Source organism: Zootermopsis nevadensis, unplaced genomic scaffold, assembly GCF_977971745.1.
Source record: "Zootermopsis nevadensis isolate Lab colony 2312 unplaced genomic scaffold, Znev_1.0 Znev_ptg000044l, whole genome shotgun sequence".
Taxonomy (NCBI): Eukaryota; Metazoa; Arthropoda; class Insecta; order Blattodea; family Termopsidae; genus Zootermopsis; species Zootermopsis nevadensis.
The window spans coordinates 2,518,022-2,590,110 of NW_028259176.1; the positions used below are offsets into that span (position 1 = coordinate 2,518,022).

General features: G+C 41.5%; 1 protein-coding gene across 1 annotated transcript; it reads right to left on the reverse strand.

Moving 5' to 3' along the window:
- Positions 1 to 14,057: 14,057 nt before the first annotated feature.
- On the reverse strand, positions 14,058 to 36,008 carry LOC147871698 (transcription-associated protein 1-like). Its single transcript, XM_087360359.1, has 12 exons — positions 35,448 to 36,008; positions 34,638 to 35,352; positions 33,174 to 33,325; positions 32,604 to 32,701; positions 32,019 to 32,104; positions 31,527 to 31,748; positions 30,981 to 31,180; positions 28,018 to 28,107; positions 23,734 to 23,866; positions 19,783 to 20,311; positions 19,502 to 19,677; positions 14,058 to 14,982 (listed from the first exon to the last, which is right to left on the reverse strand). The coding sequence occupies exons 4-7, from the start codon at positions 32,614 to 32,616 to the stop codon at positions 31,130 to 31,132; spliced, it is 372 nt and encodes a 123-aa protein (XP_087216485.1). The 5' UTR covers positions 32,617 to 32,701; positions 33,174 to 33,325; positions 34,638 to 35,352; positions 35,448 to 36,008; the 3' UTR covers positions 14,058 to 14,982; positions 19,502 to 19,677; positions 19,783 to 20,311; positions 23,734 to 23,866; positions 28,018 to 28,107; positions 30,981 to 31,129.
- Positions 36,009 to 72,089: the final 36,081 nt, after the last annotated feature.

The following is a 72,089-nucleotide window of genomic DNA, read 5'->3' on the forward strand; positions in this document are numbered from 1 at the left end:
GGCAAATAAGTCCCGATGTTTAGGAATCTGAGAGACAAAACTGATGTCACTTTGAGGGAACGTATATGTCAACTTCATGTCAGAGTCACGTCAATGTATGTCCAAGGGTTTGAAGGATAGAGACATTTTAATTTTTCACAGTTATTGGAAAGTCAATTTTTCAAAGGCATATATCTCGCGATGTGTTGGAATCTGAGAGAAACAACTCATGTCACTATGAGGTCACGTATATGTAAACTTCGTGTCAGAGTCACGACAATGTACGTCCAAGGGTTTGGAGGATAGGGACATTTGAATTTTTCGAGATTATTCGAAAGTCAATTTTTGAAAAGGCAAATATCTCGCGATCTGTAGGAATCTGTGAGACAACACTTATGTCACTTTGAGGGAAGGTATATGTCATAGACATGTCAGAGTGGCGACAATGTAAGTCCAAGGGTTTGGAGGATAGAGACATTTTAATTTTTCGAGGTTATTCGAAAGTCACTTTTTCAGAGGCATATATCTCGCGATGTGTAGGAATCCGAGAGACAAAACTTATGTCACTTTGAGGGAACGTATATGTCAACTTCATGTCAGAGTCACGTCAAAGTATGTCCAAGGGTTTGGAGGATAGAGACATTTTAATTTTTCGAGATTATTCGAAAGTCAATTTTTGAAAAGGCAAATATCTCCCGATCTGTAGGAATCTTGAGAGACAAAACTTATGTCACTTTGAGGGAACGTATATGTCAACTTCATGTCAGAGTCACGTCAATGTATGTCCAAGGGTTTGGAGGATAGAGACATTTTAATTTTTCACTGTTATTCGAAAGTCAATTTTTGAAAGGCATATATCTCGCGATGTGTAGGAATCCGAGTAACAAAACTTATGTCACTTTGAGGGAACGTATATGTCAACTTCATGTCAGAGTCTCGTCAATGTATGTCCAAGGGTTTGGAGGATAGAGACAATTTAATTTTTCGAGATTATTCGAAAGTCAATTTTTGAAAAGGCAAGTAAGTCCCGATGTGTAGGAATCTGAGAGACAAAACTGATGTCACTTTGAGGGAACGTATATGTCAACTTCATGTCAGAGTCACGTCAATGTATGTCCAAGGGTTTGAAGGATAGAGACATTTTAATTTTTCACAGTTATTCGAAAGTCAATTTTTCAAAGGCATATATCTCGCGATGTGTAGGAATCTGATAGAAACAACTCATGTCACTATGAGGTCACGTATATGTCAACTTCGTGTCAGAGTCACGACAATGTACGTCCAAGAGTTTGGATGATAGGGACATTTGAATTTTTCGAGATTATTCGAAAGTCAATTTTTGAAAAGGCAAATATCTCGCGATCTGTAGGAATCTGTGAGACAACACTTATGTCACTTTGAGGGAAGGTATATGTCATAGACATGTCAGAGTGGCGACAATGTAAGTCCAAGGGTTTGGAGGATAGAGACATTTTAATTTTTCGAGGTTATTCGAAAGTCACTTTTTCAAAGGCATATATCTCGCGATGTCTAGGAATCTGAGAGACAAACCTCATATCAGTGTGAGGACACTTGTATGCCAACTTCATGTCAGAGTCACGTCAATGTATGTCCAAGGGTTTGCGGGATAGAGGCATTTTAATTTTTCACGGTTATTCGAAAGTCAATTTTTCAAAGGCATTTATCTCGCGATGTGTACGAATCTGAGAGAAAGAACTCATGTCACTATGAGGTCACGTATATGTCAACTTCGTGTCAGAGTCACGACAATGTACGTCCAAGGGTTTGGGGGATAGAGACATTTTAATTTTTCGAGATTATTCGAAAGTCAATTTTTGAGAAGGCAAATATCTCCCGATCTGTAGGAATCTTGAGAGACGAAACTTATGTCACTTTGAGGGAACGTATATGTCAACTTCATGTCAGAGTCACGTCAATGTATGTCCAAGGGTTTGGAGAATAGAGACATTTTAATTTTTCACTGTTATTCGAAAGTCAATTTTTGAAAGGCATATATCTCGCGATGTGTAGGAATCCGAGAGACAAAACTTATGTCACTTTGAGGGAACGTATATGTCAACTTCATGTCAGAGTCACGTCAATGTATGTCCAAGGGTTTGGAGGATAGAGACAATTTAATTTTTCGAGATTATTCGAAAGTCAATTATTCAAAGGCAAATTTCTCCCGATCTGTAGGAATCTGAGAGACAAAACTTATGTCACTTTGAGGTAGAGTATATGTTAACTTCATGACAGAGTCACGTCAATGTATGCCCAAGGGTTTGGAGGATAGAGACATTTTAATTTTTCGAGATTATTCGAAAGTCAATTTTTGAAAAGGCAAATATCTCCCGATCTGTAGGAATCTGAGAGACAAAACTTATGTCACTTTGAGGGAGCGTATATGTCAACTTTATGTCATAGTCACGTCAATGTATGTCGAAGGGTTTGGAGGATAGAGACATTTAAATTTCTAGGGTTTATTCGAAAGTCAATTTTTTAAAGGCAAATATCTCCCGATCTGTAGGAATCTGAGGGGCAAAACTTATGCCACGTAGAGGGAACGTATATGTCAACTTCATGTCAGAATCTCGTCAATGTATGTCCAAGGGTTTGGACGATAGAGACATTTAAATTTTTAGAGATTATTCGAAAGTCAATTTTTAAAAGGCAAATATCTCCCGATCTGTAGGAATCTGAGAGACAAAACTTATGTCACCTTGAGGGAACGTATATGTAAATGTCCTGTCGGAGTCACGTCAATGTATGTGAAAGGGTTTGGAGGATAGAGACATTTAAATTTTTCGAGATTATTCGAAAGTCGATTTTTAAAAGGCAAATATCTCCCGATCTGTAGGCATCTGAGAGACAAACCTTATGTCACTTAGAGGGAACGCATATGTCAACTTCATGTCAAAGTCTCGTCAATGTATGTCCAAGGGTTTGGAGGATAGAGACATTTTAATATTTCGAGATCATTCTAAAGTCAATTTTTAAAAGGCAAATATCTCCCGATCTGTAGGAATCTAAGAGACAAAACTAATGTCACTTTGAGGGAACGTATATGTCAACTTCATGTCATAGTCACGTCAATGTATGTCTAAGGGTTTGGAGGATAGAGACATTTAAATTTCTAGGGTTTATTCGAAAGTCAATTTTTTAAAGGCAAATATCTCCCGATCTGTAGGAATCTGAGAGACAAAACTTATGCCACTTAGAGGGAACGTATATTACAACTTCATGTCAGAATCTCGTCAATGTATGTCCAAGGGTTTGGACGATAGAGACATTTTATTTTTTCGAGATTTTTCGAAAGTCAATTATTAAGAGGCAAATATCTCCCGATCTGTAGGAATCTGAGAGACAAAACTAATGTCACTTTGAGGGAACATATATGTCAACTTCCTGTCAGAGTCACGTCAATGTATGTCCAAGGGTTTGGAGGATAGAGACATTTAAATTTTTAGAGATTATTCGAAAGTCAATTTTAAAAGGCAAATATCTCCCGATCTGTAGGAATCTGAGAGACGAAACTTATGTCACTTTGAGGGAACGTATATGTAAATGTCCTGTCAGAGTCAAGTCAATGTATGTCCAAGGGTTTGGAGGATAGAGAAATTTTAATTTTACGAGATTATTCGAAAGTCAATTATTAAAAGGCAAATATCTCCCGATCTGTAAGAATCTGAGAGACAAACCTTATGTCACTTTGGGGTAACGCATATGTTAACTTCATGTCAGAGTCTCGTCAATGTATGTCCAAGGGTTTGGAGGATAGAGACAGTTTAATTTTTCGAGATAATTCGAAAGTCAATTTTTGAAAAAGCAAATATCTCCCGATCTGTATTAATCTGAGAGACAAAACTTATGTCACTTTGAGGGAACGTATATGTTAACTTCATGTCAGAGTCACGTCAATGTATGTCGAAGGGTTTGGAGGATAGAGACATTTAAATTTTTAGAGATTATTCGAAAGTCAATTTTTAAAAGGGAAATATCTCCCGATCTGTAGGAATCTGAGAGACAAAACTTATGTCACTTTGAGGGAACGTATATGTCAACGTCCTGTCAGGGTCACGTCAATGTATGTCCAAGGGTTTGGAGGATAGAGACATTTAAATTTTTAGAGATTATTCGAAAGTGAATTTTTGAAAAGGCAAATATCTCCCGATGAATAGGAATCTAAGAGACAAAACTTATGTCACTTTGATGGACCGTATATATCAACTTCATGTCAGAATCTCGTCAATGTATGTCCAAGGGTTTGGACGATAGAGACATTTTAATTTTTCGAGATTATTCGCAAGTCAATTTTTCAAAAGGCAAATATCTCCCGATCTGTAGGCATCTGAGAGACAAAACTTATATCACTTTGAGGGAACGCATATGTCAACTTCATGTCAGAGTCTCGTCAATGTATGTCCAAGGGTTTGGACGATAGAGATATTTTAATTTCTCGAGATTATTCGAAAGTCAATTTTTAAAAGGCAAATATCTCCCGATCTGTAGGAATCTGAGAGACAAAACTTATGTCACTTTGAGGGAACGTATATGTCAACTTCCTGTCAGAGGCACGTCAATGTATGTCCAAGGGTTTGGAGGATAGAGACATTTAAATTTTTAGAGATTATTCGAAAGTCAATTTTTGAAAAGGCAAATATCTCCCGATCTGTAGGCATCTGAGAGACAAACGTTATGTCACTTTGAGGGAACGCATATGTCAACTTCATGTCAGAGTCTCGTCAATGTATGTCCAAGGGTTTGGAGGATAAGGACATTTTAATTTTTCGAGATTATTCGAAAGTCAATTCTTGAAAAGGCAAATATCTCCCGATCTGTATTAATCTGAGAGACAAAACCTATGTCACTTTGAGGAAACGTTTATGTCAACTTCATGTCATAGTCACGTCAATGTATGTCAAAGGGTTTGGAGGATAGAGACATTTAAATTTCTGGAGATTATTCGAAAGTCAATTATTAAAAGGCAAATATCTCCCGATCTGTAGGAATCTGATAGTCAAAACTTATGTCACTTTGAGGGAACGTATATGTAAACGTCCTTACAGAGTCACGTCAATGTATGTCCAAGGGTATGGAGGATAAAGACATTTTAATTTTTCGAGATTATTCGAAAGTCAAGATATGAACAGGCAAATATCTCCCGATCTGTAGGAATCTGAGAGACAAAACTATTGTTACTTCGAGGGAACGCATATGTCATCGTCATGTCAGAGTCACGTCAATGTATATCCAAGGGTTTGCAGGATACAGACATTTAAATTTTTCAGGGTTATTCGAAAGTCAATTTTTCAAAGGCATATATCTCGCGATGTGTAGGAATCTGAGAGAAACAACTCATGTCACTAGGAGGTCACATATATGTCAACTTCGTGTCAGAGTCACGACAATGTACGTCCAATTGTTTGGAGGATAGGGACATTTGAATTTTTCGAGATTATTCGAAAGTCAATTTTTGAAAAGGCAAATATCTCGCGATCTGTAGGAATCTGAGAGACAACACTTATGTCACTTTGAGGGAAGGTATATGTCATAGACATGTCAGAGTCGCGACAATGTAAGTCCAAGGGTTTGGAGGATAGAGACATTTTAATTTTTCGAGATTAATCGAAAGTCAATTATTAAAAGGCAAATATCTCCCGATCTGTAGGAATCTGAGAGACTTAACTTATGCCACTTTGAGAGAACGTATATGTCAACTTCACGTCAGAGTCTCGTCAATGTATGTCCAAACGTTTGGAGGATAGAGACATTTGAAATTTTGGAGATTATTCGAAAGTCAATTTTTAAAAGGCAAATATCTCCCGATCTGTAGGAATCTGAGAGACAAAACCAATGTCACTTTGAGGGAACGTATATGTCAACTTCATGTCAGAATCTCGTCAATGTATATCCAAGGGTTTGGATGATAGAGACATTTTAATTTTTAGAGATTATTCGAAAGTGAATTTTTAAAAGGCAAATATCTCCCGATCTGTAGGCATCTGAGAGACAAACCTTATGTCACTTTGAGGGAGCGTATATGTCAACTTCCTGTCAGAATCACGTCAATGTATGTCCAAGGGTTTGGAGGATAGAGACATTTTAATTTTACGAGATTATTCTAAAGTCAATTTGTAAAATGGCAAATATCTCCCGATCTGTAGGAATCTGAGAGACAAACCTTATGTCACTTTGTGGGACCGTATATGTCAACTTCATGTCAGAATCACGTCAATGTATGTCCGAGGGTTTGGAGGATAGAGACATTTAAATTTTTCGAGATTAGTCGAAAGTCGAGTTTTGAAAAGGCAAATATCTCCCGATCTGTGGGAATCTGAGAGACAACACTTATGTCACTTTGAGGGAAGGTATATGTCATAGACATGTCAGAGTCGCGACAATGTAAGTCCAAGGGTTTGGAGGATAGAGACATTTTAATTTTTCGAGGTTATTCGAAAGTCACTTTTTCAAAGGCATATATCTCGCGATGTGTAGGAACCTGAGAGAAACAACTCATGTCACTAGGAGGTCACGCATATGTCAACTTCATGTCAGAGACACGTCAATGTATGTCCAAGGGTTTGGAGGATAGACACATTTTAATTTTTCGAGATTATTCGAACGTCAATTTTTAAAAGGCAAATATCTCCCGATCTCTAGGAATCTGAGAGACAAAACGTTTGCCACTTTGAGGGAACGTATATGTCAACTTCATGTCAGAATCTCGTCAATGTATGTCCAAGGGTTTGGAGGATAGAGACATTTGAATTTTTCGAGATTATTCGAAAGTCAATTTTTAAAAGGCATATATCTCCCGATCTGTAGGCATCTGAGAGAGAAACCTTATGTCACTTTGAGGGAACGCATATGTCAACTTCATGCCAGAGTCTCGTCAATGTATGTCCAAGGTTTTGGAGGATAGAGACATTTTAATTTCTCGAGATTATTCGAAAATCAATTTTTAAAAGGCAAATATCTCCCGATCTGTAGGAATCTGAGAGACAAACCTTATGTCACTTCGTGGGAACGCATATGTCAACTTCATGTCAGAGTCACGTCAATGTATGTCCGAAGGTTTGGAGGATAGAGACATTTTAATTTTTCGAGATTATTCGAAAGTCAATTTTTAAAAGGCAAATATCTCCCGATCTGTAGGAATCTGAGAGACAAAACTTATGTCACTTTGAGGGAACGTATATGTCAACTTCATGTCATAGTCACGTCAATGTATATCCAAGGGTTTGGAGGATAGAGACATTTAAATTTTTAGAGATTATTCGAAAGTCAATTTTTAAAAGGCAATTATTTCCCGATCTGTTGGAATCTGAGAGTCAAAACTTATGTCACTTTGAGGGAACGTATATGTCAACTTCCTGTCAGAGGAACGTCAATGTATGTCCAAGGGTTTGGAGGGTAGAGAAATTTAAATTTTTAGAGATTATTCGAAAGTCAACTTTTAAAGACAAATATCTCCCGATCTGTAGGAATCTGAGAGACAAAACTTATGTCACTTTGAGGGAACGTATATGTCAACTTCATATCAGAGTCTCGTCAATGTATGTTGAAGGGTTTGGAGGATAGAGACATTTTAATTTTTCGAGATTATTCGAAAGTCAATTTTTAAAAGGCAAATATCTCCAGATCTGTAGGCATCTGAGAGACAAAACGTATGTCACTTTGAGGGAACGCAAATTTCAACTTAATGTCAGAGTCACGTCAATGTATGTCCAAGGGTTTGGATGATAGAGACATTTTAATTTTTCGAGATTATTCGAAAGTCAATTTTTGAAAAGGCAAATAAGTCCCGATGTGTAGGAATCTGAGATACAAAACTGATGTCACTTTGAGGTAACGTATATGTCAACTTCATGTCAGAGTCACGTCAATGTATGTCCAAGGGTTTGGAGGATAGAGACATTTTAATTTTTCACTGTTATTCGAAAGTCAATTTTTGAAAGGCATATATCTCGCGATGTGTAGGAATCCGAGAGAAAAAACTTATGTCACTTTGAGGGAACGTATATGTCAACTTCATGTCAGAGTCACGTTAATGTATGTCCAAGGGTTTGGAGGATAGAGACAATTGAATTTTTCGAGATTATTCGAAAGTCAATTTTTGAAAAGGCAAATAAGTCCCGATGTTTAGGAATCTGAGAGACAAAACTGATGTCACTTTGAGGGAACGTATATGTCAACTTCATGTCAGAGTCACGTCAATGTATGTCCAAGGGTTTGAAGGATAGAGACATTTTAATTTTTCACAGTTATTGGAAAGTCAATTTTTCAAAGGCATATATCTCGCGATGTGTTGGAATCTGAGAGAAACAACTCATGTCACTATGAGGTCACGTATATGTAAACTTCGTGTCAGAGTCACGACAATGTACGTCCAAGGGTTTGGAGGATAGGGACATTTGAATTTTTCGAGATTATTCGAAAGTCAATTTTTGAAAAGGCAAATATCTCGCGATCTGTAGGAATCTGAAAGACAACACTTATGTCACTTTGAGGGAAGGTATATGTCATAGACATGTCAGAGTGGCGACAATGTAAGTCCAAGGGTTTGGAGGATAGAGACATTTTAATTTTTCGAGGTTATTCGAAAGTCACTTTTTCAGAGGCATATATCTCGCGATGTGTAGGAATCCGAGAGACAAAACTTATGTCACTTTGAGGGAACGTATATGTCAACTTCATGTCAGAGTCACGTCAAAGTATGTCCAAGGGTTTGGAGGATAGAGACATTTTAATTTTTCGAGATTATTCGAAAGTCAATTTTTGAAAAGGCAAATATCTCCCGATCTGTAGGAATCTTGAGAGACAAAACTTATGTCACTTTGAGGGAACGTATATGTCAACTTCATGTCAGAGTCACGTCAATGTATGTCCAAGGGTTTGGAGGATAGAGACATTTTAATTTTTCACTGTTATTCGAAAGTCAATTTTTGAAAGGCATATATCTCGCGATGTGTAGGAATCCGAGTAACAAAACTTATGTCACTTTGAGGGAACGTATATGTCAACTTCATGTCAGAGTCTCGTCAATGTATGTCCAAGGGTTTGGAGGATAGAGACAATTTAATTTTTCGAGATTATTCGAAAGTCAATTTTTGAAAAGGCAAGTAAGTCCCGATGTGTAGGAATCTGAGAGACAAAACTGATGTCACTTTGAGGGAACGTATATGTCAACTTCATGTCAGAGTCACGTCAATGTATGTCCAAGGGTTTGAAGGATAGAGACATTTTAATTTTTCACAGTTATTCGAAAGTCAATTTTTCAAAGGCATATATCTCGCGATGTGTAGGAATCTGATAGAAACAACTCATGTCACTATGAGGTCACGTATATGTCAACTTCGTGTCAGAGTCACGACAATGTACGTCCAAGAGTTTGGATGATAGGGACATTTGAATTTTTCGAGATTATTCGAAAGTCAATTTTTGAAAAGGCAAATATCTCGCGATCTGTAGGAATCTGTGAGACAACACTTATGTCACTTTGAGGGAAGGTATATGTCATAGACATGTCAGAGTGGCGACAATGTAAGTCCAAGGGTTTGGAGGATAGAGACATTTTAATTTTTCGAGGTTATTCGAAAGTCACTTTTTCAAAGGCATATATCTCGCGATGTCTAGGAATCTGAGAGACAAACCTCATATCAGTGTGAGGACACTTGTATGCCAACTTCATGTCAGAGTCACGTCAATGTATGTCCAAGGGTTTGCGGGATAGAGGCATTTTAATTTTTCACGGTTATTCGAAAGTCAATTTTTCAAAGGCATTTATCTCGCGATGTGTACGAATCTGAGAGAAAGAACTCATGTCACTATGAGGTCACGTATATGTCAACTTCGTGTCAGAGTCACGACAATGTACGTCCAAGGGTTTGGGGGATAGAGACATTTTAATTTTTCGAGATTATTCGAAAGTCAATTTTTGAGAAGGCAAATATCTCCCGATCTGTAGGCATCTGAGAGACAAACCTTATGTCACTTTGAGGGATTGTATATGTCAACTTCCTGTCAGAGTCACGTCAATGTATGTCCAAGGGTTTGGAGGATAGAGACATTTTAATTTTTCGAGATTATTCGAAAGTCAATTTTTGAGAAGGCAAATATCTCCCGATCTGTAGGCATCTGAGAGACAAACCTTATGTCACTTTGAGGGATTGTATATGTCAACTTCCTGTCAGAGTCACGTCAATGTATGTCCAAGGGTTTGGAGGATAGAGACATTTTAATTTTTCGAGATTATTCGAAAGTCAATTTTTGAAAAGGCAAATATCTCCCGATCTGTAGGAATCTTGAAAGACGAAACTTATGTCACTTTGAGGGAACGTATATGTCAACTTTATGTCAGAGTCACGTCAATGTATGTCCAAGGGTTTGGAGAATAGAGACATTTTAATTTTTCACTGTTATTCGAAAGTCAATTTTTGAAAGGCATATATCTCGCGATGTGTAGGAATCCGAGAGACAAAACTTATGTCACTTTGAGGGAACGTATATGTCAACTTCATGTCAGAGTCACGTCAATGTATGTCCAAGGGTTTGGAGGATAGAGACAATTTAATTTTTCGAGATTATTCGAAAGTCAATTTTTGAAAAGGCAAATATCTCCTGATCTGTAGGAATCTGAGAGACAAACCTTATGTCACTTTGAGGGAACGTATATGTCAACTTCATGTCAGAGTCACGTCAATGTATGTCCAAGGGTTTGGATGATAGAGACATTTTAATTTTTCGAGATTATTCGAAAGTCAATTTTTGTAAAGGCAAATAAGTCCCGATGTGTAGGAATCTGAGAGACAAAACTGATGTCACTTTGAGGGAACGTATATGTCAACTTCATGTCAGAGTCACGTCAATGTATGTCCAAGGGTTTGAAGGATAGAGACATTTAAATTTTTCAGAGTTATTCGAAAGTCAATTTTTCAAAGGCATATATCTCGCGATGTGTAGGAATCTGAGAGAAACAACTCATGTAACTATGAGGTCACGTATATGTCAACTTCGTGTCAGAGTCACGACAATGTACGTCCAAGGGTTTGGGGGATAGGGACATTTGAATTTTTTGAGATTATTCGAAAGTCAATTTTTGAAAAGGCAAATATCTCGCGATCTGTAGGAATCTGAGAGACAACACTTATGTCACTTTGAGGGAAGGTATATGTCATAGACATGTCAGAGTCGCGACAATGTAAGTCCAAGGGTTTGGAGGATAGAGACATTTTAATTTTTCGAGGTTATTCGAAAGTCACTTTTTCAAAGGCATATATCTCGCGATGTGTAGGATTCTGAGAGACAAACCTCATATCAGTGTGAGGACACTTATATGCCAACTTCATGTCAGAGTCACGTCAATGTATGTTCAAGGGTTTGCAGGATAGAGGCATTTTAATTTTTCACGGTTAATTGAAAGTCAATTTTTCAAAGGCATTTATCTCGCGATGTGTACGAATCTGAGAGAAAGAACTCATGTCACTATGGGGTCACGTACATGTCAACCTCATGTCAGAGTCACGACAATGTACGTCCAAGGGTTTGCAGGATAGAGAACTTTTACTTTTTCGCGGGTATTCGAAAGTAAATTTTTCAAAGGCATATATCTTCCGATCTGTAGGAAACTGAGAGACAAAACTCCTGCCGTGTCTTCAAACTGTTGGTAACGTATCTGAAACACGCATGTCATTGCTAAATGTACCTCTGACTTTTCTTCACGGTGGTACTGTCTTGTCTCAATCTCGTACGTCTTAGGTAAATGTACTATTGTCGTGTCTTATGGAATTCATCGGAATAAAGTATAAATATCACAAAACAACGCACTTGCATACAGCACACCAGCTCAAGGAACACAATACATCATCATACAGTAGCGTATGACACAATAAATTGCCATTTGAAATATTATAAATTCTGTGTGATGTGTGACTATTTTTTGTCTTAACAAACAAAATACGAGCTACAAAACATGCATGATGTGGGTGGGTGCGTGTTTGGGTTAATCTTCTTATGGATACATAGATTGGTAAATACATGAAGGGATGGATAGATATGTAGATGGGTAAATAGATAAATAGGCAGACACATAGACAGGAGACAGAGAAAGAGATACACAGAGAGAGAGAGAGAGATAGAGATATTCAGATAGATAGAATAGATAGGTTATATAGGTAGAGAAACCGAGATATCTAAAGCCGGCCTGATAATCTTTTATACTCGTACTATTCTGTGGCCTGAGTGAACAACCGTCTGTCATCAAATGTTATATGAGTAAGGATCGCTTTTCACTACATCCTCGATGTTAATTCTGAAAATACCTAAACCCCATCTCTAATGAGTATTTGTATTCATAACATATTAATAATATAATTGGCTTCTTTCTCTAACTAACGAAAGTAAAATATTTAATCCAAGAATGTATTCCACACATACTCAAGTGTAACCACTCATGTAGCCAAAAATCTATTATGTCATATGAAAAAAGTAACGCAGTCCTCATACACGCCATGTGGGACGCTTGGCTGGAGAGGCAGTTATTAAGTACAAATTTATTTCTGCAGTAATTTTTAACTAAATTATGATATCAATCTTATACCGCATTGAATCAAAGAAGCTACTCAGGCACCTAGTCTACAAATTATGTCTACCGATGTTCATTCCCATGTTCACAGCAGCTGTTACTAGACACTATATTATCTTCACATCAAATTTTATGTCTTCCCTTCGGGGTTTTTTTCATACCCAAAATCCGTATTCACTTGTAATTTCTAAGTCATCCCCGATTTTTACCACGATTAATACTTTATTTCTGGATCCTCTGCAAGTCCGCGGTTCAACTACCGACAGCGACACAATCAAGTTCGGTCCAATTCAATAATATACACAGAAGATACCGTGAATTTTTCCTTCGGGTAAAACCGGCTGGAACGTGATGCTGTCCACGTATCTCTATCTAGCTAGCTGTTAAAGATGCACGTACCTAAACCTTCAATAACCCATACGCCTTCATGCCGTAGTGCGTAATTAAACACGGACGCAACTTATATTTAAAAAGAAATTAGTCTATCCCGTGTAAGTAATAAGATGATGAGAAAGAGCGAGAAGATGAAGATTTGCAATTCGTTTTCCTTCAAGGATGGAAACAAGGACTTCATTAGATAAAACCTCTCAACTACGGGATACTGGCAAAAACTAAGCTACAAACTACTACGACTACTGCAACATTGAAGAGATAAATTTCACCCACCAGCGATGAACTGGAGGTTTCTCAGATGACGTCGTCGCTGGACATGGCAATCGTCCGTTGTTTCTCGTGTCGTCTGCTACAAGTTCACTCACGTTTCAGAGCTACGCGCTGCCTCCATTCACAAAGCAATGAGCAATTTTAGTTGACTTCTTTTTTTTGGGGGGGGGGAGGCTCTCTATGATTTCTGTATTATTTGATTTATATATAATATGAGCGACGTTCTTTGCAAATGACTTGACAATGCGAGATTTCATAACTCTGAAAGAACAAGGGAATTAATAGAAAGTGTCGGATGCAAAGTTGTATTTTTGCCACCAAACTCGCTAGATTTAAATCCAATTGAGAACTTTTGGTTTGTCATCAATGCACACTTTAATTTGCTAGTACGCTACTATATAATTAATAATTATAATGTAACAAGTCATGGAAATTTTAGCTGCTGTTAAAATCTGATCTCATTGAAAGTCAACTCATATGCGAAAATTTAAAGACGAAATAGTGACATGTCGTTCTTCTACCTGTTATAAAGGGAGATGGAAACAGAGGTATACAAGCAAGTGTTACAGTTTTCGATGTTTCTACAATCGGAAAAAATAAAAGTACAAGTTATTTATTTATTTATTTATTTATTAAATAACATCTTGAACATATAACAATCTGAAAACTTCATTTAAAATCTCAGTTTCGGCGTTTCAATTATTTCGGCTTCAAAAAGCCTGTATTATTTTATTCACATGTTATTTGTATGTGATTTCGTTGTCCACTACGTCTCGTCCCTAATTTCAGTGTGAATCTCCCATCAATCCACACTTTAATGTCATAGTACTGATGCCTACGATACTATAAAATCTCAATCACTTTCACTGAATGAACTTTGTCTGCGTCAGAGGTGGTTAAATTTGGACTGTACGTCTGTCCTGCAATATGATTGTAATCTAAGGGCAAAGCTATGTAAATAAACAACGATAATGTAGTTTTCAGCCCCATGAAATTTTCCAAATTTAAAATCTTCCCCGCTTTATAGTTTGTGTTAGCAGACGCTTAAGTCACCTCAAAATTACTTAACTTGAAAAGCTAACCGTTACTCAGATCATCAAAACAGAAAATCCCCACTTTTTAAAATCCTCAATATCTTCTATATATGCTTTAGCAAATCCCACCACTGCAACTTAACGCATGGTCTGTGACCTCACACCCTCAACATTTCTAATATTGTGGGCAAACTAACTGCGTCTTTGCTGGATTCCGCTGATATTCCGTTGCAGCGCAGCGGCTGGACTGCAGGGTCGATGATGTTGTTAGTGGTTAAGAATGCATGCAGCTACAACTCTACTCTAACCCGTCTATCCTCTGAGGGTAGGAAGAAGGCGAAAAAGAAGAAAAGAAAGAAGAAGACGAGTAAATAGAAAGAATCTGAATTCATTTTGCTCAAGGGATGGAACAAGCAAAACATTAATTGGAGACTCAAAATTAAGGAACATTGGAAGGAGTTTAACCCCTGCACCCCAGGCGTTAGTCGTGTGTTAATTTAAAATTAAAGTAATTCGTTTCACTCGCCAGCAAAGATGGTAGAAACGAAATATGCCGGAGAGATGACCGCCGACACTGGAAACACGACAAGAGTGCAGCGTCCGGGTGGTAGCGGCTGCGGAACTCCGGGTTCCTCGGAGCGTGTAGACGCAACCGCACGGGTGAAAATGCCATGAAGATCCTCCTCTGAGTCTCGGAACCACGAAGATTCACTTGCCTTTCCCCTGAAACGAGACAGAATGTCCCATATAATGACAAGAATTTATATGTAGGGTCTGAAGCTCCATATTATTCATATTAACATTAATTACGATGAGAGCAAACCAAATTTAAACGTAACAGTGTGTTGTTCATTAATATTTACAACTTTTATTTATCAGACTAGAAGACAAAAGATTCTAAATTCATGGTCAACGTTATTTTGATTAGAACATACAAACAGCTTGGTTGAAAGTTATCTCCTAAACACAACACACTCTTTTCTGAAATGCTAGACTAATTATAGAAAAAGCACTCATTAAAAGCAGCTTCGGGGGGGGGATGCGGGTATTATCTGTCCCGACACTACGCCTCGGCCTCGCAAGATAGAAATTTGTGCTTACATCTTCAATCTGCGCGTAAATTGTTATCTCCTGTTCTCACTGTGGTGATTGTGATGATTAATTTTACCGACGTTTAGGAAATGATATTGCTACCTCCATCATAACAGCGATGATGGTGGGCCCTTATGATGACGCAACATCACAAAAGACATTCATAAAACATTTTTCGGTTATGATTATTTGCTCCCAAGCGATTTTGGACCTTACGGGATAACATTTATAAATAACCGTTGCCATGGTAACGCTGCTAAGAGATGTTGGGTCTAATCGGATAATTCTTATGATTATTATTGTTTACTACTTTACATTTTTGCCGTCATTCTTAGCGGGCAATTTATTAGTCTTAAAATTTTGTCCGTTATACCCCATAAAATGGCATGATTCTTCTAAAATATGAACTTGAAATTACATTGAATAAAGCGATAGCTGTCTACATTTAATGTGTCTTAAAATATGCTTCAGAATACTAAAAAGGACGAGAAAGATCTCTAACGATTGTCTGTCGACGGGGAGAGATTCGAACCCGAAACCTATCGAGTAGGACAACTCAATATTTATTTCTTGTATGTTTACTTACCCACCTCTCCTGATCTGTGGAACTAACCCTGACCGATCATTAAACAGACTACGTGCATGATGAGGGACCATACATCAAAGGAAGACAGTGATTTCTATCTACACCAAGACATTCCAACAGCACCAGGTTCAAGCCAGTGTGCTCAACGGTTAAACGGGTACGGGGTTACTGCGACCTGCTGTAAACATCTGACCAGTTAACGACGTATTACGGAACAGAGAATGACGTCCACATGTTCATAATCCCATGCTCTGGCAAAACAGATACGGGTGTAATTTGTCAATATTCGATTTAAAAGAAATTGGATAATAATCATTTTATGCGGAAAAGTTTACAAAGATATGAGAGACTCAAACAAGGAACAGAAATGTGATTAGTCCGTGAAACATTAAACAAGAATAATCTCTTTTAAAATTGACATATTGCAGAGGATATAGAGTCTGGATGTAATGACTCATACGACCCGGATTTAAAGAAATCAGATATTATTCGTTCAAGTATCATGTGGAGTAACAAATATTTCCGAGGAATATATTTCTTCCATCCTCAGGGCTAAAGATTGGTGAGCATTAATGTTACATTCTATAACATTAGGTGTAACTGGGAGGATAATATTAAAATTGTTCTTACGGAAGTACTTTTCAAGGTTGCGAAATGGATTAATATAGCTCAGGAAAGACACCAGTGACGGGATTTTGTGAACACTAAGCTGAACTTTCCATTCAAGGCGGATAATTTTACTGGCTGAGCCTATTGTTAGCTTCTAACTCCCACCTCAGAAATTCGCAAGACTACCTTTGATGGTCATATCGATGGCAAAGCATGTAAAATTTAAAAAAGAAAGTTGTATGGCATCTGGTGTCATTTCAATAAAATAAATTCTTTCTAAAATAATTAATAATGCCATACACGCATACGATAAAAATAGAAATTAAAGTCTCACTGATTATTACAGAAATTTGGACATATAATAATAATAATAATATTTGCATTAAAGGGTTATTTTGATCTGGGACCATGCACAGCTACTGTATAACTCACAGTCGAACGCACGTATATGTACGATGGTGTCCGACGCTACCAGAAGCTTGCTGGAATATCGGCTGGATACCGGCCCTGCGATACGACCTTAAGGTCAAAACGTGCCCCCCATTTCCAAACAACCATTCGCAGTCAATACTCTTCGTTTCTAACACGTACTACTAACATTACACAGGCCGATTTTCGTCAAATTCGATATTAACTGTATGTCACTATCTGTTACCTTCCATTGGTACTATCAGCCATGACCCTCGTTATTAATTTATGTATTAAAAGTACAAATCCACGATTAAGAATATCCATAAATTTAAACTTGCATGCATCTAGGACAAAAAATTCTGAATGGATTAGGCATTGGACAAGGCAGGTAGCTCCAAAATTGACTTTCGATATTACGCCCGTGCGCACAGACATGTTTAATTTGTTACCATGCACTTGGGCAAACATTACACGGATCCCTAGGGTCAAATCAACAGGTCACGCCGCCATTGTGCCAATTCTTTCAAGTACTGCATAATTTTTTGAAAGCGTCTCCACGAACAGCGGAGAATTTTATGGAAGTGCATTAAGACGCACTCTTTCAACCAAGGTCAACAGTTCATGACACGAAATAACAGAAAAAGATAATTATTTGTCTGAATTCGATTCCACAAGGAATTTAATCCATGGTTACACGTGATATGAGCAATGCGACAAAGTTGGAGAATGTGTAATATTCCTAAGAATTCCATTCACGCGGTGCATTTATTGAGACTATCTGCTGGTTTCTTCCAGCTTAAAACATGTTTTCAAACACGGCAGCAATTTCTTTCTCGTACTGAACACGTACACGTGTTCAACTTATTAAATGGGACACGAAGTGCTGGAAACAGCGACTTTTTCAAGTTTTGCTATTATTCTCGAGACAATGTTCAATGGCGCAACAAATATTCGAGCTGAGGAACGACTGGATTTTAGAGCAACACACACCTGAACGCGGTCCTAAATTCGTCAGAATCTGTCGAGAATCGATGAACCAATTTACTGTAACCTGAGTGTCAACCCATCCTAATCTTCGGAACTTATTAAAAACACAGACAGACAGACAGAGAGAGAGAGAGATGCTTCAACTAAGTTAACAGTCCTATAATATTTCTTGATGATTTAGACAGGCGTAATACTTCGTTTCTCACTCTGTAAGACAATCCGAACTTGAAAACACTTAGGGAAAGAGATTCAAGAAGATTATTTACAAGCGAGTGGGGCGAAGTAATACTGATAAAGAAAAAGGTATGTAAACGGTACATTAAGCCTTCAACAGAGAATGCTAAATACCAAGTAGTTCAATTCTGAAAGTTTACTTCAACGTATGTACCAAGTGTTTTAATTATGATGCCTTTTATATTTATGGATTTTCTATGATTCTCACTATAAACAACGATCATTTCCTTAAACAGCGTTAACCAGTTGATCTTCGTAATGCTGAAGAGTTGTGTTTTCTTCGCGGTACGGACTGAATTCTTTAATATTAATCAGACGAACTATGATTCTCGGAATAAACAGCGATCATTTCCTTAAACAGCGTTAACCAGTTGATCTTCGTAATGGTGAAGTGTTGTGTTTTCTTCGCGGTACGGACTGAATTCTTTAATATTAATCAGACGAACTATGATTCGCGGAATAAACAGCGATCATTTCCTTAAACAGCGTTAACCAGTTGATCTTCGTAATGCTGAAGAGTTGTGTTTTCTTCGCGGTACGAACTGGATTCTTAAATATTATTCAGACGAACTATGATTCTCGGAATAAACAGCGATCATTTCCTTAAACAGCGTTAACCAGTTGATCTTCGTAATGGTGAAGTGTTGTGTTTTCTTCGCGGTACGGACTGAATTCTTTAATATTAATCAGACGAACTATGATTCTCGGAATAAACAGCTCACAAAACTAGTCGCGTCCCTGGCAGACGGCTAATCCAAGCAATACAGACTCCGTACGCAATACTCGGTCCACCTAACACCAACAGCATTTCCTTACGAAATTTATCCAACAGAAATGAAGTAAGGACGACCAGTCAGTTTTTAAAATTTCTGTGTTTATACACGAAGAGAACGGCCTTGACCAGTTAAACGACTGTCAGCTACACGATGACTGCCGTACATGTTTACAAGACAGACGCAAGAAACTGGTCTCATACCGCAAGTGTGCGTGTCCATCACCGGACACGCAACGTCTCTGCGATTGTCTGCATTTTCTCCTTTTCCAATCTTTCCCATCAACAATTCTCAAATGATCTGTAACTTTTCCTTTCTGTTTCCAACTCATAAAAGAACTCGATTCCTTACCGTACGTAGGGGGTTTCAAACATTCTTTAATTTTTGACGATATCGGTACCTTCGCGAAATCCCATCCACGTAGACCAGGTTTTACTCAGACACTACATTACCGTCGAGACATACTAATTTCTAATTTCCCACAGAACACTATCTACGAAAGTCATTATAATTTTGAATCAACCTCGAAATAATACATCACCGTACTCACCCGAGTCCATCGCTCACAGGTGCCTCATCGTTTCAGACGTCTCGAGCCAGACGACGTCACAGAGCAGCGTCCAGGAGCGAGACGTGGAAAAATCTTCTGGTTCAGAGGTTCACGACGGCGATGAAGAATGATGATATCATAATCACCGTGAATGTGAAGAGGGCTCCGCCAATCACCTCAAAGCAGACATAATGACAAGAATTTATAATTACGTCGCTTCTGTACGTACGCTCTGAAACTCGATCAGTGGGCATTATCTGACAATTTCTCATTGTACTCACGGGAGTCCTTAGTTCGCTGCTGCTGTAATATAATTTTCGGGTTGTCGTGTTAGCGACCTCACGATGTAAACGGCCGTCATCCTCACCGCTCCGTAAACCTCAAGTCTTGAACGAGTGTCACGTGGTTGTTACCACTGACCTAGAAGGAGACGGAATGCGTGGGCAGAATCACAGAACAATCAAAACGTAAAATAAAATAATATCTCAGAATACTTAGTTCAGTATTGCAACGTCATTTCAGCCATCTTGTCTTGTGTGACGTAGGCCAAGTCACGTTGTATCGGTAACAGCACGCAATATAAGTTTTTCTCTCAACGTACTTTCAGAACTCTCTACTTCAGAGGACGGAATATTTCATGCAACTCACCTTGAATGACTTAAGTAGGCTCGCGTTGTACAGGACGTAGCACCCGAGGACCCACAACAGGACACATGTACTCTCGCATGTGCGTTGTCACAGTCCTAGAGAAAAATATATAGACGATCTTATATCACTCCACTTTCTCCATGGAAAAGCGACGTAATTCACCTGTAAAGCCGCCAGACAGAAATGCCGATAAGTCAGGGTCGTTATCTATCCGACCAGGTTAAATCTGTATTCATTATGATAAGGTCAAATCCAGGAGTCAATTATAATCAATATTACAATTTTCATCGATTTGTGCTTACATTACACGTACAGTGAATGGCAAAAGAGGTGGAAATCCACACAATAAGAATTTATTATTATTATTTTCGCTTCAGATTTCAGGATTACATTTTCAATGGTGCAAGGGTTAATAAAATCTAACTCAAAGACGTTTGTAATTTCTAGAGAAAATCGGTTAGTATTTTCAATATCACGAAATCGCCTGCATTCTTTAGAGCCTCGTACTACCACCACGAAACCTTCAACAACTCTTTGGCTGTCGAATAAATCGAGAATTAAACCAAATACAAGCTGAGACGTAATATCAAAATGGCCGACTGAAGCCCCAACTTACGTAAAGACTGCGTACATACGCGCTGTACCGAAGCAGGAGACAGACAACCGGAAAAAACTCAACTTGTCCGTAGGAAACAAGTTTCGCGGAGCATGCTGGGAAAGGCAAAGATGAAAAACTCATCCAACGCGCGTCGGCAGAGATGACTAAGGGGCAGATAAAATTATACGTCCAGTAATAAAACACTAGAAGCGAAAATACTACGAGCAGCGAAAACTCAATGATTTAATCGAATGAAACTAAATCGCGGGACGGAGGGTCAACCTCAGACTGTAAATGGTCGTAGAGAATAAAACAAAGCTTAAAAACATAAAATAAACGGCAGCGTCCTCTGTGCGGGAACATCGGGACCCACCACAAGCGCCGTCCCGCACAGAGGGCGCAAGTTATTATTTTGCTTTAAGAGGTTTGTTTTAAGTTCCTATGACCACTTAGCGGCTGCGGTTGAGCCCCCCTGTCGGTATTATTCCATATCAATTACTGCGCTTTCGCTGATGGTACAATTTTCGAATTTTGAGTGGTCCTTTCATTATACCTAATCTTACTATGCTCTTGCTATATCCCCTAGACAAGATCTGTTGCCAGGTCGGTTAGTCGAAAGACTTGGACGACTCGCCTCGCCCACAAGGTTCTGTTTTCCGTAGCGTGCGAGCGCAAAGCCAACGAGTTGGACTCGTCCGACTCGGGCGGTTCGTTGGAACCCGCCACCAGGCGCCCGGCGCCCAGGCCATTGTCCGGATCCGGGTCCGCGCCTCTGCTCGCTCAAGAAACAGCCTGGGCCTCCACCTCCCTTCGTGGGTCGCGGGGGTTAGGGCGCGGGGGTTAGGGCGCGGGGGTTATGGCGCGGGGGTTATGGCGCGGGGGTTAGGGCGCGGGGGTTAGGGCGCGGGGGTTAGGGCGCGGGGGTTAGGGCGCGGGGGTTAGGGCGCGGGGGTTAGGGCGCGGGGGTTAGGGCGCGGGGGTTAGGGCGCGGGGGTTATGGCGCGGGGGTTATGGCGCGGGGGTTATGGCGCGGGGGTTATGGCGCGGGGGTTAGGGCGCGGGGGTTAGGGCGCGGGGGTTAGGGCGCGGGGGTTAGGGCGCGGGGGTTAGGGCGCGGGGGTTAGGGCGCGGGGGTTAGGGCGCGGGGGTTAGGGCGCGGGGGTTAGGGCGCGGGGGTTAGGGCGCGGGGGTTAGGGCGCGGGGGTTAGGGCGCGGGGGTTAGGGCGCGGGGGTTAGGGCGCGGGGGTTAGGGCGCGGGGGTTAGGGCGCGGGGGTTAGGGCGCGGGGGTTAGGGCGCGGGGGTTAGGGAGCGGGGGTTAGGGCGCGGGGATTAGGGCGCGGGGATTAGGGCGCGGGGGTTAGGGCGCGGGGGTTAGGGCGCGGGGGTTAGGGCGCGGGGGTGAAATTTTTTTGGGGTGGCGGCCCCTCGTTTTGAATTCTGGTTGGGGATCCTATGTGGGATAATATGGGAATTTTTGGTGGGGAATCCTGCGGGATCGTGGGTTGCGACCGTGGGAAATTCTGTTGGAAATGTTTGGTGGCAGATTCTGCTAGATCTGGGTAGGGAATCCTTGGTGGGGATCCTAGGAAATCTGTGGGGAATACTAGGATGGTCATGGGGAGTCCTGGTAAATCCGAGGAATCCTGGAGGGGGTTATAGGGGATTCTAGAGGTGATTGTCTTCGGGGATCCTGCCGTGGTCCTAGAGGGCAGTGTCCCTGGAGTTCATCAGGGAATCCTTGGGTCCTAGGGGATGCTGTGGTTCCTAGGATATGGTGATGCTGAAAGGATCCTAAGGGGATGGTCCCGGGGGGGGGGCGATCTTGGGTAGGGGTGATCATGAGGGTTGGCCCAAAGAAGGGGATAGCCCTGGGAAGGGGTGCGACTGGGGTAGTGGCCCTGGGGTAAAGGGTGTGGCCCTAGGGTGGCTGGCTAGCAGAAATATTGGTGAGAAGATATAACCTTGAGATTTTTTAAGACCAGTATCTACGAAACTATTGGGCCGAATTTGTCGTGGCTTCCTTGACCTATACGTGACCTCATTTTGACATGAGTATGGTCAATCAGGTATTCACCGTTTGGCATAAATACGTATGACCTTGAGAATTTTAAAGACCTCTATCTGGCAAACTATTGGGGCGATCTTGTCTTGACTTTGTCATGACCTTGACCTAACAGTGACATCAATGTTACAAGAGAATAATCACTCTGATAACTGATGAAGATGTGAGGGCGAAATAATGTACAACAGTGGTCCCCAACGCGGTGCCCGCGTTGATACGGAAAGAGGTTATACTGAATAATAAAGGCCGTTCAACCATGAACATTATAAAATCAAAGCACAGTTCTCCACGTACTAATGCCCATCTTGACGATTGCGAGCAGCAACATCATCCTACTCTCCCAAATTTGTAAAACTGGCCGCTGAAATGCAGTGCCAAACATCACACTGACTTCCCACTTGGGTAATAATAATTGTACTTATAAAAGTACGTATTTTTGATTGCGTGGTTTCTTGTATCAATAAACGTCGTGTTCTTTTGTGTATTATTTGGTGTCCGTATCTTATTTGTCCAGAGAAAACAAAATTTGGCTTTGTTAATTGGTTGGTGCCCGCCACAATCTCATAAACTCTCAAATGTGCCCTTGGGCAAAAAAAAGGTTGGGGACCACTGACATGCCAAACATTATCATCAGTGCGTTTGGTGTAATCACGCACGTCTGCTGATATCGAAGTTTCAACGTTCCTACGTGCGGATATCCGTATATCCCATGTACACATAAGATCGAGATTAGATACATTTCTTTTGTACATTCATATTTATTTATGACGGACTTTGCTCGACTGTCTTAACTACCACGCACCGTGGGACATATCCGCAGAGCTCGACCGTCCATGTACGACGCAGTGCGAAGAATGAAACAATAAGAGAAGGGGGGAACTCCAAATTAAAATATAAATAAACATCACGTACAAGCAGCTTACCGTGTCTCGTTTGTGTGCGGTAGTTGGCTGCCTGAGTCAAAGTCACACGGTGCGTAATATCTGACTGGCTAACTTCTTCGGTGCGTGCTACTTTCCGCGTTGCCTGACAGCACAAGTCCCTCGGCGATACCGACTACATAAGAATAAAATTAAGAATATATAAATACGCATGTGTATATAAATATGCATATATATTTTTGAGAGAATAAGAAATTTTGGTAGAATCAAAAAAGAGTAAAAACATAATATAATAAGAAATCACATAAAGTACGTTGCCGTGGCTTCTGTGTGCGCGCGCGAGTGCGGTGCATGCTACTTGGTCGGTCGAGTTCCGAGTCAATGTCCGGCGGTGCGTCGTAGTTTTCTGTAATGCTTGGCACCACAAACCCCTCGGCGATACCGACTTGGTAAGAATAAAAAATAATATATATATGCATACATACGTTTTTATGTACGTATTTATATATATTTTTGCAAATAAGTGTTAGTGAGCTGTCAAGGGGAGGCTGCCCGTGCCTCTGGCGGCAGCCGAGGAGCCGACTGCCGGCCTGCGGACCCCGACGACCGGCGATTGCTGATTTACGGGTGGCTCAGAACGCAGTGCCGCGAGCGAGGCAGGCCTCGAAGAGGGGACAGATACAATGGTCGGCCGGTCGCCGGGAACTCTTTCGCGGGAAAGGCCCCATGGCCAGCCGGGCCGAGACCGTGAGAAGCAGAGATTGGGTGCTGCACAGACGGAGTCTCGCATGGACTGGGTGTCATTCAACGTTTCTGGTAGGTATAGAATGGGAAAAATTTCGACATTTTCATATTTTTTTTAATTTTTTTGAAAAAACTAAAATTGCTGGAAATTGTCAAAAAAAACAACACAAAACCCAAAAATTTTGAAATTTTTCAAAATTTTTTGAAGTTTACATTTTTCAAATTCTTTAAGCTTTCTGCGTCCTTTCGAAGTAAAGAACTATATTGAGGAGACTTTATGGCCTTACAATTTAATGACATTGCACATTAAACAACAAAGGTCCTAATACAGATCCTTGAAAGTTACCAGACAATAAATCAAAAGGAAATGACAAAACTTCAGAATAACGTACTTGCGAATGTCTGCTGGTTAGGTAACTAAGAAATCAATCATATATCCAGCAGACAGTTCATAGTCACCAAGTTTGTGCAAACGTAAGACATGCAAAACAACACTGATAAATGTTTTAATATTTGCCGTCAAATCACAATTTTTAATAAGATGATAAAATATAAAATATTTAAAATATCATTTCACGTTCCGCATCGAATGATCGATTTACAAATTGGAACGTCTCTTACGACATGTTTCGGTTATATTTAACCGTCTTCAGGTATAAATTAGATTGGTAAATTTAAAACTCGAATTACAATCCTTTACAATGTTATGCAGTTTATGAAAGATGTTCTTATCAGATTACTCTTATATATTAGAACGAAGGTATTGTTTTTTATATGGCGTGGTTCATCTGATGTTCAATATTAGTCTGTAAAGCAATGATTTAAAGAAAACATTAATAAATATGGAGTAATATAGAAAACAAAATGATAAAATCAACATAAAAGGCATCATGTACACATAAGATCGAGATTAGATACATTTCTTTTGTACATTCATGTATGTCTGAAGGTTGATATGGGTTGCCATTATCCACACATTGAAGGCAGATTCATATTTATTTATGACGGACTTTGCCACAGTACGTACGTGTTTGCCGTGTGGTATTCTACGTCCATACAGCATCCAGTTGATGTGATGTGTCCAGATGGGGGGGGGGGAGGGAGGAGATCATAAATGCAGAGGGAGTTAAAGAGAGAAAAGTAATGCCGCACCAGCTTGGCCCAAAAGTTATATTCTGAGCAAAAAATTTCGAAAAGGAATTCCCACAGTGGCAAAGCGTGACTTTTTCAAAAGTGTTGGCCAAATCCCACTCCGGGATGGGGGTCAGGGGAGTTAAAACTTTGGTAGTTGAGTTTTTGGATCGTAATTTATCTTCCATGATGAACAATTAAGTGTTAGCAGTCGAGGTTTGGCTAGCATCTTAGCTTCGTAGGTCATGTAATCCTCTACTTACCCCCTCAAACCAGAACTATATTGTAAGATTTGAGGTTTCCACAGCAGATATTGTTTCTGTCATAATTGCGTTTGCGCAAATAGACTGGGAGCTTACGCCTGAATGAGGTACCCATCAACGCTTGTAGGGGAAGGTATTCCCATATGTCATTTCAGATAAATCCATTAAAACAGAACACCCAAGTTACTGCTATTCTTATGGGCACACACTCCAGAAGCATCTATACGTTAATGTGATTAAGTCAAGGTTCTTTACAATGTCTTCCGTGGTTTAACGCGTCACTGGGACATACGATTGTGTGGGTCGTATTAACCCGGCCAGTATCGCACTCCATTGCAGCACGCTGCCACTACAAACAGTCCTACATATCGGGTGGGATATCTAGTTGCTACAGGTTGCAGCGTGAACTTGTAACTTAATCAGTACACGAACTGTAAAGAAGTTCTTGACATAATCTCGCACAGTGCTAGGACAATGGATGTAAAATAAAATGTCGTACCTTTAGTTGTAACGAAGGTAACTGTTGCGAGCAGCGACAACTGGGACAATCATAATTAATAAGGAAGCTGGCCATGTCGTTGACCGATTGACTAACTAACTAGATGGCTTACCGAACCCGAAGGTTCATCACCGAACTAACCAAAGCTCTGTCCTGGGCCAACAAAATCCAGTCTCCTTCAAATCCTATCTCCCATAGATCCCGCCTGACATTATCCTCCCATCTACGTCTAGGTCTCCCCAGCGGTCTCTTCCCTTTAGGCTTCCAAACCAGTACCCGGTGCACACCTCTTGTCCCATCCATGCGCGCTACATGCCCAGCCCATCTCATTCTTCTCGACTTAATCAGCCTGACAATATTGGGGGAGGAGTACAGATTTTTAAGCTCGTCATTGTGCAGTTTTCTCCACGCCCCATCGTCTTCCCTCCTAGGCCCAAATATCCTCCTCAACACCCGATTCTCAAACACCTGCAATCTGTGTTCCTCCCTCTGAGTGAGAGACCATGTTTCGCACCCATACAAAACAACAGGCAGGATTATTGTTTTGTATACTTTAATTTTCAGGTTCTTAGAAATCAGACGGGAAGACAAAATATTTTGGACTGAGAAGTTGCAAGCATTTCCGGAATTTAGTCTCCTCCTAACTTCGTCGTGAGCATCATTTTGAATCGTTTTTGTTGTTCCCAGATATTTGAACTTTGTAACCCTTTCAAAGGATTTATGAGCCACCTTAATGTCTGTCGGGTACATCATCGTGTTCACAAAAGTCCGCCACCGGGGTCTATCCTGAGTCAGTTGCATCCAGTTCACTCCATTGAGACCCCATCTCCGTAAGATTCGTGTTAATGTTATCTTCCCACCTACGCCGAGGTGTTCCCTTCAGGCCTTGTAAACTTTCAACTCGCCCTAAAAACATCGGCTGAGGAGCTCGTCATGCATTTTTCTCTATTATCCGTCCCACCTTCATTTTGGGTCCAGACATCTTCCTCGACACTCTGTTCTCAGAGCTCCTCAGTCTATGTTCCTCCCTCAATGTGAAAGACCACGTTTTGCACCCATAAATACTTTGCACTCAATAATAGCAAGCATTCCCCGGATTTAATCTGCTGATGTAGGAGATAATGAGAGGGAGATTCTTCGATATTTATTCCTCTAAATCCGGAATAAAAATTTCTTTCAGCTCCCTAAAACGCTTTAATAATGTCCATGTATCAAGAGATGTAAAGTGTTAGAATTATTGTTCAGAATATAAACCCCACTTCTTAAGATCCATTAATTTTTATTAAGATTCTGGGATACGAAACACCTTTCATTCCTTTAAAATATTAATTGCCTACTGGAATATTCTTTTATTATCAATGTTGCCGTGAACAAACAGAAGTCAATCTAATGTTACTTGAAATTGTGTTAAAAAAGTTTAATTCTCTTACAAGAGTTCACAAATTCAGACGAAAACATTAAATGTGATGAACATTAATAATAAATAGGAATCCCTTATCTCAAACTTTGTTCAATTGTAAGAGACCATGACGTCCACTGTCAATGATCGATCTAATCAAAACTAAAACGGAGAGAGTGGAGGGCAGGAGCACAGATTTCTTAATAATTCTTTTAATAGATAAGAACTTGCGATATTCTATATTAGTAAGAATTGCCACAAACAACATATTCCCTCCACCTAACATTTACCTGGGCAATACTCGTTACAGCTGAATCTAAACGGTGACAAGCCGCTGCATCCAGTCTGTACAAAAAGTCATTATTTCAAGGTCACCAACTCTGAAATGACAAATGTTCATGTAAAAGACAGATCAATGAAAATGTCACCTTATATTTTAAACTGCGACAGTAGCTCAGTCTCTTGTGTGGAAGGAAACGATCTTGGATGAAGATAAGTGCAAAATTCCTCTGACAGCATAGCCGAGTTTCCAGGAAATTCCAAAGTGCAATGTCCGTGACATTCCGCATGAAACCAGGTTCATTCAGAATGGAGTTGCCTCTTTCCACATCCTACGTCATTAGGAACCCTGCTTATTCCAAACTGCATTACAACACTGATATTTAAACACCGCAACCTATCTGCTGTCACACCACAGCGACCAGAATGGCATATCCAGATCACATCAGGTGTTCCGAGTAAAGGTGACGATTCTGAAGAAAAAGTAACACACACATCGCGAAGACAAGTTTACTGCAATTACTGTCATCATCATTATTGCCATCTTCTTCCAAACATCTAATCTGCCATATGCAACTTCCGTGCTCATTCTTTCCCTTTCTGACTGCCTCACTAGAATCGTAACAAACTGGTAATATTACCAACTACAAAACATCAGTGCCTTCCTGGACAAACACGTAGTAACTAGTTTTAACACTTTTCTTAGTATTCAAATTGAGCTGAGTTGTTTTTTAAAGATTACGAGGACGAACAAGACCTCAAAACAATGTAGAAATACACGAATTCTGTCGGCCAATGTACAAACGTTCTAGGCTACGCTTCAGGAAGTTGTCAAATGTCACTTTCATAAATTACAAAGGGACCCTTTCCCCCCCCCCCCCAGTAACGTAACCAACGCAACGAATTATGGTCGTATTACGTAGGAAAATGGTGGGGACAAACGAAGTCAAATCAGACTACAAAACGATGAAGTAAAGCAAACGCGAAAAGCCGTTCAATATGACCTTCGTGACTGTGTGTTCGTAAATAATTTGTTTCGGCTACGGTAAAAAAAATGATCATTTCCTTGTTAACCAAAGCAACGCGCCATTCATTATGCTAAACTACGTTCAATTTTTCTGCTACCCTTTTTAAAACAATCCGCACACCTACGCCCACATCTTGGGGAAGATTTTTATTCGAAGTCTTGGTTACTCGTATGGTCACATTTCCAGCAATTACAGAACCAGCAGACAACTGCCTGCCTTCTCTCTGTCGCTCCACACCCAATTCACATAACATGATGGAAGGATGACTGTAAGTGCTAAAGAAACTGGCAGGGTGCTGGGGCCACCAACCCGGTCGCAAATACTTAGACACTCTGTACTGTGGACATGGGGATTCCCCACTAAGTAAAGGAGAGCCACCAAAAATTTCTTACTTTGAGGAAACATCTCTCCATGACACCAGCAGCAGCACTCTCAATGTAACAACTTTAACAAGTAGAAACACAACAAAATAAAGAAAGCAATTCTACAAAACAATATTTTGCATCTGACATTACGTCAATAAACAGTTTTACGAGATGAGTTTTAGTGCACGCTGATTACTGAATTGCCAGCATGTCTGCATGAGAATTTCTGATTGTGGTCACAATGTTTATTAAGATCCCGGGACCCCTTCAACATCGTCATCGTATGTTGACTGACTACCCAATAACAAGATCAATAAAACGTGCAACAAACAAAGCTACGTTCTGCCTCCAAGAATCATACGCAAAGGAATCTTCACTCACAGACGGCTCGAACATCTAATATTTTAACAAACATCCTGCAAAAGAGCTGTACCACTTAAAGTCCTCTCCCTTCCATTTCAGCACAGATTCTTACAGTAGTAATACGTTTTAGAAATGAAAGGAGGGGAGACACGGGTTTCGTATTGTATGCATTTCCTTCCTGATTTCTGCCCTCTAAAAAAAATAACTGAGGGTTTCGTGGGTGCGATATGGGAGCCCAAGATGAGAGGAAGGAGGGGTTATGTAAAAATATATTTATGAGGGAGCAGCCAAGGTGGTCAACGAACACCAAACAGACATCATATATCATTTCATTTCCAGGTCAACAATCTTTAACCAAACTAAATAGTCAATAACTCTACATTCTTCCTATAAACAATCTGACTGACAAGACTAACAAATTAGTCTTTCCTAAGCCAAGAACTCTTCACAACCATTTTACACACATAATATAACAATCCTGACAACACCAGCACTGGTACATTGTGACCCACATAAGTGGCACTGCCTTTCTATACTTGGTTCCAACCAACCACACCACTCCTCGATCCTAATGCAAATCCCATCCCCACCCCCAACCATGAAATATACCAGAAGTAATACTGAGCCTCATCACATGTCCATGAGACTGACACCTGACAACTCTCAACTTATGGTTAAGTCTCAAATAAATGGAACCTCTGACAGTCATCTCCATTTTTGCAAGCAAATCCAAATTCATAACGAATACCACACCACAAACTTACAAGTTTTGTAACCGATCCCCTTGCTCAACACAGCAAACTCTCAAAATTAACCAAAAGCACAGAAAATATCCCGGCAGCTCCGCTCACTGTGCACAAAACTAAATTACTTACACTGGCAAATGCTCACTTATTAATTAGTAAACAGACCACATTAAAGGCTCCTCAGCACTGCACACATCTCACATGTAACAAAACCTTATCACAAATAGTCACCACCCTCGTCTAAAAAGGATAAATAAACCTCACATTCTGATATCCTATGAACAATATCATGAATGCCTCTAGCGTACCACAGATACTGCAATAATGCCAATCCCTCACCACATTTACGTCTTTCAACATATCAACTCTCACACTTACAGTCACAACATCTAAAGTACCTAATAAAATTGGACAGACTCATCTCTCTCACACAACAACCACATCAAATACATTCTAATGCTCATGTACTCACACAACGAATGCCTGGTTCAGACCGATATCAGTCTCTTGCGGATACGAGGTTCCTTCTTTGTCCCAGCAGGTTTAATCTTCTGACATCAAGTCGGTCTGCCAACTGTTGCCGCACGTACTTCAACGCTTCTCTGGCTGGCAGTACGCGGATCACGTGGTGCTCAGTAGAATCTGAAGGATCATTCTGTTTCTCGTAATCTGCTACTCCCAGAAAGAGAAAATACATTCACATTCAAGAAATCAAGACATCACACTCTTCTAAGAACACACAGTTTTACTTCACCAAGCAGTTAACACTCCCACCTTAGCCAATGAACAAGGACCTTCCATTTTCAGAAGACAAATTCTGTCAAGTTCATTACAAACCCATTCACAAGTTAACTTTAAATACGGGTCACAACCAGCGACCTGACAAATTCTTAACTCCCTCGCTCACAGATTCATACTGGAGCCTTTCTTTCCTCCTCCCCAGCAAATTTAAAACATTCGCCAAGTGGGCCATTATTCCACACGTCATAATACTGCAACTACAAACTCTACAACTCACACACGTCACGTCAGTCCCACGCAACTTCCCTTGCCACTGATTCAGTGGATATTTAACGAACAGTTCGCTTGCCGTCTGTCTGGAGCCGAGGATGTTGATCGCTGTCTCCAAGATAGGAACAAGTGCCAGGTGTCCCGGCTTACACGGCTCCCTCTCCTCGTGCCCCATTATGACAGCAAGGGAGTCTATAAACACCAGTCGGTCCATGCCCTTCAGGTTCGCCTGTTTTGATGTCATAAAGAAAGGACGTAAATGAAAGATTAAGAAATGGCAAGCCACTACAACACAGCCAACATCTGTAGCACTTCTACTACTAAGGTGAATTCAACCGACAAGGGGCAAGAGGTAGCCGTATCAATTAGATTTATTTTCCATATCACCATCAGTAATGCCACTTTATAATGCCTTCTGGAAGCAAAGGTGGAAACTTCACCAACAGTAATATAAATTGTTTCAATGTTGAACAATCTAAATTTATAAAACTGAACTCACCAGCTTCCTGTGATATCGCCACCATTGTGCAGTGACACACAAGGAACACCGTCGTAACTCTTTCATGGCTGCAGCAACAAACACACCTACCAACATACACAACAGGCCTTACTGGCTGTTCCAGATATGAAGCAGACGCTTTCAACAAGTTCACGTACTAAATGTGGTTTTAAGAGAGATTTCAGGTTCTCACAGTGGTCTTTGGGTTCTAACACCACTTGGACTTACAGAAAACCAACACCGATTATGGTTTTTAAACATTTAATGGTTCGCTATATCAGCTGAAGTTATCCTTGTGACTAAGCGCAATGCCATGAGGCAGTGGGAGCATGGAGGTAAACTCCATGCATTCTCAATTATAGAACTATGTGGAGGTCAGCCTCAAAATGTGGTTCCTTAAACTGGCAAAGAAAAATCACGTTCTTCATTGTTTCTTTGTAGTCTCAATAGAAGAAATAGACAAGTTCTTTATTTCATTAAAACCATTTACTACTTTTCAGGACAAAAGGTCTTCTTCCTTCAATAATGGCATTGTAATTCAGAAAAGAAGTTTATTAAACAATTTACTCAAATGGATGAACTTACCTGTGACTGCCATCTGGTGAGTGGCTCTGTCTTGCTTGTCCTGCAATCTGAACGGAATCCCATGGACTGCGGAGATCTCCACATGTGGATCATCAAAACTGCAACAGCGAATCACAATGAGTACAGATAATTACACTCACATCCTAATGTTCAATGGTCACAGCAGTGGCCAATGCAGTAGCTGCTTCCTAAATCAGCAACTGATGTAAGAGGCACAGAGCAAATGGGAAAACTGGGTTTATGATATGACAAAGAAATACATTACTTGTAGAAGCCTCCTGGTACTGGCAGGATACTAAACACAAACTAATTGTGATACAGCCTCTAACGGGCTCACTGTACCAGTAAATAATGAGTTCTGGGTGCTCAGAGAAAAGTCTATAACAGTGCCTCATGGACTGCCTTGGGACTCGCTTACAATTCTGCGAAGAAAAGCCAGTGATTAACAATCTGTTATGTCATGTTAGTACCATCAGGCTGGAAAAACATCTTTTATTTTGTACACTATTTTAATATCAAGAATGAGGTTAGTTTGACAATATTCTTCTGCCTCCAACTGCTCTTATATACCTTGGACAGGAGAAAAGCTGCTGCACTCTATTCTCATCATCATTAAAATTCAGGGATGCCACCAAGAAACAGCAAATTATTTCCCAGCACTGACGACGGTAGAACGGATCCGTCGTGCTTGACTTCTGAGCACTAGATGCTGTCTCCACGACCTGGAAAACACAAGCGACAGTTTCAAGTTATAACGACTAAGGAAAGTCAAATGTTTTAGTTACAGTAACTTCCATGCGGCATTGATATAATACTTTCACGTACTGCACTTACTGTAATACTCTAAACACCTTTTCTCCACATCAGGGCGCATGTCATATTTATTTCCAGAAACTTTGGGTTTCATGGACACCTAGACTTTTATTTTGCAAGTGGAAACAAGTTTGACAAATCTCAACAACACTGAAATAAAAATTAACTACAAGCATATAATTTTTGTATAGTCTATGCTAACCCTAATAAACGTCAAAAAGGAACGTACTATACGCGTACCAAGTTATTTAATAATCTTCCACCAACAATTTAAACTCTAAATGATTTAAAGGTGTTCAAGCGTGCATTGAGAGGTCACCTCATCACTCACACTTTCCATTCTGCAGTTTATTTCACCTCTGCTGAAATTTCTTCAGTTTTATGTATATCTATAATCTATATTTAAAGTGGTTTTGCATTTCTATTTAAAATTCTGAGGTTTATGTATATTAATTTGTAATTTTTTTTAATACCTGTATTGCAGAATCTGAAGGTTATGTACATTCACATATGAAACACGTCCTTGCATTGTGTCAAAAGTACTGAGGTTTACATATATTGAATGAAGTCCTGAAGTTTATGTTTATTGTATGAAATGACTTGTACTGCATCCTTTGGATTACTCCTAAGAAGGATCTATGGAATGCAAAGAAACTCTACTCTCTAACATACCTGAATAATGCAATTCCTTATCACACACACTAATAAGGCTTTTTACATGCAAAAGAAAATAATCACAACAATGGCAGGTGTCAAAAGCTGCTTACCTTATAGAGAATAATTTCGTAAATTTAATATACTTCCACTTGCAAGTGAATTTATATTCTGCTTGCTATCATTTGTGGTGGAAAAGTTGGATAATTTTAAAAGAAATACAGATGTACATAATTTAATTACAAGATGTAAACCCTGCTAAATGTCAAAGAGGAGTGTACTTTACACGTGTCAAGTTATTTAATAATCACCAACCAACAATTAAAACTCTAAATTGTGATATAAATGTATTCAAGCCTGCACTGAAATTAGCTTTCATACTTGAATTGCAAAATCTGAAGGTTATGTACATTCATATGTGAAACACGTTCTTGTAATTGTGTCAAAAGTATATTGAATGAAGTCCTGAAGTTTATGTTTACTGTATGAAATGACTTGCTCTGCATCCCATGGTTTAGTCCTAAGAAAGATCTATGGAATGCAAAGAAACTCTACTCTCTAACATACCTGAATAATGCAATTCCTTATCCAAGTCACAAACACTCCAGGTGCTTCGTTCTGTCTGGTTCTTCACAACTCCAACTCCAAATAAGCTGCTTCCCCATCACGCACACAACTGATCTTCTGAAACACTGATATTCAGACAAATTGGTCCTCCATGTCTTCGTTGATGCCAGTAAACACACACTACAGCTACAGTTCACATGAAAGTTGCTACTCAGCACATCCCCTGATCTCAAACTCCTCTTTGAGACAGACTAGGCACTCCCACTAAATCTATAACAGTACACCTCCTCGGAAAGCAAGGTATATAATCGCACGAGGGCCTGAGGTCTTCCTTGTGGCATTGTGAGGCATGCTACGAACACCCCATACTTGGTCACTAGGAATCAAAAGTGGGCAACTGTGGTGTGGTGTGGTGTGGTGGCCACATAACCAACATTACAACCTGTAACCCTAGCTGCTTACTTCTACCTTCTTCATTGCGATAAGCTCTTGCACAAAGTTAAATCAACAGCTACTGAATTTCCACATGCAAGTCACAAAAACAGAGGCTGCCACCACGAGTCTGTGGGTCATCCCAACCGCATCGACTGATGAATTGTGTCCATCATGCACAGTGGTCATGTCAGCTACCGGAGCAAAGTCTTGCTACCTCCGTAGTAATGATGGACTCGAAACTGCATAACGGCTGAAGTATCCCATATGCTTGCATTCACGCCTACCTGAAACAAAACCATGTACAGAAATAAACATCCGCATTGAGAGACCAGTATTAATTCTTACTACGAAGGCACTCTACACCACATTAATAACCTACTGGCAACTAATCCGGCCTTTCGTGCAACCAAAATATTTCCCACTTTACGTACTTCACACAGGAGAAAGATGACAAACATCAGTTCAAATAAACTTGCAAGCATTGGAAATATAAGAGAGTAAAGCTGCACTCGACTGGCCATGCATCCTACCATCACGCCGTCCGAAGTAAACAATAACAGCAGAGGAGCTGCGCCATTTTCTCGCACGCAGGGACGGCAACGTCTGAAAAACAGCGAACACATCCCGCCACCGGCGGAGCATGAGGGATATTCAATGATCAATATGTGCGCACCCTGACGAACTGTCCTGTCATCTACCGACAATACACCTGAGGTACATGCCCGTCCGCGAACACTACACGGCACTGACGAACCAAATGCTGACTGAAATACCACTCCAAAGACTGTAAAATTATGAAGACCTCAAACTTTATTCCGTGAATACCATTAGTGACACATCTTCTCCTTTAAAAACGACAGGAAGTAAAGAAAAAAATTAAGGCGAAACGAGCTACCAACTTCGCCTATAAGAAACCAACTACCAATCACTTCCATCACCTCAAAAATCATAAAATAATTTATGGATCACACCACACCCAATAAACTACAGCTCAATCAACTTAGCACGAAGCACTATGAAACAAGTAGCCCACAATTTGCATCTACATCGCCTACATCCTAGGGCACATTTGTCACATAACCTGTCGGTCGCCGTTATGTTACTGCTCAGATTGATACCAGACACAACTCTTGAATACCTGCACGTCTACCTATAAATCACCCAGTGAAATCGTCCACGTCCTTTCCAACACGAACTTATCCTCGTCACATTTCATGTTGGCACTCAAGACATCACGCAAATTCAGCACAGACATTCTCCCTGCGCGATAATTTCTCACAAGTAATTTTGCAGAAGGGCGAAAATGTCTCGCGAGCTGAGTCATTTGAAAAATACGACCAACATCACCTATAAGACACCAACTAATAAACATTTCCATAACCTAAATATCTTCCATCATTTATGAAAACAGGTGGGATTTCGTAAACTACAGCTCAATGAACGAAGCACTATAAACGATTATTGCATATGTCGCCACTACACAGCCCCTCTGCCACCAGGTTGTACTTCACGAGCATCTATAACACACCCAACGACCCAGCCCACTGGTGACCGTACTTCAACAACACCAACTTCACTTCGTCAGACTTCATTTTGGCACATGCAGCAATCAACACTTAATACACTACCAACAAAATTAATGCCGGCAATATTCGCTGAAAACCACTTGCAGAAAAACACACACAATCCATAAAACTCATTGCACTTACCTGACTTACAAAAAGCAATCTCATCACTGGCAAGTCAAACTTTTCGATCATAGGACAACTGCTATTGCGCATCTCCCGTTAAAGACTGTTTGGAAACTCCCTCTCGGTGATGATCACCAAGTATTCCCGTTACCTCCCGCTTTGACATCACTTTACAGATTTACATGAAGAAAATACAAACTAAGTAATGCGTGGTCAGCACACTTTTAAAGCCCTCCTGGGTCAGAGAACGGACACCCACTATTATCAAGACTGTCCGGTATAGCTATGCCAGAGATCTTCATCACCGCACTTCCTAAACGAGTGAAACTGCAGAGCCCCCCCCCCCCCCCATCTGCTTCCGAACATATTCACAATGACTGACGTTTTGAAGATCTTTCTGTGGTATTAGCTTGAACTGAGAATGTGAAATGGGATGAAGCAGATAAAAGGAAATAACATATTCTTTCCAGGAAGCAGACTCTTATCAACGCAATGTGATTGCGGCCGACATTTCTACTATTTTACTACACTCCGTAGAACACCCCACACACATAACTAGACATCCACACCTTACACGTTCACATAATTCATATCTAAGTTGCTATCACACTTGCAACACAATTACCACAACAGAGCAAGCCCCTGTCAATGGGTTAAATTTTTAGAAATTATTCGAAAGTCAATTTTCAAAAGGCAAATATCTCCCGATCTGTAGGAATCTGAGAGACAAACCTTATGTCACTTTGAGGGAAACTATATGTCAACTTCCTGTCAGAGTCACGTCAATGTATGTTCAAGGGTTTGGAGGATAGAGACATTTTAATTTTTCGAGATAATTCGAAAGTCAATTTGTGAAAGTCAAATATCTCCCGATCTGTAGGAATCGGAGAGACAAACCTTATGTCACTTTGAGGAAACGCATATGTCAACTACATGTCAGAGTCACGATAATGTATGTCCAAGGGTTTGGAGGATAGAGACATTTAAATTTTTCGAGATTATTCGAAAGTCAAATTTTAAAAGGCAAATATCTCCCGATCTGTAGGAATCTGATACACAAAACTTATGTCACTTTGAGGGAACGTATATGTCAACTTCATGTCATAGACACGTCAATGTATATCCCAAGGGTTTGGAGGATAGAGACATTTAAATTTTTCGAGATTATTCGAAAGTCAATTTTTAAAAAACAAATATCTAACGATCTGTAATCATCTGAGAGACAAACCTTATGTCACTTTGAGGGAACGCATATGTCAAGTTTTTGTCAAAGTCACGTAAAAGTATGTCCAAGGGTTTGGAGGATAGAGACATTTTAATTTTTCGAGATTATTCGAAAGTCAATTTTTAAAAGGCAAATATCTCCCGATCTGTAGGAATCTGAGAGACAAAACTTATGTTTTTTGAGGAAACGTATATGTCAACTTCCTGTCATAGTCACGTCAATGTATGTCCAAGGGTTTGGAGGATAGAGACATTTAAATTTTTAGAGATTATTGGAAAGTCAATATTTAAAAGGCAAATATCTCCCGATCTGTAGGCATCTGAGAGACAAACCTGATATCACTTTGAGGGAACGCAAATGTCAACTTCATGTCAGAGTCTCGTCAATGTATGTCCTAGGTTTTGGACGATAGAGACATTTAAATTTTTCGAGATTATTCGAAAGTCAATTTTTAAAAGGCAAATATCTCCCGATCTGTAGGCATCTGAGAGACAAAAATTATGTCACTTTGAGGGAACGCATATGTCAACTTCATGTCAGAGTCTCGTCAATGTATGTCCAAGCGTTTGCAGGATAGAGACATTTAAATTTCTCGAGATTATTCGAAAGTCAATTATTGAATAGGCAAATATATCCCGATCTGTATTAATCTGAGAGACAAAACTTATGTCACTTTGAGGGAACGTATATGTGAACTTCATGTCATAGTCACGTCAATGTATGTCGAAGGGTTTGGAGGATGGAGACATTTAAATTTTTAGAGATTATTCGAAAGTCAATTATTAAAAGGCAAATATCTCCCGATCTGTAGGCATCTGAGAGACAAAACTTATGTCACTTTGAGGGAACGGATTTGTCAACTTCATGACAGAGTCTCGTCAATGTATGTCCAAGGGTTTGGAGGATAGAGACATTTTAATTTTACGAGATTATTCGAAAGGCAATTTTTAAAAGGCAAATATCTCCCGATCTGTAGGAATCTGAGAGACAAAACTTATGTCACTTTGAGGGAACGTATATGTAAATGTCCTGTCAGAGTCACGTCAATGTATGTCCAAGGGTTTGGAGGATAGAGACATTTTAATTTTACAAGATTATTCGAAATTCAATTTTTAAAAGGCAAATATCTCCCGATCTGTATTAATCTGAGAGACAAAACTTATGTCACTTTGAGGGAACGTATTTGTCAACTTCATGTCAGATTCTCGTCAATGTATGTCCAAGGGTTTGGACGATAGACACATTTAAATTCTTCGAGATTATTTGAAAGTCAATATGTAAAAGGCAAATATCTTCCGATCTGCAGGCATCTGAGAGACAAACCTTATGTCATTTTGAGGGAACGCATATGTCAACTTCATGTCAGAGTCTCGTCAATGTATGTCCAACGGTTTGGACGATAGAGACATTTTAATTTCTCGAGATTATTCGAAAGTCAATTTTTTAAAGGCAAATATCTCCCGATCTGTAGGAATCTGAGAGACAAACCTAATGTCACTTTGAGGGAACATATATGTCAACTTCCTGTCAGAGTCACGTCAATGTATGTCCAAGGGTTTGGAGGATAGAGACATTTAAATGTTTAGAGATTATTCGAAAGTCAATTTTTAAAAGGCAAATATCTCCCGATCTGTAGGAATCTGAGAGACAGAACTTATGTCACTTTGAGGGAACGTATATGTAAACGTCCTGTGAGAGTCACGTCAATGTATGTCCAAGGGTTTGGAGGATAGAGATATTTTAATTTTACGAGATTATTCGAAAGTCAATTTTTAAAAGGCAAATATCTCCCGAACTGTAGGAATCTGAGAGACAAAACTTATATCAATTTGAGGGAACGTATATGCCAACTACATGTCAGAATCTCGTCAATGTATGTCCAAGGGTTTGGACGATAGAGAAATTTTAATTTTTCGAGATTATTCGAAAGTCAATTTTTAAAAGGCCAATATCTCCCGATCTGTTTGCATCTGAGAGACAAACCTTTTGTCACTTTGAGGGAAAGCATATGTCAACTTCATGTCAGAGTCTCGTCAATGTATGTTCAAGGGTTTGGAGGATAGAGACATTTTAATTTTTCGAGATTTTTCGAAAGTCAATTTTTAAAAGGCAAATATCTCCCGATCTTTAGGCATCTGAGAGACAAACCTTATGTCACTTTGAGGGAATTTATATGTCAACTTGCTGTCAGAGTCACGTCAATGTATGTCTAAGGGTTTGGAGGATAGAGACATTTAAATTTTTAGAGATTATTCGAAAGTCAATTTTTGAAAAGGCAAATATCTCCCGATCAATAGGAATCTAAGAGACAAACCTTATGTCACTTTGAGGGAACGCGTATGTCAACTTCATGTCAGAGTCTCGTCAATGTATGTCCAAGGGTTTGGAGGATAGAGACATTTTAATTTTTCGAGATTATTCGAAAGTCAATTTTTGAAAAGGCAAATATCTCCCGATCTGTATTAATCTGAGAGACAAAACTTATGTCACTTTGAGGGAACGTATATGTCAACTTCATGTCATAGTCACGTCAAGGTATGACCAAGGGTTTGGAGGATAGAGACATTTAAATGTTTAGAGATTAATCGAAAGTAAATTTTTAAAAGGCAAATATCTCCCGATCTGTAGGAATCTGAGAGACAAAACTTATGTCACCTTGAGGGAACGTATATGTCAACTTCCTGTCAGAGTCACGTCAATGTATGTAGAAGGGTTTGGAGGATAGTGACATTTAAATTTTTAGAGATTATTCGAAAGTCAATTTTTGAAAAGGCAAATATCTCCCGATCTGTAGGCATCTGAGAGACAAACCTTATGTCACTTTGAGGGAACGCATATGTCAACTTCATGTCAGAGTCTCGTCAATGTATGTAAAAGCGTTTGCAGGATAGAGACCTTTAAATTTTTCGAGATTATTCGAAAGTCAATTATTGAATAGGCAAATATATCCCGATCTGTATTAATCTGAGAGACAAAACTTATGTCACTTTGAGGGAACGTATATGTGAACTTCATGTCATAGTCACGTCAATGTATGTCGAAGGGTTTGGAGGATGGAGACATTTAAATTTTTAGAGATTATTCGAAAGTCAATTATTAAAAGGCAAATATCTCCCGATCTGTAGGTATCTGAGAGACAAAACTTATGTCACTTTGAGGGAACATATATGTCAACTTCATGTCAGAATCTCGTCAATGTATGTCCAAGGGGTTGGACGATAGAGACATTTTAATTTTTCGAGATTATTTGAAAGTCAATTTTTAAAAGGCAAATATCTCCCGATCTGTAGGCATCTGAGAGACAAACCTTATGCCACTTTGTGGGAACGCATATGTCAACTTCATGTCAGAGTCTCGTCAATGTATGTCCAAGGGTTTGGAGGATAGAGTCATTTTAATATGTCGAGATTATTCGAAAGTGAATTATTAGAAGGCAAATATCTCCCGATCTGTAGGAATCTGAGAGACAAACCTTATGTCACTTTGAGGGAATTTATATGTCAACTTGCTGTCAGAGTCACGTCAATGTATGTCTAAGGGTTTGGAGGATAGAGACATTTAAATTTTTAGAGATTATTCGAAAGTCAATTTTTGAAAAGGCAAATATCTCCCGATCAATAGGAATCTAAGAGACAAACCTTATGTCACTTTGAGGTAACGCGTATGTCAACTTCATGTCAGAGTCTCGTCAATGTATGTCCAAGGGTTTGGAGGATAGAGACATTTTAATTTTTCGAGATTATTTGAAAGTCTATTCTTTAAAGGCAAATATCTCCCGATCTGTATTAATCTGAGAGACAAAACTTATGTCACTTTGAGGGAACGTATATGTCAACTTCATGTCATAGTCACGTCAAGGTATGTCCAAGGGTTTGGAGGATAGAGACATTTAAATGTTTAGAGATTAATCGAAAGTAAATTTTTAAAAGGCAAATATCTCCCGATCTGTAGGAATCTGAGAGACAAAACTTATGTCACCTTGAGGGAACGTATATGTCAACTTCCTGTCAGAGTCACGTCAATGTATGTCCAAGGGTTTGGAGGATAGAGACATTTAAATTTTTAGAGATTATTCGAAAGTCAATTTTTAAAAGGCAAATATCTCCCGATCTGTAGGAACCTGAGAGACGAAACATATGTTACTTAGAGGGAACGTATATGTCAACTTCATGTCAGAATCTCGTCAATGTATGTCCAAGGGTTTGGACGATAGAGACATTTTAATTTTTAGAGATTATTCGAAAGTCAATTTTTAAAAGGCAAATATCTCCCGATCTGTAGGCATCTGAGAGACAAACATTATGTCACTTTGAGGGAACGCATATGTCAACTTCATGTCAGAGTCTCGCCTATGTATGTCCAAGGGTTTGGACGATAGAGACATTTTAATTTTTCGAGATTATTTGAAAGTCAATTTTTAAAAGGCAAATATCTCCCGATCTGTAGGCATCTGAGAGACAAACCTTATGCCACTTTGTGGGAACGCATATGTCAACTTCATGTCAGAGTCTCGTCAATGTATGTCCAAGGGTTTGGAGGATAGAGTCATTTTAATTTTTCGAGATTATTCGAAAGTCAATTATTGAATAGGCAAATATATCCCGATCTGTATTAATCTGAGAGACAAAACTTATGTCACTTTGAGGGAACGTATATGTGAACTTCATGTCATAGTCACGTCAATGTATGTCGAAGGGTTTGGAGGATGGAGACATTTAAATTTTTAGAGATTATTCGAAAGTCAATTATTAAAAGGCAAATATCTCCCGATCTGTAGGCATCTGAGAGACAAAACTTATGTCACTTTGAGGGAACATATATGTCAACTTCATGTCAGAATCTCGTCAATGTATGTCCAAGGGGTTGGACGATAAAGACATTTAAATTTTTAGAGATTATTCGAAAGTCAATATTTAAAAGGCAATATCTCCCGATCTGTAGTCATCTGAGAGACAAAACTTATGTCACTTTGAGGGAACGCATATGTCAACTTCATGACAGAGTCTCGTCAATGTATGTGCAAGGGTTTGGAGGATAGAGACATTTTAATTTTACGAGATTATTCGAAAGTAAATTTTTAAAAGGCAAATATCTCCCGATCTGTAGGAATCTGAGAGACAAACCTTATGTCACTTTGAGGGAACGTATATGTAAATGTCCTGTCAGAGTCACGTCAATGTATGTCCAAGGGTTTGGAGGATAGAGACATTTTAATTTTACAAGATTATTCGAAATTCAATTTTTAAAATGCAAATATCTCCCGATCTGTAGGAATCTGAGAGACAGAACTTATGTCACTTTGAGGGAACGTATATGTAAACGTCCTGTCTGAGTCACGTCAATGTATGTCCAAGGGTTTGGAGGATAGAGATATTTTAATTTTACGAGATTATTCGAAAGTCAATTTTTAAAAGGCAAATATCTCCCGAACTGTAGGAATCTGAGAGACAAAACTTATATCAATTTGAGGGAACGTATATGCCAACTACATGTCAGAATCTCGTCAATGTATGTCCAAGGGTTTGGACGATAGAGAAATTTTAATTTTTCGAGATTATTCGAAAGTCAATTTTTAAAAGGCCAATATCTCCCGATCTGTTTGCATCTGAGAGACAAACCTTTTGTCACTTTGAGGGAAAGCATATGTCAACTTCATGTCAGAGTCTCGTCAATGTATGTTCAAGGGTTTGGAGGATAGAGACATTTTAATTTTTCGAGATTATTCGAAAGTCAATTTTTAAAAGGCAAATATCTCCCGATCTTTAGGCATCTGAGAGACAAACCTTATGTCACTTTGAGGGAATTTATATGTCAACTTGCTGTCAGAGTCACGTCAATGTATGTCTAAGGGTTTGGAGGATAGAGAAATTTAAATTTTTAGAGATTATTCGAAAGTCAATTTTTGAAAAGGCAAATATCTCCCGATCAATAGGAATCTAAGAGACAAACCTTATGTCACTTTGAGGGAACGCGTATGTCAACTTCATGTCACAGTCTCGTCAATGTATGTCCAAGGGTTTGGAGGATAGAGACATTTTAATTTTTCGAGATTATTCGAAAGTCAATTTTTGAAAAGGCAAATATCTCCCGATCTGTATTAATCTGAGAGACAAAACTTATGTCACTTTGAGGGAACGTATATGTCAACTTCATGTCAGAGTCTCGTCAATGCATGTCCAAGGGTTTGGAGGATAGAGAAAATTTAAATTTTTCGAGATTATTCGAAAGTCAATTTTTGAAAAGGCAAATATCTCCCGATCTGTATTAATCTGAGAGACAAAACTTATGTCACTTTGAGGGAACGTATACGTCAACATCATGTCATAGTCACGTCAATGTATGTCGAAGAATTTGGAGGAAAGAGACATTTAAATTTTTAGAGATTATTCTAAAGTCAATTTTTAAAAGGCAAATATCTCCCGATCTGCAATAATCTGAGATACAAAACTTATGTCACTTTGAGGGAACGTAAATGTCAACTTCATGTCAGAATCTCGTCAATGTATGTCCAAGGGTTTGGACGATAGAGACATTTTAATTTTTAGAGATTATTCGAAAGTCAATTTTTAAAAGGCAAATATCTCCCGATCTGTAGGCATCTGAGAGAAACCATATGTCACTTTGAGGGAACGCATATGTCAACTTCATGTCAGAATCTCGTCAATGTATGTCCAACGGTTTGGACGATAGAGACATTTTAATTTCTCGAGATTATTCGAAAGTCAATTTTTTAAAGGCAAATATCTCCCGATCTGTAGGAATCTGAGAGACAAACCTAATGTCACTTTGAGGGAACATATATGTCAACTTCCTGTCAGAGTCACGTCAATGTATGTCCAAGGGTTTGGAGGATAGAGACATTTAAATTTTTAGAGATTATTCGAAAGTCAATTTTTAAAAGGCAAATATCTCCCGATCTGTAGGAATCTGAGAGACAGAACTTATGTCACTTTGAGGGAACGTATATGTAAACGTCCTGTCAGAGTCACGTCAATGTATGTCCAAGGGTTTGGAGGATAGAGATATTTTAATTTTACGAGATTATTCGAAAGTCAATTTTTAAAAGGCAAATATCTCCCGATCTGTAGGAATCTGTGAGACAAAACTTATATCACTTTGAGGGAACGTATATGCCAACTACATGTCAGAATCTCGTTAATGTATGTCCAAGGGTTTGGACGATAGAGAAATTTTAATTTTTAGAGATTATTCGAAAGTCAATTTTTAAAAGGCAAATATCTCCCGATCTGTGGGCATCTGAGAGACAAACCTTTTGTCACTTTGAGGGAAAGCATATGTCAACTTGCTGTCAGAGTCACGTCAATGTATGTCTAAGGGTTTGGAGGATAGAGATATTTAAATGTTTAGAGATTAATCGAAAGTAAATTTTTAAAAGGCAAATATCTCCCGATCTGTAGGAATCTGAGAGACAAAACTTATGTCACCTTGAGGGAACGTATATGTCTACTTCCTGTCAGAGTCACGTCAATGTATGTCCAAGGGTTTGGAGGATAGAGACATTTAAATTTTTAGAGATTATTCGAAAGTCAATTTTTCAAAGGCAAATATCTCCCGATCTGTAGGAATCTGAGAGACGAAACATATGTTACTTAGAGGGAACGTATATGTCAACTTCATGTCAGAATCTCGTCAATGTATGTCCAAGGGTTTGGACGATAGAGACATTTTAATTTTTAGAGATTATTCGAAAGTCAATTTTTAGAAGGCAAATATCTCCCGATCTGTAGGAATCTGAGAGCAAACCTTATGTCACTTTGAGGGAACGCATATGTCAACTTCATGTCAGAGTCTCGTCAATGCATGTCCAAGGGTTTGGAGGATAGAGAAAATTTAAATTTTTCGAGATTATTCGAAAGTCAATTTTTGAAAAGGCAAATATCTCCCGATCTGTATTAATCTGAGAGACAAAACTTATGTCACTTTGAGGGAACGTATACGTCAACATCATGTCATAGTCACGTCAATGTATGTCGAAGAATTTGGAGGAAAGAGACATTTAAATTTTTAGAGATTATTCTAAAGTCAATTTTTAAAAGGCAAATATCTCCCGATCTGCAATAATCTGAGAGACAAAACTTATGTCACTTTGAGGGAACGTAAATGTCAACTTCATGTCAGAATCTCGTCAATGTATGTCCAAGGGTTTGGACGATAGAGAAATTTTAATTTTTAGAGATTATTCGAAAGTCAATTTTTAAAAGGCAAATATCTCCCGATCTGTGGGCATCTGAGAGACAAACCTTTTGTCACTTTGAGGGAAAGCATATGTCAACTTGCTGTCAGAGTCTCGTCAATGTATGTTCAAGGGTTTGGAGGATAGAGACATTTTAATTTTTCGAGATTATTCGAAAGTCAATTTTTAAAAGGCAAATATCTCCCGATCTTTAGGCATCTGAGAGACAAACCTTATGTCACTTTGAGGGAATTTATATGTCAACTTGCTGTCAGAGTCACGTCAATGTATGTCTAAGGGTTTGGAGGATAGAGAAATTTAAATTTTTAGAGATTATTCGAAAGTCAATTTTTGAAAAGGCAAATATCTCCCGATCAATAGGAATCTAAGAGACAAACCTTATGTCACTTTGAGGGAACGCGTATGTCAACTTCATGTCACAGTCTCGTCAATGTATGTCCAAGGGTTTGGAGGATAGAGACATTTTAATTTTTCGAGATTATTCGAAAGTCAATTTTTGAAAAGGCAAATATCTCCCGATCTGTATTAATCTGAGAGACAAAACTTATGTCACTTTGAGGGAACGTATATGTCAACTTCATGTCATAGTCACGTCAAGGTATGTCCAAGGGTTTGGAGGATAGAGACATTTAAATGTTTAGAGATTAATCGAAAGTAAATTTTTAAAAGGCAAATATCTCCCGATCTGTAGGAATCTGAGAGACAAAACTTATGTCACCTTGAGGGAACGTATATGTCAACTTCCTGTCAGAGTCACGTCAATGTATGTCCAAGGGTTTGGAGGATAGAGACATTTAAATTTTTAGAGATTATTCGAAAATCAATTTTTCAAAGGCAAATATCTCCCGATCTGTAGGAATCTGAGAGACGAAACATATGTTACTTAGAGGGAACGTATATGTCAACTTCATGTCAGAATCTCGTCAATGTATGTCCAAGGGTTTGGACGATAGAGACATTTTAATTTTTAGAGATTATTCGAAAGTCAATTTTTAAAAGGCAAATATCTCCCGATCTGTAGGCATCTGAGAGACAAACATTATGTCACTTTGAGGGAACGCATATGTCAACATCATGTCAGAGTCTCGTCAATGTATGTCCAAGGGTTTGGACGATAGAGACATTTTAATTTTTCGAGATTATTTGAAAGTCAATTTTTAAAAGGCAAATATCTCCCGATCTGTAGGCATCTGAGAGACAAACCTTATGCCACTTTGTGGGAACGCATATGTCAACTTCATGTCAGAGTCTCGTCAATGTATGTCCAAGGGTTTGGAGGATAGAGACATTTTAATTTTTCCAGATTATTCGAAAGTGAATTATTTAAAGGCAAATATCTCCCGATCTGTAGGAATCTGAGAGACAAAACTAATGTCACATTGAGGGAACATATATGTCAACTTCCTGTCAGAGTCACGTCAATGAATGTCCAAGGGTTTGGAGGATAGAGACATTTAAATTTTTAGAGATTATTCGAAAGTCAATTTTTAAAAGGCAAATATCTCCCGATCTGTAGGAATCTGAGAGACGAAACTTATGTCACTTAGAGGGAACGTATATGTCAACTTCATGTCAGAATCTCGTCAATGTATATCCAAGGGTTTGGAGAATAGATACATTTAAATTTTTAGAGATTATTTGAAAGTCAATTTTTAAAAGGCAAATATCTCCCGAACAGTAGGCATCTGAGAGACAAAACCTGATGTCACTTTGAGGGAACGCATCTGTCAACTTCATGTCACAGTCTCGTCAATGTATGTCCAAGGTTATGGACGATAGAGACATTTTAATTTTTCGAGATTATTCGAAAGTCAATTTTTAAAAGGCAAATATCTCCCGATCTATAGGCATCTGAGAGACAAACCTTATGTCACTTTGAGGGAACCGCGTATGTCAACTTCATGTCACAGTCTCGTCAATGTATGTCCAAGGGTTTGGAGGATAGAGACATTTTAATTTTTCGAGATTATTCGAAAGTCAATTTTAAAAGGCAAATATCTCCCGATCAATAGGAATCTAAGAGACAAACCTTATGTCACTTTGAGGGAATGCGTATGTCAACTTCATGTCACAGTCTCGTCAATGTATGTCCAAGGGTTTGGAGGATAGAGACATTTAAATGTTTAGAGATTAATCGAAAGTCAATTTTTGAAAAGGCAAATATCTCCCGATCTGTATTAATCTGAGAGACAAAACTTATGTCACTTTGAGGGAACGTATATGTCAACTTCATGTCATAGTCACGTCAAGGTATGTCCAAGGGTTTGGAGGATAGAGACATTTAAATGTTTAGAGATTAATCGAAAGTAAATTTTTAAAAGGCAAATATCTCCCGATCTGTAGGAATCTGAGAGACAAAACTTATGTCACCTTGAGGGAACGTATATGTCAACTTCCTGTCAGAGTCACGTCAATGTATGTCCAAGGGTTTGGAGGATAGAGACATTTAAATTTTTAGAAATTATTCGAAAGTCAATTTTTCAAAGGCAAATATCTCCCGATCTGTAGGAATCTGAGAGACGAAACATATGTTACTTAGAGGGAACGTATGTGTCAACTTCATGTCAGAATCTCGTCAATGTATGTCCAAGGGTTTGGACGATAGAGACATTTTAATTTTTAGAGATTATTCGAAAGTCAATTTTTAGAAGGCAAATATCTCCCGATCTGTAGGAATCTGAGAGACAAACCTTATGTCACTTTGAGGGAACGCATATGTCAACTTCATGTCAGAGTCTCGTCAATGCATGTCCAAGGGTTTGGAGGATAGAGAAAATTTAAATTTTTCGAGATTATTCGAAAGTCAATTTTTGAAAAGGCAAATATCTCCCGATCTGTATTAATCTGAGAGACAAAACTTATGTCACTTTGAGGGAACGTATACGTCAACATCATGTCATAGTCACGTCAATGTATGTCGAAGAATTTGGAGGAAAGAGACATTTAAATTTTTAGAGATTATTCTAAAGTCAATTTTTAAAAGGCAAATATCTCCCGATCTGCAATAATCTGAGAGACAAAACTTATGTCACTTTGAGGGAACGTAAATGTCAACTTCATGTCAGAATCTCGTCAATGTATGTCCAAGGGTTTGGACGATAGAGACATTTTAATTTTTAGAGATTATTCGAAAGTCAATTTTTAAAAGGCAAATATCTCCCGATCTGTAGGCATCTGAGAGAAACCATATGTCACTTTGAGGGAACGCATATGTCAACTTCATGTCAGAATCTCGTCAATGTATGTCCAACGGTTTGGACGATAGAGACATTTTAATTTCTCGAGATTATTCGAAAGTCAATTTTTTAAAGGCAAATATCTCCCGATCTGTAGGAATCTGAGAGACAAACCTAATGTCACTTTGAGGGAACATATATGTCAACTTCCTGTCAGAGTCACGTCAATGTATGTCCAAGGGTTTGGAGGATAGAGACATTTAAATTTTTAGAGATTATTCGAAAGTCAATTTTTAAAAGGCAAATATCTCCCGATCTGTAGGAATCTGAGAGACAGAACTTATGTCACTTTGAGGGAACGTATATGTAAACGTCCTGTCAGAGTCACGTCAATGTATGTCCAAGGGTTTGGAGGATAGAGATATTTTAATTTTACGAGATTATTCGAAAGTCAATTTTTAAAAGGCAAATATCTCCCGATCTGTAGGAATCTGTGAGACAAAACTTATATCACTTTGAGGGAACGTATATGCCAACTACATGTCAGAATCTCGTTAATGTATGTCCAAGGGTTTGGACGATAGAGAAATTTTAATTTTTAGAGATTATTCGAAAGTCAATTTTTAAAAGGCAAATATCTCCCGATCTGTGGGCATCTGAGAGACAAACCTTTTGTCACTTTGAGGGAAAGCATATGTCAACTTGCTGTCAGAGTCACGTCAATGTATGTCTAAGGGTTTGGAGGATAGAGATATTTAAATGTTTAGAGATTAATCGAAAGTAAATTTTTAAAAGGCAAATATCTCCCGATCTGTAGGAATCTGAGAGACAAAACTTATGTCACCTTGAGGGAACGTATATGTCTACTTCCTGTCAGAGTCACGTCAATGTATGTCCAAGGGTTTGGAGGATAGAGACATTTAAATTTTTAGAGATTATTCGAAAGTCAATTTTTCAAAGGCAAATATCTCCCGATCTGTAGGAATCTGAGAGACGAAACATATGTTACTTAGAGGGAACGTATATGTCAACTTCATGTCAGAATCTCGTCAATGTATGTCCAAGGGTTTGGACGATAGAGACATTTTAATTTTTAGAGATTATTCGAAAGTCAATTTTTAGAAGGCAAATATCTCCCGATCTGTAGGAATCTGAGAGCAAACCTTATGTCACTTTGAGGGAACGCATATGTCAACTTCATGTCAGAGTCTCGTCAATGCATGTCCAAGGGTTTGGAGGATAGAGAAAATTTAAATTTTTCGAGATTATTCGAAAGTCAATTTTTGAAAAGGCAAATATCTCCCGATCTGTATTAATCTGAGAGACAAAACTTATGTCACTTTGAGGGAACGTATACGTCAACATCATGTCATAGTCACGTCAATGTATGTCGAAGAATTTGGAGGAAAGAGACATTTAAATTTTTAGAGATTATTCTAAAGTCAATTTTTAAAAGGCAAATATCTCCCGATCTGCAATAATCTGAGAGACAAAACTTATGTCACTTTGAGGGAACGTAAATGTCAACTTCATGTCAGAATCTCGTCAATGTATGTCCAAGGGTTTGGACGATAGAGACATTTTAATTTTTAGAGATTATTCGAAAGTCAATTTTTAAAAGGCAAATATCTCCCGATCTGTAGGCATCTGAGAGAAACCTTATGTCACTTTGAGGGAACGCATATGTCAACTTCATGTCAGAATCTCGTCAATGTATGTCCAACGGTTTGGACGATAGAGACATTTTAATTTCTCGAGATTATTCGAAAGTCAATTTTTTAAAGGCAAATATCTCCCGATCTGTAGGAATCTGAGAGACAAACCTAATGTCACTTTGAGGGAACATATATGTCAACTTCCTGTCAGAGTCACGTCAATGTATGTCCAAGGGATTGGAGGATAGAGACATTTAAATTTTTAGAGATTATTCGAAAGTCAATTTTTAAAAGGCAAATATCTCCCGATCTGTAGGAATCTGAGAGACAGAACTTATGTCACTTTGAGGGAACGTATATGTAAACGTCCTGTCAGAGTCACGTCAATGTATGTCCAAGGGTTTGGAGGATAGAGATATTTTAATTTTACGAGATTATTCGAAAGTCAATTTTTAAAAGGCAAATATCTCCCGATCTGTAGGAATCTGTGAGACAAAACTTATATCACTTTGAGGGAACGTATATGCCAACTACATGTCAGAATCTCGTTAATGTATGTCCAAGGGTTTGGACGATAGAGAAATTTTAATTTTTAGAGATTATTCGAAAGTCAATTTTTAAAAGGCAAATATCTCCCGATCTGTGGGCATCTGACAGACAAACCTTTTGTCACTTTGAGGGAAAGCATATGTCAACTTGCTGTCAGAGTCACGTCAATGTATGTCTAAGGGTTTGGAGGATAGAGATATTTAAATGTTTAGAGATTAATCGAAAGTAAATTTTTAAAAGGCAAATATCTCCCGATCTGTAGGAATCTGAGAGACAAAACTTATGTCACCTTGAGGGAACGTATATGTCTACTTCCTGTCAGAGTCACGTCAATGTATGTCCAAGGGTTTGGAGGATAGAGACATTTAAATTTTTAGAGATTATTCGAAAGTCAATTTTTAAAAGGCAAATATCTCCCAATCTGTAGGCATCTGAGAGACAAACCTTATGTCACTTTGAGGGAACGCGTATGTCAACTTCATGTCAGAGTCTCGTCAAAGCATGTCCAAGGTTTTGGACGATAGAGACATTTTAATTTTTCGAGATTATTCAAAAGTCAATTTTTAAAAGGCAAATATCTCCCGATCTATAGGCATCTGAGAGACAAACCTTATGTCACCTTGAGGGAACGCATATGTCAACTTCATGTCAGAGTCTCGTCAATGCATGTCCAAGGGTTTGGAGGATAGAGACATTTTAATTTTTCGAGATTATTCGAAAGTCAATTTTTGAAAAGGCAAATATCTCCCGATCTGTATTAATCTGAGAGTCAAAACTAATGTCACTTTGAGGGAACGTATATGTCAACTTCTTGTCATAGTCACTTCAATGTATGTCGAAGGGTTTGGAGGAAAGAGACATTTCAATTTTTCGAGATTATTCGAAAGTCAATTTTTAAAAGGCAAATATCTCCCGATCTGTAGGAATCTGAGAGACAAAACATATGTCACTTTGAGGGAACGCATACGTCAACTTCATGTCAGAGTCTCGTCAATGTATGTCCAAGGTTTTGGACGATAGAGACATTTAAATTTTTCGAGATTATTCGAAAGTCAATTATTAAAAGGCAAATATCTCCCGATTTATAGGTATCTGAGAGACAAACCTTATGTCACTTTGAGGAAACGCATATGTCAACTTCATGACAGAGTCTCGTCAATGCATGTCCAAGGGTTTGGAGGATAGAGACATTTTAATTTTTCGAGATTATTCGAAAGTCAATTTTTGAAAAGGCAAATATCTCCCGATCTGTATTAATCTGAGAGACAAAACTTATGTCACCTTGAGGGAACGTATATGTCAACATCATGTCATAGTCACGTCAATGTATGTCGAAGAATTTGGAGGAAAGAGACATTTTAATTTTTCGAGATTATTCGAAAGTCAATTTTTAAAAGGCAAATATCTCCCGATCTGTAGGAATCTGAGAGACAAACCTTATGTCACTTTGAGGGAACGCGTATGTCAACTTCCTGTCAGAGTCACGTCAATGTATGTCCAAGGGTTTGGAGGATACAGACATTTAAATTTTTAGAGATTATTCTAAAGTCAATTTTTAAAAGGCAAATATCTCCCGATCTGCAATAATCTGAGAGACAAAACTTATGTCACTTTCAGGGAACGTAAATGTCAACTTCATGTCAGAATCTCGTCAATGTATGTCGAAGGGTTTGGACGATAGAGACATTTTAATTTTTAGAGATTATTCGAAAGTCAATTTTTAAAAGGCAAATATCTCCCGATCTGTAGGCATCTGAGAGAAACCTTATGTCACTTTGAGGGAACGCATATGTCAACTTCATGTCAGAGTCTCGTCAATGTATGTCCAAGGGTTTGGACGATAGAGACATTTCAATTTTTCGAGATTATTTGAAAGTCAATTATTAAAAGGCAAATATCTCCCGATCTGTAGGCATCTGAGAGAAAAACCTTATGCCACTTTGTGGGAACGCATATGTCAACTTCATGTCAGAGTCTCGTCAATGTATGTCCAAGGGTTTGGAGGATAGAGACATTTAAATTTTTAGAGATTATTTGAAAGTCATTTTTTAAAAGGCAAATATCTCCCGATCTGTAGGCATCTGAGAGACAAACCTTATGTCACTTTGAGGGAACGTATATGTCAACTACATGTCAGAATCTCGTCAATGTATGTAAAAGGGTTTGGACGATAGAGATATTTTAATTTTTCGAGATTATTCGAAAGTCAATTTTTAAAAGGAAAATATCTCCCGATCTGTAGGCATCTGAGAGACAAACCTTATGTCACTTTGAGGGAACGCATATGTCAACTTAATGTCAGAGTCTCGTCAATGTATGTTCAAGGGTTTGGAGGATAGAGACATTTTAATTTTTCGAGATTATTCGAAAGTCAATTTTTAAAAAGCAAATATCTCCCGATCTGTAGGAATCTGAGAGACAAAACTTATGTCACTTTGAGGGAACGTATATGTCAACTTGCTGTCAGAGGCACACCAATGAATGTACAAGGTTTTTGACGATAGAGACTTTTTAATTTTTCGAGATTATTCGAAAGTCAATTTTTAAAAGGCAAATATCTCCCGATCTATTGGCATCTGAGAGACAAACCTTATGTCACTTTGAGCGAACGCATATGTCAACTTCATGTCAGAGTCCTGTCAATGCTTGTCCAAGGGTTTGGAGGATAGAGACATTTTAATTTTTCGAGATTATTCGAAAGTCAATTTTTGAAAAGGCAAATATCTCCCGATCTGTATTAATCTGAGAGAAAACTAATGTCACTTTGAAGGAACGTATATGTCAACTTCTTGTCATAGTCACGTCAATGTATGTCGAAGGGTTTGGAGGAAAGAGACATTTTAATTTTTCGGGATTATTCGAAAGTTAATTTTTAAAAGGCAAATATCTCCCGATCTGTATTAATCTGAGAGACAAAACTTATGTCACTTTGAGGGAACGCATATGTCAACTTCATGTCACAGTCTCGTCAATGTATGTCCAAGGTTTTGGACGATAGAGACATTTAAATTTTTCGAGATTATTCGAAAGTCAATTTTTAAGAGGCAAATATCTCCCGATCTGTAGGAATCTGAGAGACAAAACTTATGTCACTTTGAGGGAACATATATGTAAATGTCCTGTCAGAGTCACGTCAAAGTATGTCCAAGGGTTTGGAGGATAGAGACATTTAAATTTTTAGAGATTATTCGAAAGTCAATTTTTAAAAGGCAAATATCACCCGATCTGTAGGAATCTGAGAGACGAAATTTATGTCACTTTGAGGGAACGTATATGTAAATGTCCTGTCAGAGTCACGTCAATGTATGTCCAAGGGTTTGGAGGATAGAGACATTTTCATTTTTCGAGATTTTTCGAAAGTCAATTTTTAAAAGACAAATATCTCCCGATCTGTATTAATCTGAGAGACAAAACTTATGTCACGTTGAGGGAACGTATATGTCAACTTCATGTCATAGTCACGTCAATATATGTCCAAGGGTTTGGAGGATAGAGACATTTAAATTTTTAGAGATTATTTGAAAGTCAATTTTTAAAAGGCAATTATCTCCCGATCTGTAGGCATCTGAGAGACAAACCTTATGTCACCTTGAGGGAACGCATATGTCAACTTCATGTCAGAGTCTCGTCAATGCATGTCCAAGGGTTTGGAGGATAGAGACACTTTAATTTTTCGAGATTATTCGAAAGTCAATTATTGAAAAGGCAAATATCTCCCGATCTGTATTAATCTGAGAGACAAAACTAATGTCACTTTGAGGGAACGTATATGTCAACTTCTTGTCATAGTCACGTCAATGTATGTCAAAGGGTTTGGAGGAAAGAGACATTTTAATTTTTCGAGATTATTCGAAAGTCAATTTTTAAAAGGCAAATATCTCCCGATCTGTAGGAATCTGAGAGTCAAAACTTATGTCACGTTGAGGGAACGCATATGTCAACTTCATGTCAGAGTCTCGTCAATGTATGTCCAGGGTTTTGGACGATAGAGACATTTAAATTTTTCGAGATTATTCGAAAGTCAATTTTTAAAAGGCAAATACCTCCCGATCTATAGGTATCTGAGAGACAAACCTTATGTCACTTTGAGGGAACATATATGTGAACTTCCTGTCAGAGTCACGTCAATGTATGTCCAAGGGTTTGGAGGATAGAGACATTTAAATTTCTAGAGATTATTCGAAAGTCAATTTTTAAAAGGCAAATATCTCCCGATCTGTAGGAATCTGAGAGACAAAACTTAAGTCACTTTGAGGGAACGTATATGTAAATGTCCTGTCAGAGTCACGTCAATGTATGTCCAAGGGTTTGGAGGAAAGAGACATTTTAATTTTTCGAGATTATTCGAAAGTCAATTTTTAAAAGGCAAATATCTCCCGATCTGTAGGAATCTGAGAGTCAAAACTTATGTCACGTTGAGGGAACGCATATGTCAACTTCATGTCAGAGTCTCGTCAATGTATGTCCAGGGTTTTGGACGATAGAGACATTTAAATTTTTCGAGATTATTCGAAAGTCAATTTTTAAAAGGCAAATACCTCCCGATCTATAGGTATCTGAGAGACAAACCTTATGTCACTTTGAGGGAATATATATGTCAACTTCCTGTCAGAGTCACGTCAATGTATGTCCAAGGGTTTGGAGGATAGAGACATTTAAATTTCTAGAGATTATTCGAAAGTCAATTTTTAAAAGGCAAATATCTCCCGATCTGTAGGAATCTGAGAGACAAAACTTAAGTCACTTTGAGGGAACGTATATGTAAATGTCCTGTCAGAGTCACGTCAATGTATGTCCAACGGTTTGGAGGATAGAGACATTTTCATTTTTCGAGATTTTTCGAAAGTCAATTTTTAAAAGACAAATATCTCCCGATCTGTATTAATCTGAGAAACAAAACTTATGTCACTTTGAGGGAACGTATATGTCAACTTCATGTCATAGTCACGTCAATGTATGTCCAAGGGTTTGGAGGATAGAGACATTTAAATTTTTAGAGATTATTTGAAAATCAATTTTTAAAAGGTAAATATCTCCCGATCTGTAGGAATCTGAGAGACAAACCTTATGTCACTTTGAGGGAACGCATATGTCAACTTCATGTCAGAGTCTCGTCAATGCATGTCCAAGGTTTTGGACGATAGAGACATTTTAATTTTTCGAGATTATTCGAAAGTCAATTTTTAAAAGGCAAATATCTCCCGATCTATAGGCATCTGAGAGACAAACCTTATGTCACCTTGAGGGAACGCATATGTCAACTTCATGTCAGAGTCTCGTCAATGCATGTCAAAGGGTTTGGAGGATAGAGACATTTTAATTTTTCGAGATTATTCGAAAGTCAAATTTTGAAAAGGCAAATATCTCCCGATCTGTATTAATCTGAGAGACAAAACTTATGTCACATTGAGGGAACGTATATGTCAACTTCCTGTCAGAGTCACGTCAATGTATGTCCAAGGGTTTGGAGGATAGAGACATTTAAATTTTTTGAGATTATTCGAAAGTCAATTTTTAAAAGGCAAATATCTTCCGATCTGTAGGGATCTGAGAGACAAAACTTATGTCACTTTGAGGGAACGCATATGTCAACTTGCTGTCAGAGGCACGTCAATGTATGTCTAAGGAATTGGAGGATAGAGACATTTAAATTTTTAGAGATTATTCGAAAGTAAATTTTTGAGAAGGCAAATATCTCCCGATCTGTAGGAATCTGAGAGACAAAACTTATGTCACTTTGAGGGAACGTATATGTCAACTTCATGTCAAGAGTCTCGTCAATGTATGTCCAAGGGTTTGGAGGATAGAGACATTTAAATCTTTCGAGATTATTGGAAAGTCAATTTCTGAAAAAGCAAATATCTCCCGATCCGTAGGAATCTAAGAGACAAAACTTATGTCACATTAAGGGAACGTATATGCCAACTTCATGTCAGAGTCACGTCAATGTATGTCCAAGGGTTTGGAGGATAGAGACATTTTAATTTTTCGAGATTTTTCGAAAGTCAATTTCTGAAAAGGGAAATATCTCCCGATCTATTGGAATCTGAGAGACAAACCTTATGTCACTTTGAGGGAACTTATATGTCAACTTGATGTCAGAGTCTCGTCAATGTATGTCTAAGGGTTTGGAGGATAGAGACATTTTAATTTTTCGAGATTATTCGAAAGTCAATTTCTGAAAAAGCAAATATCTCCCGATCCGTAGGAATCTGAGAGACAAAACTTATGTCACTTTGAGGGAACGTATATGTCAACTTCATGTCAGAGTCACGTCAAAGTATGTCCAAGGGTTTGAAGGATAGAGACATTTAAATTCTTCTAGATTATTCGACAGTAAATTTTTGAGAAGGCAAATATCTGCCGATCTGTAGGAATCTGAGAGACAAAACTTATGTCACTTTGAGGGAACGTATATGTCAACTTCATGTCAGAGTCTAGTCAATGTATGTCCAAGGGTTTGGAGGATAGAGACATTTTAATTTTTCGAGATTATTCGAAAGTCAATTTTTGAAAAGACAAATACCTCCCGATCTATAGGAATCTGAGAGACAAACCTTATGTCACTTTGAGGGAACGTATATGTCAACTTGATGTCAGAGTCACGTCAATATATGTCCAAGTGTTTGGAGGACGGAGGCATTTTAATTTTTTGAGATTATTCGAAAGTCAATTTTTGAAAAGGCAAATATCTCCCGATCTGTAGCAATCTGAGAGACAAAACTTATGTCACTTTGAGGGAACGTATATGTCAACGTCATGTCAGAGTCACGTCAATGTATGTCCAAGGGTTTGGAGGATAGAGACATTTAAATTTTTCGAGATTATTCGAAAGTCAATTTCTGAAAAGGGAAATATCTCCCGATCTATTGGAATCTGAGAGACAAACCTTATGTCACTTTGAGGGAACGTATATGTCAACTTCATGTCAGATTCACTTCAATGTATGTAAAAGGGTTCGGACGATAGAGATATTTTAATTTTTCGAGTTTATTCGAAAGTCAATTTCTGAAATGGCAAATATCTCCCGATCCGTAGGAATTTGAAAGACAACACTTATGTCACTTTGAGGGAACGTATATGTCAACTTCATGTCAGTGTCACGTCAATGTATGTCCAAGGGATTGGAGGACAGAGGCATTTTAATTTTGCGAGATTATTCGAAAGTCAATTTATGAAAAGGCAAATATCTCCCGATCGGTATGAATCTGAGAGACAACACTTATGTCACTTTGAGGTAACGTATATGTCAACTTCATGACAGAGTCACGTCAAGGTATGTCCAAGGGTTTGGAGGATAGAGACATTTAAATTTTTCGAGATTATTCGAAAGTCAATTTCTCAAAAGGCAAATATCTTCCGATCCGTAGGAATCTGAGAGACAAAACTTATGTCACTTTGAGGGAACGTATATGTGAACTTCCTGTCAGAGTCACGTCAATGTATGTCCAAGGGTTTGAAGGATAGAGACATTTAAATTCTTCTAAATTATTCGACAGTAAATTTTTGCGTAGGCAAATATCTGCCGATCTGTAGGAATCTGAGAGACAAAACTTATGTCACTTTGAGGGAACGTATATGTCAACTTCATGTCAGAGTGTAGTCAATGTATGTCCAAGGGTTTGGAGGATAGAGACATTTTAATTTTTCGAGATTATTCGAAAGTAAATTTTTGAGAAGGCAAATATCTCCCGATCTGTAGCAATCTGAGAGACAAAACTTATGTCACTTTGAGGGAACGTATATGTCAACTTCATGTCAGAGTCACGTCAATGTATGTCCAGGGGTTTGGAGGATAGAGACATTTTAATTCTTCTAGATTATTCGTCAGTAAATTTCTGTGAAGGCAAATATCTGCCGATCTGTAGGAATCTGAGAGACAAAACTTATGTCACTTTGAGGGAACGTATATGTCAACTTGATGTCAGAGTCTGGTCAATGTATGTCCAAGGGTTTGGAGGATAGAGACATTTTAATTTTTCGAGATTATTCGAAAGTCAATTTTTGAAAAGACAAATACCTCCCGATCTATAAGAATCTTAGAGACAAACCTTATGTCACTTTGAGGGAACGTATATGTCAACTTGATGTCAGAGTCACGTCAATATATGTCCAAGTGTTTGGAGGACAGAGGCATTTTAATTTTTTGAGATTATTCGAAAGTCAATTTTTGAAAAGGCAAATATCTCCCGATCTGTTGCAATCTGAGAGACAAAACTTATGTCACTTTGAGGGAACGTATATGTCAACGTCATGTCAGAGTCACGTCAATGTATGTCCAAGGGTTTGGAGGATAGAGACATTTTAATTTTTCGAGATTATTCGAAAGTTAATTTTTGAAAAGGCAAATATCTCCCGATCTGTAGGAATCTGAGAGACAACACTTATGTCACTTTGAGGGAACGTATATGTCAACTTCATGTCAGAGTCACGTCAATGTATGTCCAAGTGTTTGGAGGATATAGGAATTTTAATTTTTCGAGATTATTCGAAAGTCAATTTTTGAAAAGGCAAATATCTCCCGATCGGTATGAATCTGAGAGACAAAACTTATGTCACTTTGAGGGAACGTATATGTCAACTTCATGTCAGAGTCACTTCAATATATTGTGATGTGTTGGGGTTGGCATTGTTGTTAGTTTATAGACATTGTTGTATTCGTGCATTGTTGTATTCTTATTGACATTGTTGCGTTTAGCATTGTTGCGTTTAACATTATTGCGTTTAGAATTGTTGCATTTAGCATTGTTGTATTTGTGTAAAAGCCGATTGACAATCGGCTTTGAGAGTAGTGTAGTAGGTGAGATTGTGAAAGAAATACTGCGAAGAGAGCTGAAGTTTGAATCGCTTGTAGGAGAAGTGTGTTGTAGACGAGATTATTTTGTGCTGTAAAGACGTTTTAGTTGATTAAATTCATTATTGTTGGAAGACTTTGTGGTCTCTTACAATCCCCGCAAGAAATCAAGGGTTGACAATCAAGGTTGTATAGCGACCCACGCTACATTGGTGTCAGAAGTGGGATTGTCAACCATGGATTGTGTACTGCAAAAAATACTGGAAAGATTGCAGAGTCTGAGCAACGACCAGCAACATCTGCAGGACAATCTTGAAGACAAGATGGATGCCAGCCAGAAACAGCTTCAGGACAGCCAGAAACAGCTACGAGACCAGTTCACATGCATCCAGCAACAGCTTCAGGACAATCTTGAAGACAAGCTGGATGAATGCCGGAGACAGCTTCAGGACAGCCAGAAACAGCTACGAGACCAGTTTACATGCATCCAGCAACAGCTTCAGGAAAATCTTGAAGACAAGATGGATGTCAGCCAGGAACAGCTACAAGAAAATCTAGGCGCACATTTTTCGGAAGAAATAAGCGCCCTGAGCTGCAGTCAGGTGGAATTAGAGGAAAGGATCACCGACGATATCGGACAAAAGTTAGAGGCCACGCGGCGCGAGTTCGAGACACGGCTGCAGGCGGTGGAGGCCCGAACAAGGCACGGAGGGGCCGGAACGTTCGTGGGTGGCACGAACCGTGTGAAACCGCCTAAGTTCGACGGATCCACGTCTTGGACAGTATTTCATCGGCAGTTTGAGGCTGTGGCCAACCACAATGGCTGGACGTCTGGGGAGAAGGTAACGCATCTCCTTGCCGTACTTCAGGGGCAGGCTGCTGACATCCTGCATGGCCTTCCTGTTGGGGCGGCCTACGACGACATCCTCAACGCATTAGAGGGCCGTTACGGGGACCATCAGCTGGCGGCGGTCTACCGATCTCAGTTGAAATCAAGGACGCAGGGGAGGGGCGAAACTCTGCAGGAATTCGCAGCGGTAATAGATAAGCAGGCCCATCGAGCGTTCGTAGGGCTTCCCGCAGATTTCTTGCAGAGGGAGGCCGCTCACGCTTTCATCGACGGCCTGGGAGACCGAGAGATTAAGCAACACCTACTAATGGGCGGGGACCGATCCCTCAATGAAGCACTCGGACAGGCCCTGAAGCTACAGGCAGCAAAGGCAGCCGCAGGATCAACACTAACGGTGCGTCAAATACAGTCAAAGGACCCGACGGAGGAGCGATCGCCCCAGGATAGACGTTCTGGATGGGGGCGACCGGTGTGCTGGCAGTGCGGCGCCCCCGGCCACCTGATGAGATGGTGTCCGCAGGTCTCCGCAAGGACCAACCAGGTCTCGGGAAACGAGTAATGGCCGGCGTATGGAGGGAACCGTCGGCCCCACCACCCCCTTCCCCTCGCTTTACACTGAGCGTGGTCACCAAGAGGAGTGACGACGGTCTGATCACCGAAGGCTGGATTCGGGGAAGACGCTGTAATGTGACCATCGACACCGGAGCTGCAGTGACCATCGCCAGGCCCGACGTCGAGCGGGAGAATCAGAGAGGGAGCCGAGCAGACCGTACGTGCTGCAGACAGCGTCCGGTGAAACCATCCCCGTTTTGAAAGAGGTGTTAGTTGAGCTAACGCTGGGGCAAAGTGTCATCCGCACATGGATTTTTGTAGCCGACGTCACGGACGAGATCATCCTGGGGCTGGACGTCCTGCGAGCTTACGATGCGACGGTGGACCTAGGACGCCAAGTGTTGCGACTGGGCCAAGAAGAGATATCTCTGTGGGGCCCTCGGAGCAGACCCCGATCCACACGCCTGACATTAGCCAGCGAGGAGATAATACTGGCGCGGTGCGAGAGGGTGGTGATGGCACGGATGAACGACCCCGTGGGAACGGCGAGCGGAATAATAGAACCTGGTGTGGACCCTTTACCACGAGAAGGACTATACGTAGCCAGGGCGCTAGTCCGCACCCAGCGCAGCGTGCCTGTGAGAATTGTGAATGTCGGGGACGGCGACCAAGTGCTGGCGGAAGGCACAACCCTGGGCCTGTGTGAACCGGTCACGTGGGCGGGCCCGGCTGGCAATACAGAACCTCCGTCGCAGAATAGAGAACTGTGCATGCCGCTGCAGGGCATGGTCGCCGATGCTATCCTGAACCTGACGACAATGGAAGCCAGGGAGTTGAAGTCATTGGTCCTCGACTTTCAGGATGTCTTCGTAACAGAAAACAATGGTTATGGGCGGACGGACAGAGTGCTCTACCGCATCAGCACAGGCGATGCTCGTCCGATCCGTCAGCCTCCTCGGAGGCTTCCGTTAGCAAAACAAGAAGAGGTGGACGGTATGCTAAGGGACATGGGGGAACAAGGTATGATCGAGGCATCAGACAGCCCGTGGTCGTCACCCGTCGTGCTTGTGCGAAAGAAGAACGGGGAACTGCGGTTCTGCGTTGACTACAGGAAGCTGAATAACGTCACCAAGAAGGATTGCTTCCCACTGCCCAGGATCGACGACACCCTAGACACACTGGCAGGGGCCAAATGGTTCTCGACATTAGACCTAAAGAGTGGCTACTGGCAGGTGGCCCTGCATCCCGAGGATAAAGAGAAGACTGCATTCTCTACTGGACAGGGGCTGTGGCAATTCACGGTAATGCCATTCGGCCTTTGCAACGCTCCGGCAACGTTCGAGCGGCTGATGGAGTCCGTCCTGCGGGGCCTGACGCACAAATCCTGCTTGGTCTACCTGGATGATGTCATCGTCATTGGTCGGACATTCCGAGAGCACTTGAATAATCTGAGGGAAGTGCTCCAGAGGCTCAGGGAAGCCGGACTTAAGCTGAACTCCGGAAAGTGTCGGATGTTCCAGAAGGAAGCGAAATATCTAGGACATTTCTCACTGCAGTCCTCGTAACATTTCTCACTGCAGTCCTCGTAATATTTATCACTGCAGTCCTCATAATATTTTTTACTGCAGTCCTCGTTCCAGTTCTCACTGCAGTGGGGTCTGGGACGAGGACTGCAGTGAGAAATGTTACGAGGACTGCAGTGAGAAATGTTACGAGGACTGCAGTGAGAAATGGGACGAGGACTGCAGTGAGAAATGGGACGAGGACTGCAGTGAGAAATGTCCTAGACTGGGAGTCGGCGGATGGTAAAGCGAAGACGGCTCAATTGGTCCTGCCACGAAATAAGATAAAGGTGGTTCTGGCCGAGGTTCATGGAGGGTCTTCTGGGGGACACCTGGGAATTAACAAAACCCTGGACAAAGTCAGGCGGCGTTACTACTGGCTACACTCTAGGAGCGACGTGGAGCAATGGTGTCGGCAATGTGACACATGTGCCGCCAGCCGGGGCCCCAGGACCAGAAGTCGCGGCCTCATGCGCCAATACAACGTGGGCGCTCCATTTGAGAGGATCGCCATAGACATCGCGGGACCCTTCCCGAGGAGCGACGCAGGAAACCGCTATCTCCTGATCGCAATGGATTATTTTACGAAATGGCCAGAGGTCTATGCCATACCCAATCAGGAGGCATCAACAGTGGCAGATGTACTCATAAGCAATTTCTTCTGCCGCTTCGGAGTTCCGAGGGAGCTGCACAGCGACCAGGGCCGGAACTTTGAATCCCGACTGCTCCAAGAAGTGTTGCAGCGTCTGGGGGTGGCCAAGACTCGCACCACTCCTCTGCACCCACAGTCGGACGGCATGGTAGAGCGCTATGTGAAAACGGTCGAAGAACATCTACAGAAGGTCGTCTCATCACATCAGCGGGACTGGGACACCAGACTGCCTCTCTTCCTCCTGGCGTACCGAGCCTCGACCCACGAGACTACGGGGGTAACACCGGCCAGCCTAGTGTTTGGGAGGGAGCTACGCCTGCCGTGCGACCTTATGTTCGGGTCTCCACCAGATAGGGAGAAGTCGACAACCGATTATGCGGCGGATCTCGAGGAACGACTTCATGACGCGCATAACCATGCCCGCCAGCATCTGAAGATGGCCAGCGACCGGATGAAGGCACGCTATGATCGCCTGGCAAACTCGGCTGGCTTCCAGGAGGGAGATCGCGTGTGGTTGTATCATCCTACCCGGACAAAAGGGAAGTCTCCCAAGCTACAAACATCTTGGGAGGGCCCCTACAGGGTGGTAACCAGAATCAACGACGTGGTTTATCGGATTCAGCGGCATACCCGGACCCGGATGATGGTAGTCCACCTGGACAGGTTGGCGCCGTATTTGGGTGCTGCTCGGGACGAGCAGCTTTAAGGAGGGGGTAGTGTGATGTGTTGGGGTTGGCATTGTTGTTAGTTTATAGACATTGTTGTATTCATGCATTGTTGTATTATTATTGACATTGTTGCGTTTAGCATTGTTGCGTTTAGCATTGTTGCATAGACATTGTTGTATTTGTATAAAAGCCGATTGACAATCGGCTTTGAGAGTAACTCTGCGAGAAAATCCTACTAACGAGGGTCCTACACGAGGTCAGTGAACGCGGGCTGCTGCGCGACGAGCAGTTTGGGTTTCGACCCAGACACAGCACATCGTTACAGCTGGCTCGCCTCGTCGAAAGGGTCAACAGAAACCTTGATGAGAAGCGGCTAACCGGCGCGGTTTTCCTGGACGTGGCCAAAGCCTTCGACACAGTCTGGGTCCAAGGCCTCCTATACAAACTGACCGTCCTCAACTTCCCGTCGTACTTGGTAAAAACCATCTCTTCCTACCTCGCTGACCGGACATTCCAGACATCCTTCCAGTCGGCCACGTCCACACGTCGTACCATGCGGGCTGGAGTTGTGCTCTTCAGTCTGTATGTCAACGACATACCCACACCGTCCCGCCACGTCGAGTTAGCACAATACGCGGACGACACGGCTCTAGTAGTCACGTCCCGTAGCCCAACGCTTCTCGTCAGGTATCTGGAGACCTACCTCAGTAGACTTCAGCTCTGGCTCAGGGCCTGGAGGATTGCTATCAACGTCTCGAAGAGCACCGCGGTTCTCTTCATTTCCGCGAGAAGACACATCCAACAGCCCCGAGCAGTGCAGTTCCTCGGACAGCCGATCCAATGGGTCAAAACAGCGCAGTATCTGGGGGTCACCCTTGACGCCGGGCTTACTTGGTCGGCGCACGTCAACCAAGTGGGAAAGAAGGCAGCGCAACGATTAGGTGTGCTAGGCCCGCTTATCAATAGGAGAAGTGGCCTGTCAATCAGGAACGGTGTACTACTCTATAAGCAGCTCATCCGTCCCATAATGGATTACGCATGCCCGATCTGGAGGTCAGCTGCCCACAGCCACGTCCAGAAGCTGCAAGTTCTGCAATCCAAGTGTCTTCGAATTGTTACTAACGCGCCCTGGTACGTTAGTAACAGGCAAATACATGAGGATCTGGGGGTCCCTTTCTTTGCCGACCACATCAGAGCACTAACTGAGAGGTTTGACTCGAGGTTAGCTGGTGTGGGGAACCCCTTAGTTCGGCAACTCGGAAGACACTCGTGCCGAATGAGGGCTGCCAGAGTTCACCCAAGGGCAACCGAGGGCGACTGATGTTCAGCAGGCCAGCCGAAGCCATCCCCAAAAGACGGCCAAGTCAGCACAACGAGTGGTTAGACTACTCGGCTACCCTGACTGAGGTTTTCCGTGCTTTCCTCAGTTGTAAGGCGAATGCCAGGGTATAACTTAATAGGGGCACGGCCCGCCACCCTTCCCCCCGATCATGGAGGCCATCAGCTGAAGTGATCTTCCCCCCATGCCGCAGAGGCCTTCAGCCGAAACGGCCCCTCCCTCTCTGGGTTCATACCCCAGAGACCCAACCAACCAAATTCCTTCGACAACTTGCCTGACAGGATAACCTCCCATCAGCAGCAACAAATCCCAGTTTGAATGGTCGAGGCTCCCGCCACGACGAAACCCCGTTAGCGTTAGCAAAATTTCCGTTCTTATATTACGACCGATTACCATTTCCAGCAATGCGTCTTGTGCGCAGGAATGGTTTCACCTAGGTAGGGACGATGCTTGCGCTTGCGCAGGCCTCTGCCCTCAGTTAGCTTCTTTGGTTGGTTTTTGGTTGGTTGCTTTGAGAGTATCATCCACCGCTTCCATGAGCAGGACAGTGCAGCCCTCAGCCAAGGGACCCGGCTCCCAGCCGGGACCCTCTTCCTCGATGGAGGTGACTGGGGACCTGTCCGGGCCGCTCACTGGTGTGTCATCTGACGCCGCTTCTTCTTCCAACGCTCAAGTGGACAAAACGGCTCCGGGGGAGCGCCGTAACAAAACCCCGGTGTACGTCTCTGGGGTGAAGGACGTACGCAGCTTCCTGCATAGGATTCGCGCGGAGTTGGCCTGCGGGATCGTGGCGCAGATGAAGGGAGACCTTCTGGCTCTTGTGCCTGAGACCGCCGACGGGTTCCGGGCCACCGTCAGGGTCCTGCGGTCCCTCGATGAGGGCGAGGGTGTGAGTTTTCACACATTCTCCCTCCCTGAGGATCGGTGCGTGCGCCTGCTGATTAAAAACCTGGGAGTGCGCATGCCTGAGGCCGAGGTACGCGAGGAGCTGGCCGCCATGCACATTGCTGTGCAGGGGGTCATGCAACTGCGATCGAGGCGCCGGGCCATGGACCAGGACGGTGACCGTCCCCTTACGCCACACTTTATAGTGTCGATAGCACGAGGCCCCGACGTGGCGAAAGTGCGTTCCCTTACTGAGATCTGCGGTCTGCGGGTCAAGGTAGAAACATATGTTGCACCAAAGGGGCCCATGCAGTGTAAACGGTGCCAACGCTTCGGGCACACGCAGCGGAACTGCGGTTATGCACCCAGGTGCGTGGCCTGCGGGGACGCTCACCCATCCGGGTCGTGTGCCACCCCCAAGCAACAACTTAAGTGCTGCAGCTGCGGAGGCAACCACACTGCGAACTATAGAGGTTGCAGTAAGTGGAAGGAAGCCAAGACGGCCGCTGCACAGCGTGCGAAAGGGGATCGCGGCCGAAAGGACGACGTCTCCACGCGCCTGCCAGCGCCCAAATCGGCGCTAGCTAAGCCTTCCCTCGAGCAGGAGAACTTGGGCCCTGGGTGGAACCACGTGGTCCGTGGTGGCCGCGTCGTCAAGGCTGCGGCTATGAAGAACCCCGCCCCAACGCCAACTGGAGCCATTGTACAGACTGAGCGGCAGACTATCCCCAAGGGCGGCCGTGCCAAGCCCGCTCGTCCTGTGGCGCCGGTGGCAAATCCCACAGCACCTGCTCTCAAGAAGACTGACCCCACCCCACCCAAGGGTCAATCACCGCTCCAGGACATCTCAGATATCCTGGAAACCCTCTCACCACGGGTCTGCATTGAGTTGACACGACGTCTCCTCGCCGCGATCCATTCACTCCCCCCCGGGGGGTCTCGTCCGCGAGCCCTCCTCAAAACCGTTCTCCTCTTCATGGCCGACAATGACTGCACGGCCTAGAGGACACGGTAGCAAGGCCTTGCGGCTGGCTTACTGGAACGCCGACGGTGTCCGCGACAGGAAGCTGGAGCTGGAGCAGTTCCTCGGTGACTACGGAGTCGATGTTTGCCTCCTGAACGAGACGCACCTCACGTCGGGTCGGGCCTTGAGGTTCGCGAACTACGTTTGCCACCGTACGGACCGCCCGACGCTAGGGGGTGGCACAGCGATCCTTGTCCGCAGGGGCATTGATCATTACCCTGTGCCGGTATCGGGTCTACAACAACTAGAAGCAACCGCCATTCACCTGGTACTGGCAACCAGGAAAGTCAAGCTAGTGGCGGCATACCTCGCACCCACCCGGCCATGGATAGAGTCGGACCTGACCGAGTGCTTGAGCGGGGGTTTCCCGGTCCTCTTGGCTGGTGACCTCAACGCGAAACACACGGACTGGAATTCTAGCCTTATCTCTACTAGGGGCTCGCTCCTGCGTGATTACGCCAACAGAAATTCCTGCTTCATCTACGGGCCGGATTCTCCAACCACGGCTCCCTACACACACAACGCCACACCTGACGTCCTTGATATTGTCCTCATCAAGGACTTCGTCCTACCGGTGCACCTGACTGTCTGCCCCGCACTCAGCTCAGATCACCTGCCCGTCCTCGTCGACACCACGTGCCGATCGTCCTTTCAAAACCTGCCTGATCGCCCGGACTTCGCGAGAATGGACTGGGCTGCATTCCAGGCTTGCCTCGAAAGCAGACTACCGGGGAACCCCGTGGTAAACGACGAGGAAGAAATTGACAAGTGCGTCGAGGAGCTGACCAGTGCTATCCTGGAAGCCACAGCAGCGTCCGCTCCCAAGCTTCGACCCCGCATTGACAGGCGACCGCTTCTACCCGCTAGTATTCGAGATGAAATACGCCTGAAGAACCGGCTGAGGAGGCGATGGCAGGTCACAAGAGACCCCGCTCTTAAGACCCAGGTCAATCGACTCCAGAGGTCGGTGACCTATCGTCTCAACGAGTGGCGGAACGAACAGTGGAGCGACACGCTCGAATCCTTGGACTGCGAGGACCAGTCGCTTTGGAAAATGACCAAGCGTGTGATGCGAGTCCCCACTCCGTCGCCCCCCTTCTTAGTGATGGGAGGACTGGCTCTCTCGAACCCCGAGAAGGCAGAAGCCCTAGCCGACAGCCTTGAGGTCCAGTTCCAGCCGGTAGACTACCCGTCGGACCTGACTACAATTGACATGGTTAACGAGGCGATGCGAGCATACGAGTATGCCCCTGTAAATGAACCAAAATTAACCAGTCCATCGGAGGTCGCCCAGGCCATCAAGGGACTCAAGCTTGGCAAGGCTCCGGGCCCCAACGGTATACCGAACAGGGTCCTGAAACATCTCCCACGACGCGCGGTAACCTTTCTCACGAAAGTGTTCAACGCGGTCCTTCGCAGGCAACACTTCCCCTCGGCATGGAAACACGCTCGAGTGGTGTCCATACTGAAGCCGGGGAAGGACCCCACGCTACCTTCTTCCTATAGTTCATCAGTCTTCTCGACACGGTCGGCAAACTCTGCGAGAAAATCCTACTAACGAGGGTCCTACACGAGGTCAGTGAACGCGGGCTGCTGCGCGACGAGCAGTTTGGGTTTCGACCCAGACACAGCACATCGTTACAGCTGGCTCGCCTCGTCGAAAGGGTCAACAGAAACCTTGATGAGAAGCGGCTAACCGGCGCGGTTTTCCTGGACGTGGCCAAAGCCTTCGACACAGTCTGGGTCCAAGGCCTCCTATACAAACTGACCGTCCTCAACTTCCCGTCGTACTTGGTAAAAACCATCTCTTCCTACCTCGCTGACCGGACATTCCAGACATCCTTCCAGTCGGCCATGTCCACACGTCGTACCATGCGGGCTGGAGTTGTGCAGGGCGGAATTCTCTCCCCTGTGCTCTTCAGTCTGTATGTCAACGACATACCCACACCGTCCCGCCACGTCGAGTTAGCACAATACGCGGACGACACGGCTCTAGTAGTCACGTCCCGTAGCCCAACGCTTCTCGTCAGGTATCTGGAGACCTACCTCAGTAGACTTCAGCTCTGGCTCAGGGCCTGGAGGATTGCTATCAACGTCTCGAAGAGCACCGCGGTTCTCTTCATTTCCGCGAGAAGACACATCCAACAGCCCCGAGCAGTGCAGTTCCTCGGACAGCCGATCCAATGGGTCAAAACAGCACAGTATCTGGGGGTCACCCTTGACGCCGGGCTTACTTGGTCGGCGCACGTCAACCAAGTGGGAAAGAAGGCAGCGCAACGATTAGGTGTGCTAGGCCCGCTTATCAATAGGAGAAGTGGCCTGTCAATCAGGAACGGTGTACTACTCTATAAGCAGCTCATCCGTCCCATAATGGATTACGCATGCCCGATCTGGAGGTCAGCTGCCCACAGCCACGTCCAGAAGCTGCAAGTTCTGCAATCCAAGTGTCTTCGAATTGTTACTAACGCGCCCTGGTACGTTAGTAACAGGCAAATACATGAGGATCTGGGGGTCCCTTTCTTTGCCGACCACATCAGAGCACTAACTGAGAGGTTTGACTCGAGGTTAGCTGGTGTGGGGAACCCCTTAGTTCGGCAACTCGGAAGACACTCGTGCCGAATGAGGGCTGCCAGAGTTCACCCAAGGGCAACCGAGGGCGACTGATGTTCAGCAGGCCAGCCGAAGCCATCCCCAAAAGACGGCCAAGTCAGCACAACGAGTGGTTAGACTACTCGGCTACCCTGACTGAGGTTTTTCGTGCTTTCCTCAGTTGTAAGGCGAATGCCAGGGTATAACTTAATAGGGGCACGGCCCGCCACCCTTCCCCCCGATCATGGAGGCCATCAGCTGAAGTGATCTTCCCCCCATGCCGCAGAGGCCTTCAGCCGAAACGGCCCCTCCCTCTCTGGGTTCATACCCCAGAGACCCAACCAACCAAATTCCTTCGACAACTTGCCTGACAGGATAACCTCCCATCAGCAGCAACAAATCCCAGTTTGAATGGTCGAGGCTCCCGCCACGACGAAACCCCGTTAGCGTTAGCAAAATTTCCGTTCTTATATTACGACCGTTTACCATTTCCAGCAATGCGTCTTGTGCGCAGGAATGGTTTCACCTAGGTAGGGACGATGCTTGCGCTTGCGCAGGCCTCTGCCCTCAGTTAGCTTCTTTGGTTGGTTTGGTTGGTTGGCTTTGAGAGTGAAATTTGAGAGTGAGCATTGGTGGAGGACTGATCAGGCAGACGCGGTGGGACCGAGTGGAGAGTGGTATGAAAACCGACCACGCGAGTGGAGAACGGACAGAGGTCGCCCAAGGGCAACCGAGGGCGACCGATGTTCAGCAGGCCAGCCGAGGCCGTCCCCAAAAGACGGCCAAGTCGGCACAACGAGTGGTTAGACTACTCGGCTACCCTGACTGAGGTTTTCCGTGCTTTTCCTCAGTTGTAAGGCGAATGCCAGGGTATAACTTAATAGGGGCACGGCCCGCCTCCCTCCCCCCCGATCATGGAGGCCATCAGCTGAAGTGATCTTCCCCCCATGCCGCAGAGGCCTTCAGCCGAAACGGCCCCTCCCTCTCTGGGTTCAAACCCCAGAGATCCAACCAACCAAATTCCTTTGGACAACTTGCCTGACGGGATAACCTCCCATCAGCAGCAACGGATCCCAGTTTGAATGGTCGGGGCTCCCGCCACGACGAAACCCCGTTAGCGTTAGCAAAATTTCCGTTTTTTTTATATTAAGACCGTTTACCATTTCCAGCAATGCGCCTTTTGTGCAGGAATGGTTTCACCTAGGTAGGGACGATGCTTGCGCTTAAGCAGGCCTCTGCCCTCAGTTAGCTTTTTGGTTGGTTGGTTGGCTTTGAGAGTAAATAACGCCCTCATAACTAGCCCCATCTCATACCCACCTTGAATGTGTGTACTGCAATGTTTCCAAAAATTATTGTTAATACTAAACAACTGACATGGCTCTCACCCACAAGCCAAAGTTATACAGACAAATGCATGTATCTTGAAATAAATATGGCTACCTCAGGACAACAATCTCTAACAGACAAACCACTAAAATTTTGGGCTTGGTCTCCCTCACTTGGCAGGTGGAGGACACAATTATTCTCCACCTTCCTCCAGGAAGTTTGCAACAAGAAATCCAAATTCTTCAGATTTCTTCTAATGCACACA

Bases quoted from the DNA above. Each gene is read 5' to 3' on its own strand.
- LOC147871698 (XM_087360359.1), bottom strand. The intron at 31,749-32,018 runs GTGAGTTCAGTT...ACATCAAAACAG, and splicing joins GGCGATATCACAGGAAGCTG to GCGAACCTGAAGGGCATGGA. The intron at 31,181-31,526 runs GTGAGTTGTAGA...TTCTGGGAGTAG, and splicing joins GTGGGACTGACGTGACGTGT to CAGATTACGAGAAACAGAAT.